This window comes from Dermacentor variabilis, unplaced genomic scaffold (assembly GCF_050947875.1).
Source record: "Dermacentor variabilis isolate Ectoservices unplaced genomic scaffold, ASM5094787v1 scaffold_16, whole genome shotgun sequence".
NCBI classification, from domain to species: domain Eukaryota; kingdom Metazoa; phylum Arthropoda; class Arachnida; order Ixodida; family Ixodidae; genus Dermacentor; species Dermacentor variabilis.
The window spans coordinates 6,154,820-6,224,787 of record NW_027460324.1 but is presented as its reverse complement, the minus strand read 5'-3'; positions in this window follow the sequence as shown (position 1 = coordinate 6,224,787).

Below are 69,968 nucleotides of genomic sequence, written 5' to 3'. Positions count from 1 at the left end.
CGATGGGCTTATTCGCGCAGTCCGAGGTGTCGACAAGCGAAATTACTAGCCGCGGGCTCGAGGAGTCGACCCTCGATGCGCTTATTCGCGCAATCCGAGGTGCCGACGCGCGACATTCCTAGCCGCGGGCTCGAGGTGTCAAACCTCGATGCGCTGATTCGCGCAGTCCGAGGTGCCGACACGCGAAATGCCTAGCCGCGGGCGCGAGGAGTCCGAGGTGTCGACACGCGAAATGCCTAGCGGCGGGCTCGAGGAGTCGACCCTCGATGGGCTTATTCGCGCAGTCCGAGGTGCCGACGCGCGAAATTCCTAGCCGCGGTCTCGAGGTGTCAAACCTCAATGCGCTGATTCGCGCAGTCCGAGGTGCCGACGCGCGAAATGCCTAGCCGCGGGCTCGAGGAGTCGACCCTCGATGCACTTATTCGCGCAGTCCAAGGTGCCGACGCTCGAAATGCCAGGTCACGGGCTCGAGGAGTTGACACTCGACGCGCTTGTTCGCGCAGTCCGAGGTGCCGAAGCACGAAATTCGTAGCCGCGGGCTCGAGGAGTCGACCCTCGATGCGCTTATTCGCGCAGTCCGAGGAGCCGACGCGCGAAATGTCTAGCCGCATGCTCGAGGAGTCGACCCTCGATGCGCTTATTCGCGCAGTCCGAGGTGCCGCTCGCGAAATGCCTAGCCGCGCGCTCGACGAGTCAACCCTGGATGCGCTTATTCGCGCAGTCCGAGGTGTCGACGCGCGAAATGCCTAGCCGCGGGCTCGAGGAGTCGACCCTCGATGGGCTTATTCGCGCAGTCCGAGGTGTCGACAAGCGAAATTACTAGCCGCGTGCTCGAGGAGTCGACCCTCGATGCGCTTATTCGACCCTCGATGAGCTTATTCGCGCAATCCCAGGTGCCGACGCGCGAAATTCCTAGCCGCGGGCTCGAGGTGTCAAACCTCGATGCACTGATTCGCGCAGTCCGAGGTGCCGACGCGCGAAATGCCTAGCCGCGGGCGCGAGGAGTCGACCCTCGATGCGCTTATTCGTGCAGTCCGAGGTGTCGACAAGCGAATTTCATAGCCGCGGGCTCGAGGAGTCGACCCTCGATGCGCTTATTCGCGCAGTCCGAGGTGCCGCTCGCGAAATGCCTAGCCGCGGGCTCGAAGAGTCAACCCTGGATGCGCTTATTCGCGGAGTCCGAGGTGCCGACACGCGAAATTCCTAGCCGCGGGCTGGAGCAGTCGACCCTCGATGCGCTTATTCGCGCAGTCCGAGGTGCCGACATGCGAAATGCCTTGTCGCGGGCTCGAGGAGTCCACCCACGATGCGCTTATTCGTGCAGTTCGAGGTGCCGACGCGCGAAATGCCCAGCCGCGGGCTCGAGGAGTCGACCCTCGGTGCGCTTATTCGCGCAGTCCGAGGTGTCGACGCGCGCGATTCGTACCCGCGGGCTCGAGGAGTCCACCCTCGATGCGCTTATTCGCGCAGTTCGAGGTGCCGACGCGCTAAATACCTAGCCGCGGGCTCGAGGAGTTGACCCTCGATGCGCTTATTCGCACAGTCCGAGGAGCCGACGCGCGAAATGTCTAGCCGCGAGCTCGAGAAGTCGATGCTCGATGCACTTATTCGCGCAGTCCGAGGTGCCGACGCGCTAAATGCCTAGCCGTGGGCTCGAGGAGTCGACCCTCGATGCGCTTATTCGCACACTCCCAGGAGCCGACGCGCGAAATGTCTAGCCGCGGGCTCGAGGAGTCGACCCTCGATGCGCCTATTCGCGCAGTCCGAAGTGCCGCTAGCGAAATGCCTAGCCACGGGCTCGAGGAGTCGACCCTCGATGCGCTTATTCGCGCAGTCCGAGGTGCCGCCCGCGAAATATTAGCCGCGGGCTCGAGGAGTCAACCCTGGATGCGCTTACTCGCGCAGTCCGAGGTGTCGACGCGCGAAATTCTTAGCTGCGGCCTCGAGGAGTCGACCCTCGATACGCTTATTCCCGCAGTCCGAGGTGTCGACGCGCGAAATGCCTAGCCACGGGTTCGAGGAGTCAATCCTCGATGCGCTGATTCGCGCAGTCCGAGGTGTCGACGCGCGAAATTCGTAGCCGTGGGCTCGAGGAGTCAAACCTCGATGCGCTTACGCGCAGTCCTAGGTGTCGTCACGCGAAAATCTTAGCCGCGGGCTCGAGGAGTCGACCCTCGATGCGCTCATTCGCGCAGTCCGAGGTGTCGACAAGCGAATTTCATAGCCGCGGGCTCGAGGAGTCGACCCTCGATGCACTTATTCGTGCAGTCCGAGGTGCCGACGCACGAAATGTCTAGCCGCGGGCTCGAGGAGTCGATCCTCGATGCGCTTATTCGCGCAGTCCGAGGTGTCGACGCGCGAAATGCCTAGCCACGAGTTCGAGGAGTCAACCCTCGATGCGCTGATTCGCGCAGTCCGAGGTGTCGACGCGCGAAATTCGGAGCCGTGGGCTCGAGGAGTCAAACCTCGATGCGCTTACGCGCAGTCCGAGGTGTCGACACGCGAAATTCCTAGCCGCGGGCTCGAGGAGTCGATCCTCGATGCGCTTGTTCGCGCAGTCCGAGGTGCTGACGCGCGAAATGCCTAGCCCCGGTCTCGAGGAGTCGACCCTGGATGCGCTTATTCGCGCAGTCCGAGGTGCCGACACGCGAAATGACTACCCGAGGGCTCGAGCAGTCAACACTCGCGTCGCTTATTCGCGCAGTCCGAGGTGTCGACACTCGAAATTCCCAGCCGCGGGCTGAAAGAATCGACCCTCGATGCGCTTCTTCGCGCAGTCCGATGTGCCGATGCGCGAAATGCCTAGCCGCGGGCTCGCGGAGTCGACCCTCGATGCACTTATTCGCGCAGTCCGAGGTGCCGACGCGCGAAATGCCTAGCCGCGGCTCGAGGAGTCGACCCTCGATGCGCTTATTCGCGCAGTCCGAGGTGTCGACACGCGAAATTCCTATCCGGGGGCTCGAGGAGTCGACCCTCGATGAGCTTATTCCCGCAATCCGAGGTGCCGACGCGCGAAATTCCTAGCCGCGGGCTCGAGGTGTCAAACCTCGATGCGCTGATTCGCGCAGTCCGAGGTGCCGACGCGCGAAATGCCTAGCCGCGGGCTCGAGGAGTCGACCCTCGATGCGCTTATTCGTGCAGTCCGAGGTGTCGACAAGCGAATTTCATAGCCGCGGGCTCGAGGAGTCGACCCTCGAAGCGCTTATTCGCGCAGTCCGAGGAGCCGTCGCGCGAAATGTCTAGCCGCGGGCTCGACGAGTCGACCCTCGATGCGCTTATTCGCGCAGTCCGAGGTGCCGTTCGCGAAATGCCTAACCGCGGGCTCGAGGAGTCAACCCTGGATGCGCTTACTCGCACAGTCCGAGGTGTCGACGCGCGAAATTCTTAGCTGCGGCCTCGAGGAGTCGACCCTCGATGCGATTATTCGCGCAGTCCGAGGAGTCGACGCGCGAAATGCCTAGCCACGGGTTCGAGGAGTCAATCCTCGATGCGCTGATTCGCGCAGTCCGAGGTGTCGACGCACGAAATTCGTAACCGCATGCTCGAGGAGTCGACCCTCGATGCGCTTATTCGCGCAGTCCGAGGTGTCGACGCGCGAAATGCCTTGTTGCGGGCTCGAGGAGTCGACACTCGATGCGCATGTTCGCGCAGTTCGAGGTGCCGAAGCACGAAATTCCTAGCCGCGGGCTCGAGGAGTCGACCCTCGATGCGCTTATTCGCGCAGTCCGAGCAGCCGACGCGCGAAATGTCTAGCCGCGGGCTCGAGGAGTCGACCCTCGATGCGCTTATTCGCGCAGTCCGAGGTGCCGCTCGCGAAATGCCTAGCCGCGGGCTCGAGGAGTCAACCCTGGATGCGCTTACTCGCGCAGACCGAGGTGTCGACGCGCAAAATTCGTAGCTGCGGCTTCGAGGAGTCGACTCTCGATGCGCTTATTCGCGCAGTCCGAGGTGTCGACGCGCGAAATGCCTAGCCACGAGTTCGAGGAGTCAACCCTCGATGCGCTGATTCGCGCAGTCCGAGGTGTCGACGCGCGAAATTCGTAGCCGTGGGCTCGAGGAGTCAAACCTCGATGCGCTTACGCGCAGTCCGAGGTGTCGACGCGCGAAATTCCTAGCTGCGGGCTCGAGGTGTCAAACCTCAATGCGCTGATTCGCGCAGTCCGAGGTGCCGACGCGCGAAATGCCTAGCCGCGGGCTCGAGGAGTCGACCCTCGATGCGCTTATTCGCGCAGTCCGAGGTGTCGACAAGCGTAATTACTAGCCGCGGGCTCGAGGAGTCGACCCTGGATGCGCTTACTCGCGCAGTCCGAGGTGTCGACGCGCGAAATTCTTAGCTGCGGCCTCGAGGAGGCGACCCTCGATGCGCTTATTCACGCAGTCCGAGGTGTCGACGCGCGAAATGCCTAGCCACGAGTTCGAGGAGTCAACCCTCGATGCGCTGATTCGCGCAGTCCGAGGTGTCGACGCGCGAAATTCGTAGCCACGGGTTCGAGGAGTCAATCCTCGATGCGCTGATTCGCGCAGTCCGAGGTGTCGACGCGCGAAATTCGTAGCCGTGGGCTCGAGGAGTCAAACCTCGATGCGCTTACGCGCAGTCCTAAGTGTCGACACGCGAAAATCTTAGCCGCGGGCTCGAGGAGTCGACCCTCGATGCGCTTATTCGCGCAGTCCGAGGTGTCGACAAGCGAATTTCATAGCCGTGGGCTCGAAGAGTCGACCCTCGATGCACTTATTCGCGCAGTCCGAGGTGCCGACGCGCGAAATGTTAGCCGCGGGCTCGAGGAGTCGACTTTAGATGCGCTTACTCGCGCAGTCCAAGGTGCCGCTCGCGAAATGCCTAGCCGCGGGCTCGAGGAGTCAACCCTGGATGCGCTGATTCGTGCAGTCTGAAGTGTCGACGCGCGAAATTCGTAGCCGCGGGCTCGAGGTGTCGACCCTGGATGCGCTTATTCGCGCAGTCCGAGGTGTCGACGCGCGAAATTCCTAGCCGCGGGCTCGAGGTGTCAAACCTCAATGCGCTGATTCGCGCAGTCCGAGGTGCCGATGCGCGAAATGCCTAGCCCGTGGCTCGAGGAGTCGGCCCTCGATGCACTTATTCGCGCAGTCCAAGGTGCCGACGCGCGAAATGCCTGGTCACGGGCTCGAGGAGTTGACACTCGACGCGCTTGTTCGCGCAGTCCGAGGTGCCGAAGCACGAAATTCGTAGCCGCGGTCTCGAGGAGTCGACCCTCGATGCGCTTATTCGCGCAGTCCGAGGAGCCGACGCGCGACATGTCTAGCCGCTTGCTCGAGGAGTTGACCCTTGATGCGCTTATTCGCGCAGTCCGAGGTGCCGCTCGCGAAATGCCTAGCCGCGGGCTCGACGAGTCAACCCTGGATGCGCTTACTCGCGCAGTCCGAGGTGTCGACGCGAGAAATTCCTAGCCGCGGCCTCGAGGAGTCGACCCTCGATGCGCTTATTCGCGCTGTCCGAGGTGTCGACGCGCGAAATGCCTAGCCGCTGGCTCGAGGAGTCGACCCTCGATGCGCTTATTCGCGCAGTCCGAGTATCGACAAGCGAAATTACTAGCCGCGGGCTCGAGGAGTCGACCCTCGATGCGCTTATTCGACCTTCGATGAGCTTATTCGCGCAATCCGAGGTGCCGACGCGCGAAATTCCTAGCCGCGGGCTCGAGGTGTCAAACCTCGATGCGCGGATTCGCGCAGTCCGAGGTGCCGACGCGCGAAATGCCTAGCCGCGGGCGCGAGGAGTCGACCCTCGATGCGCTTATTCGTGCAGTCCGAGGTGTCGACAAGCGAATTCCATAGCCGCGGGCTCGAAGTCGACCCTCGATGCGCTTATTCGCGCAGTCCGAGGTGCCGCTCGCGAAATGCCTAGCCGCGGGCTCGAGGAGTCAACCCTGGATGCGCTTATTCGTGCAGTCCGAGGTGCCGACACGCGAAATTCCTAGCCGCGGGCTGGAGCTGTCGACCCTCGATGCGCTTATTCGCGCAGTCCGAGGTGCCGACACGCAAAATGCCTAACCGCGGGCTCGAGGAGTCCACCCACGATGCGCTTATTCGTGCAGTTCGAGGTGCCGACGCGCGAAATGCCTAGCCGCGGGCTCGGGGAGTCGACCCTCGATGTACTTATTCGCGCAGTCCGAGGTGCCGACGCGCGAAATGCCTTGTTGCGGGCTCGAGGAGTCGACACTCGATGAGCATGTTCGCGCAGTTCGAGGTGCCGAAGCACGAAACTCCTAGCCGCGGGCTCGAGGAGTCGACCCTCGATGCGCTTATTCGCGCAGTCCGAGGAGCCGACGCGCGAAATGTCTAGCCGCGGGCTCGAGGAGTCGACCCTCGATGCGCTTATTCGTGCAGTCCGAGGTGTCGACAAGCGAATTTCATAGGCGCGGGCTCCAGGAGTCGACCCTCGAAGCGATTATTCGCGCAGTCCGAGGAGCCGACGCGCGAAATGTCTAGCCGCGGGCTCGAGGAGTCGACCCTCGATGCGCTTATTCGCGCCGTCCGAGGTGCCGCTCGCGAAATGCCTAGACGCGGGCTCGAGGAGTCAACCCTGGATGCGCTTACTCGCACACTCCGAGGTTTCGACGCGCGAAATTCTTAGCTGCGGCCTCGAGGAGTCGACCCTCGATGCGATTATTAGCGCAGTCCGAGGAGTCGACGCGCGAAATGCCTAGCCACGGTTTCGAGGAGTCAATCCTCGATGCGCTGATTCGCGCAGTCCGAGGTGTCGACGCACGAAATTCGTAACCGCATGCTCGAGGAGTCGACCCTCGATGCGCTTATTCGCGCAGTCCGAGGTGTCGACGCGCGAAATGCCTTGTTGCGGGCTCGAGGAGTCGACACTCGATGCGCATGTTCGCGCACTTCGAGGTGCCGAAGCACGAAATTCCTAGCCGCGGGCTCGAGGAGTCGACCCTCGATGCGCTTATTCGCGCAGTCCGAGGAGCCGACGCGCGAAATTTCTAGCCGCGGGCTCGAGGAGTCGACCTTCGATGCGCTTATTCGCGAAGTCCGAGGTGCCGCTCGCGAAATGCCTAGCCGCGGGCTCGAGGAGTCAACCCTGGATGCGCTTATTCGCGCAGTCCGAGGTGTCGACGCGCGAAATGCATAGCCACGAGTTCGAGGAGTCAACCCTCGATGCGCTGATTCGCGCAGTCCGAGGTGTCGACGCGCGAAATTCGTAGCCGTGGGCTCGAGGAGTCAAACCTCGATGCGCTTACGCGCAGACCGAGGTGTCGACACTCGAAATTCCTAGCCGCGGGCTCGAGGACTCGACCCTCGATGCGCTTGTTCGCGCAGTCCGAGGTGCTGACGCGCGAAATGCCTAGCCCCGGTCTCGAGGAGTCGACCCTGGATGCGCTTATTCGCGCAGTCCGAGGTGTCGACGCGCGAAATTCCTAGCCGCGGGCTCGGGGTGTCAAACCTCAATGCGCTGATTCGCGCAGTCCAAGGTACCGACAGGCGAAATGCCTAGCCGCGGGCTCGAGAAGTCGACCCTCGATGCACTTATACGCGCAGTCCAAGGTGCCGACGCGCGAACTGCCTGGTTACGGGCTCGAGGAGTTGACACTCGACGCGCTTGTTCGCGCAGTCCGAGGTGCCGAAGCACGAAATTCGTAGCCGCGGGCTCGACGAGTCGACCCTCGATGCGCTTATTCGCGCAGTCCGAGGTGTCGACAAGCGAAATTACTAGCCGCGGGCTCGAGGAGTCGACCCTGGATGCGCTTACTCGCGCAGTCCGAGGTGTCAACGCGCGAAATTCTTAGCTGCGGCCTCGAGGAGTCGACCCTCGATGCGCTTATTCGCGCAGTCCGAGGTGTCGACGCGCGAAATGCCTAGCCACGGGTTCGAGGATTCAATCCTCGATGCGCTGATTCGCGCAGTCCGAGATGTCGACGCACGAAATCCGTAGCCGTGGGCTCGAGGAGTCAAACCTCGATGCGCTTACGCGCAGTCCTAGGTATCAACACGCGAAAATCTTAGCCGCGGGCTCGAGGAGTCGACCATCGATGCGCTTATTCGCGCAGTCCGAGGTGTCGACAAGCGAATTTCATAGCCGTGGGCTCGAGGAGTCGACGCTCGATGCACTTATTCGCGCAGTCCGAGGTGCCGACGCGCGAAATGTTAGCCGCGGGCTCGAGGAGTCGACTTTAGATGCGCTTATTCGCGCAGTCCGAGGTGCCGCTCGCGAAATGCCTAGCCGCGGGCTGGAGGAGTCAACCCTGGATGCGCTGATTCGTGCAGTCTGAAGTGTCGACGCGCGAAATTCGTAGCCGCGGGCTCGAGGTGTCGACCCTCGATGCGCTTATTCGGGCAGTCAGAGGTGTCGACGCGCGAAATGCCTAGCCACGAGTTCGAGGAGTCAACCCTCGATGCGCTTATTCGCGCAGTCCGAGGTGTCGACGCGCGAAATTCCTAGCCGCGGGCTCGAGGTATCAAACCTCAATGCGCTGATTCGCGCAGTCCGAGGTGCCGACGCGCGAAATGCCTAGCCGCGGGCTCGAGGAGTCGACCCTTGATGCACTTATTCGCGCAGTCCAAGGTGCCGACGCGCGAAATGCCTGGTCACGGGCTCGAGGAGTTGACACTCGACGCGCTTGTTCGCGCAGTCCAAGGTGTCGACAAGCGAAATTACTAGCCGCGGGCTCGAGGAGTCGACCCTCGATGCGCTTATTCGACCCTCGATGAGCTTATTCGCGCAATCCGAGGTGCCGACGCGCGAAATGCCTAGCCGCGGGCGCGAGGAGTCGACCCTCGATGCGCTTATTCGTGCAGTCTGAGGCGTCGACAAGCGAATTTCATAGCCGCGGGCTCGAGGAGTCGACCCTCGATGCGCTTATTCGCGCAGTCCGAGGTGCCGCTCGCGAAATGCCTAGCCGCGGGCTCGAGGAGTCAACCCTGGATGCGCTTATTCGCGCAGGCCGAGGTGCCGACACGCGAAATTCCTAGCCGCGGGCTGGAGCAGTCGACCCTCGATGCGCTTATTCCCGCAGTCCGAGGTGCCGACACGCAAAATGCCTAACCGCGGGCTCGAGGAGTCCACCCACGATGCGCTTATTCGTGCAGTTCGAGGTGCCGACGCGCGAACTGCCTAGCCGCGGGCTCGAGGAGTCGACCCTCGATGCACTTATCCGCGCACTCCGAGGTGCCGACGCGCGAAATGCCTTGTCGCGGGCTCGAGGAGTCTACGCTCGATGCACTTATCCGCGCACTCCGAGGTGCCGACGCGCGAAATGCCTTGTCGCGGGCTCGAGGAGTCGACAATCGACGCGCTTGTTCGCGCAGTCCGAGGTGCCGAAGCACGAAATTCCTAGCCGCGGGCTCGAGGAGTCGACCCTCGATGCGCTTATTCGCGCAGTCCGAGGTGTCGACGCGCGCGATTCGTACCCGCGGGCTCGAGGAGTCCACCCTCGATGCGCTTATTCGCGCAGTTCGAGGTGCCGACGCGCTAAATGCCTAGCCGCGAGCTCGAGGAGTCGGCCCTCGATGCACTTGTTCGCACAGTCCGAGGTGCCGCTAGCGAAATGCCTAGCCACGGGCTCGAGGAGTCGACCCTTGATACGCTTATTCGCACTGTCCGATGTGTCGACACGCGAAATTCCCATCCGCGGGCTCGAGTAGTCGACCCTCGATGCGCTTATTCGCGCAGTCCGAGGTGTCGACAGGCGAATTTCATAGCCGCGGGCTCGAGGAGTCGAACCTCGATGCGCTTATTCGCGCAGTCCGAGGTGCCACTCGCGAAATGCCTAGCCGCGGGCTCGAGGAGTCAACCCTAGATGCGCTTACTCGCGCAGTCCGAGGTGTCGACGCGCGAAATTCTTAGCTGCGGCCTCGAGGAGTCGACCCTCGATGCGCTTATTCGCGCAGTCCGAGGTGTCGACGCGCGAAATGCCTAGCCACGGGTTCGAGGAGTCAATCCTCGATGCGCTGATTCGCGCAGTCCGAGGTGTCGACGCGCGAAATTCGTAGCCGTGGGCTCGAGGAGTCAAACCTCGATGCGCTTACGCGCAGTCCTAAGTGTCGACACGCGAAAATCTTAGCCGCGGGCTCGAGGAGTCGACCCTCGATGCGCTTATTCGCGCAGTCCGAGGTGTCGACAAGCGAATTTCATAGCCGCGGGCTCGAAGAGTCGACCCTCGATGCACTTATTCGCGCAGTCCGAGGTGCCGACGCGCGAAATGTTAGCCGCGGGCTCGAGGAGTCGACTTTAGATGCGCGTATTCGCGCAGTCCGAGGTGCCGCTCGCGAAATGCCTAGCCGCGGGCTCGAGGAGTCAACCCTGGATGCGCTGATTCGTGCAGTCTGAAGTGTCGACGCGCGAAATTCGTAGCCGCGGGCTCGAGGTGTCGACCCTGGATGCGCTTATTCGCGCAGTCCGAGGTGTCGACGCGCGAAATTCCTAGCCGCGGGCTCGAGGTGTCAAACCTCAATGCGCTGATTCGCGCAGTCCGAGGTGCCGATGCGCGAAATGCCTAGCCCGTGGCTCGAGGAGTCGGCCCTCGATGCACTTATTCGCGCAGTCCAAGGTGCCGACGCGCGAAATGCCTGGTCACGGGCTCGAGGAGTTGACACTCGACGCGCTTGTTCGCGCAGTCCGAGGTGCCGAAGCACGAAATTCGTAGCCGCGGTCTCGAGGAGTCGACCCTCGATGCGCTTATTCGCGCAGTCCGAGGAGCCGACGCGCGACATGTCTAGCCGCTTGCTCGAGGAGTTGACCCTTGATGCGCTTATTCGCGCAGTCCGAGGTGCCGCTCGCGAAATGCCTAGCCGCGGGCTCGACGAGTCAACCCTGGATGCGCTTACTCGCGCAGTCCGAGGTGTCGACGCGAGAAATTCCTAGCCGCGGCCTCGAGGAGTCGACCCTCGATGCGCTTATTCGCGCTGTCCGAGGTGTCGACGCGCGAAATGCCTAGCCGCTGGCTCGAGGAGTCGACCCTCGATGCGCTTATTCGCGCAGTCCGAGTATCGACAAGCGAAATTACTAGCCGCGGGCTCGAGGAGTCGACCCTCGATGCGCTTATTCGACCTTCGATGAGCTTATTCGCGCAATCCGAGGTGCCGACGCGCGAAATTCCTAGCCGCGGGCTCGAGGTGTCAAACCTCGATGCGCGGATTCGCGCAGTCCGAGGTGCCGACGCGCGAAATGCCTAGCCGCGGGCGCGAGGAGTCGACCCTCGATGCGCTTATTCGTGCAGTCCGAGGTGTCGACAAGCGAATTCCATAGCCGCGGGCTCGAAGTCGACCCTCGATGCGCTTATTCGCGCAGTCCGAGGTGCCGCTCGCGAAATGCCTAGCCGCGGGCTCGAGGAGTCAACCCTGGATGCGCTTATTCGCGCAGTCCGAGGTGCCGACACGCGAAATTCCTAGCCGCGGGCTGGAGCTGTCGACCCTCGATGCGCTTATTCGCGCAGTCCGAGGTGCCGACACGCAAAATGCCTAACCGCGGGCTCGAGGAGTCCACCCACGATGCGCTTATTCGTGCAGTTCGAGGTGCCGACGCGCGAAATGCCTAGCCGCGGGCTCGGGGAGTCGGCCCTCGATGTACTTATTCGCGCAGTCCGAGGTGCCGACGCGCGAAATGCCTTGTTGCGGGCTCGAGGAGTCGACACTCGATGAGCATGTTCGCGCAGTTCGAGGTGCCGAAGCACGAAACTCCTAGCCGCGGGCTCGAGGAGTCGACCCTCGATGCGCTTATTCGCGCAGTCCGAGGAGCCGACGCGCGAAATGTCTAGCCGCGGGCTCGAGGAGTCGACCCTCGATGCGCTTATTCGTGCAGTCCGAGGTGTCGACAAGCGAATTTCATAGGCGCGGGCTCCAGGAGTCGACCCTCGAAGCGATTATTCGCGCAGTCCGAGGAGCCGACGCGCGAAATGTCTAGCCGCGGGCTCGAGGAGTCGACCCTCGATGCGCTTATTCGCGCCGTCCGAGGTGCCGCTCGCGAAATGCCTAGACGCGGGCTCGAGGAGTCAACCCTGGATGCGCTTACTCGCACACTCCGAGGTTTCGACGCGCGAAATTCTTAGCTGCGGCCTCGAGGAGTCGACCCTCGATGCGATTATTAGCGCAGTCCGAGGAGTCGACGCGCGAAATGCCTAGCCACGGTTTCGAGGAGTCAATCCTCGATGCGCTGATTCGCGCAGTCCGAGGTGTCGACGCACGAAATTCGTAACCGCATGCTCGAGGAGTCGACCCTCGATGCGCTTATTCGCGCAGTCCGAGGTGTCGACGCGCGAAATGCCTTGTTGCGGGCTCGAGGAGTCGACACTCGATGCGCATGTTCGCGCACTTCGAGGTGCCGAAGCACGAAATTCCTAGCCGCGGGCTCGAGGAGTCGACCCTCGATGCGCTTATTCGCGCAGTCCGAGGAGCCGACGCGCGAAATTTCTAGCCGCGGGCTCGAGGAGTCTACCCTCGATGCGCTTATTCGCGCAGTCCGAGGTGCCGCTCGCGAAATGCCTAGCCGCGGGCTCGAGGAGTCAACCCTGGATGCGCTTATTCGCGCAGTCCGAGGTGTCGACGCGCGAAATGCATAGCCACGAGTTCGAGGAGTCAACCCTCGATGCGCTGATTCGCGCAGTCCGAGGTGTCGACGCGCGAAATTCGTAGCCGTGGGCTCGAGGAGTCAAACCTCGATGCGCTTACGCGCAGACCGAGGTGTCGACACTCGAAATTCCTAGCCGCGGGCTCGAGGACTCGACCCTCGATGCGCTTGTTCGCGCAGTCCGAGGTGCTGACGCGCGAAATGCCTAGCCCCGGTCTCGAGGAGTCGACCCTGGATGCGCTTATTCGCGCAGTCCGAGGTGTCGACGCGCGAAATTCCTAGCCGCGGGCTTGGGGTGTCAAACCTCAATGCGCTGATTCGCGCAGTCCAAGGTACCGACAGGCGAAATGCCTAGCCGCGGGCTCGAGAAGTCGACCCTCGATGCACTTATACGCGCAGTCCAAGGTGCCGACGCGCGAACTGCCTGGTTACGGGCTCGAGGAGTTGACACTCGACGCGCTTGTTCGCGCAGTCCGAGGTGCCGAAGCACGAAATTCGTAGCCGCGGGCTCGACGAGTCGACCCTCGATGCGCTTATTCGCGCAGTCCGAGGTGTCGACAAGCGAAATTACTAGCCGCGGGCTCGAGGAGTCGACCCTGGATGCGCTTACTCGCGCAGTCCGAGGTGTCAACGCGCGAAATTCTTAGCTGCGGCCTCGAGGAGTCGACCCTCGATGCGCTTATTCGCGCAGTCCGAGGTGTCGACGCGCGAAATGCCTAGCCACGGGTTCGAGGATTCAATCCTCGATGCGCTGATTCGCGCAGTCCGAGGTGTCGACGCACGAAATCCGTAGCCGTGGGCTCGAGGAGTCAAACCTCGATGCGCTTACGCGCAGTCCTAGGTATCGACACGCGAAAATCTTAGCCGCGGGCTCGAGGAGTCGACCATCGATGCGCTTATTCGCGCAGTCCGAGGTGTCGACAAGCGAATTTCATAGCCGTGGGCTCGAGGAGTCGACGCTCGATGCACTTATTCGCGCAGTCCGAGGTGCCGACGCGCGAAATGTTAGCCGCGGGCTCGAGGAGTCGACTTTAGATGCGCTTATTCGCGCAGTCCGAGGTGCCGCTCGCGAAATGCCTAGCCGCGGGCTGGAGGAGTCAACCCTGGATGCGCTGATTCGTGCAGTCTGAAGTGTCGACGCGCGAAATTCGTAGCCGCGGGCTCGAGGTGTCGACCCTCGATGCGCTTATTCGGGCAGTCAGAGGTGTCGACGCGCGAAATGCCTAGCCACGAGTTCGAGGAGTCAACCCTCGATGCGCTTATTCGCGCAGTCCGAGGTGTCGACGCGCGAAATTCCTAGCCGCGGGCTCGAGGTATCAAACCTCAATGCGCTGATTCGCGCAGTCCGAGGTGCCGACGCGCGAAATGCCTAGCCGCGGGCTCGAGGAGTCGACCCTTGATGCACTTATTCGCGCAGTCCAAGGTGCCGACGCGCGAAATGCCTGGTCACGGGCTCGAGGAGTTGACACTCGACGCGCTTGTTCGCGGAGTCCAAGGTGTCGACAAGCGAAATTACTAGCCGCGGGCTCGAGGAGTCGACCCTCGATGCGCTTATTCGACCCTCGATGAGCTTATTCGCGCAATCCGAGGTGCCGACGCGCGAAATGCCTAGCCGCGGGCGCGAGGAGTCGACCCTCGATGCGCTTATTCGTGCAGTCTGAGGCGTCGACAAGCGAATTTCATAGCCGCGGGCTCGAGGAGTCGACCCTCGATGCGCTTATTCGCGCAGTCCGAGGTGCCGCTCGCGAAATGCCTAGACGCGGGCTCGAGGAGTCAACCCTGGATGCGCTTATTCGCGCAGGCCGAGGTGCCGACACGCGAAATTCCTAGCCGCGGGCTGGAGCAGTCGACCCTCGATGCGCTTATCCGCGCACTCCGAGGTGCCGACGCGCGAAATGCCTTGTCGCGGGCTCGAGGAGTCGACAATCGACGCGCTTGTTCGCGCAGTCCGAGGTGCCGAAGCACGAAATTCCTAGCCGCGGGCTCGAGGAGTCGACCCTCGATGCGCTTATTCGCGCAGTCCGAGGTGTCGACGCGCGCGATTCGTACCCGCGGGCTCGAGGAGTCCACCCTCGATGCGCTTATTCGCGCAGTTCGAGGTGCCGACGCGCTAAATGCCTAGCCGCGAGCTCGAGGAGTCGACCCTCGATGCACTTGTTCGCACAGTCCGAGGTGCCGCTAGCGAAATGCCTAGCCACGGGCTCGAGGAGTCGACCCTTGATACGCTTATTCGCGCTGTCCGATGTGTCGACACGCGAAATTCCCATCCGCGGGCTCGAGGAGTCGACCCTCAATGCGCTTATTCGCGCAGTCCGAGGTGTCGACAGGCGAATTTCATAGCCGCGGGCTCGAGGAGTCAACCCTAGATGCGCTTACTCGCGCAGTCCGAGGTGTCGACGCGCGAAATTCTTAGCTGCGGCCTCGAGGAGTCGACCCTCGATGCGCTTATTCGCGCAGTCCGAGGTGTCGACGCGCGAAATGCCTAGCCACAGGTTCGAGGAGTCAATCCTCGATGCGCTGATTCGCGCAGTCCGAGGTGTCGACGCGCGAAATTCGTAGCCGTGGGCTCGAGGAGTCAAACCTCGATGCGCTTACGCACAGTCCTAGGTGTCGACACGCGAAAATCTTAGCCGCTGGCTCGAGGAGTCGACCCTCGATGCGCTTATTCGCGCAGTCCGAGGTGTCGACAAGCGAATCTCATAGCCGCGGGCTCGAGGAGTCGACCCTCGATGCACTTATTCGCGCAGTCCGAGGTGCCGACGCGCGAAATGCCTTGTTGCGGGCTCGAGGAGCCGACACTCGATGCGCATGTTCGCGCAGTTCGAGGTGCCGAAGCACGAAACTCCTAGCCGCGGGCTCGAGGAGTCGACCCTCCATGCGCTTATTCGCGCAGTCTGAGGAGCCGACGCGCGAAATGTCTAGCCGCGGGCTCGAGGAGTCGACCCTCGATGCGCTTATTCGCGCAGTCCGAGGTGCCGCTCACGAAATGCCTAGCCGCGGGCTCGAGGAGTCAACCCTAGATGCGCTTACTCGCTCAGTCCGAGGTGTCGACGCGCGAAATGCCTAGCCGCGGGCTCGAGGAGCCGACCCTCGATGCACTATTCGCGCAGTCCAAGGTGCCGACGCGCGAAATGCCTGGTCACGGGCTCGAGGAGTTGACACTCGACGCGCTTATTCGCGCAGTCCGAGTTGCCGACGCGCGAAATGTCTAGCCGCTTGCTCGAGGAGTCGACCCTCGATGCGCTTATTCGCGCAGTCCGAGTTGCCGACGCGCGAAATGTCTAGCCGCTTGCTCGAGGAGTCGACCCTCGATGCGCTTATTCGCGCAGTCCGAGGTGCCGCTCGCGAAATGCCTAGCCGCGGGATCGACGAGTCAACCCTGGATGCGCTTATTCGACCCTCGATGAGCTTATTCGCGCAATCCGAGGTGCCGACGCGAGAAATTCCTAGCCGCGGCCTCGAGGAGTCGACCCTCGATGCGCTTATTCGCGCAGTCCGAGGTGTCGACGCGCGAAATGCCTAGCCGCTGGCTCGAGGAGTCGACCCTCGATGCGCTTATTCGCGCAGTCCGAGGTGTCGACAAGCGAAATTACTAGCCGCGGGCTCGAGGAGTCGACCCTCGATGCGCTTATTCGACGCTCGATGAGCTTATTCGCGCAATCCGAGGTGCCGACGCGCGAAATTCCTAGCCGCGGCCTCGAGGTGTCAAACCTCGATGCGCTGATTCGGGCAGTCCGAGGTGCCGACGCGCGAAATGCCTAGCCGCGGGCGCGAGGAGTAGACCCTCGATGCGCTTATTCGTGCAGTCCGAGGTGTCGACAAGCGAATTTCATAGCCGCGGGCTCGAGTTGTCGACCCTCGATGCGCTTATTCGCGCAGTCCGAGGTGCCGCTCGCGAAATGCCTAGCCGCGGGCCCGAGGAGTCAACCCTGGATGCGCTTATTCGCGCAGTCCGAGGTGCCGACACGCGAAATTCCTAGCCGCGGGCTGGAGCAGTCGACCCTCGATGCGCTTATTCGCGCAGTCCGAGGTGCCGACACGCAAAATGCCTAACCACGGGCTCGAGGAGTCCACCCACGATGCGCTTATTCGTGCAGTTCGAGGTGCCGACGCGCGAAATGCCTAGCCGCGGGCTCGAGGAGTCGACCCTCGATGCACTTATCCGCGCACTCCGAGGTGCCGACGCGCGAAATGCCTTGTCGCGGGCTCGAGGAGTCGACCCTCGATGCACTTATCCGCGCACTCCGAGGTGCCGACGCGCGAAATGCCTTGTCGCGGGCTCGAGGAGTCGACACTCGACGCGCTTGTTCGCGCAGTCCGAGGTGCCGAAGCACGAAATTCCTAGCCGCGGGCTCGAGGAGTCGACCCTCGATGCGCTTATTCGCGCCGTCCGAGGTGTCGACGCGCGCGATTCGTACCCGCGGGCTCGAGGAGTTCACCCTCGATGCGCTTATTCGCGCAGTTCGAGGTGCCGACGCGCTAAATGCCTAGCCGCGGGCTCCAGGAGTCGACCCTCGATGCGCTTATTCGCACAGTCCGAGGAGCCGACGCGCGAAATGTCTAGCCACGAGCTCGAGGAGTCGACCCTCGATGCACTTATTCGCGCAGTCCGAGGTGCCGCTAGCGAAATGCTTAGCCACGGGCTCCAGGAGTCGACCCTCGATGCGCTTATTCGCGCTGTCCGATTTGTCGACACGCGAAATTCCCATCCGCGGGCTCGAGGAGTCGACCCTCGATGCGCTTATTCGTGCAGTCCGAGGTGTCGACAGGCGAATTTCATAGCCGCGGGCTCGAGGAGTCGACCCTCGATGCACTTATAAGCGCAGCCCGAGGTGCCGACGCGCGAAATGCCTTGTTGCGGGCTCGAGGAGTCGACAGTCGATGAGCATGTTCGCGCAGTTCGAGGTGCCGAAGCACGAAACTCCTAGCCGCGGGCTCGAGGAGTCGACCCTCGATGCGCTTATTCGCGCAGTCCGAGGAGCCGACGCGCGAAATGTCTAGCCGCGGGCTCGAGGAGTCGACCCTCGATGCGCTTATTCGCGCAGTCCGAGGTGCCACTCGCGAAATGCCTAGCCGCGGGCTCGAGGAGTCAACCCTAGATGCGCTTACTCGCGCAGTCCGAGGTGTCGACGCGCGAAATTCTTAGCTGCGGCCTTGAGGACTCGACCCTCGATGCGCTTATTCGCGCAGTCCGAGGTGTCGACGCGCGAAATGCCTAGCCACGGGTTCGAGGAGTCAATCCTCGATGCGCTGATTCGCGCAGTCCGAGGTGTCGACGCGTGAAATTCGTAGCCGTGGGCTCGAGGAGTAAAACCTCGATGCGCTTACGCGCAGTCCTAGGTGTACGACACGCGAAAATCTTAGCCGCTGGCTCGAGTAGTAGACCCTCGATGCGCTTATTCGCGCAGTCCGAGGTGTCGACAAGCGAATTTCATAGCCGCGGGCTCGAGGAGTCGACCCTCGATGCACTTATTCGCGCAGTCCGAGGTGCCGACGCGCGAAATGCCTTGTTGCGGGCTCAAGGAGCCGACACTCGATGCGCATGTTCGCGCAGTTCGAGGTGCCGAAGCACGAAACTCCTAGCCGCGGGCTCGAGGAGTCGACCCTCCATGCGCTTATTCGCGCAGTCCGAGGAGCCGACGCGCGAAATGTCTAGCCCCGGGCTCGAGGAGTCAACCCTAGATGCGCTTACTCGCTCAGGCCGAGGTGTCGACGCGCGAAATTCTTAGCTGCGGCCTCGAGGAGTCGACCCTCGATGCGCTTATTCGCGCAGTCCGAGGTGTCGACGCGCGAAATGCCTAGCCACGGGTTCGAGGAGTCAATCCTCGATGCGCTGATTCGTGCAGTCCGAGGTGTCGACGCGCGAAATTCGTAGCCGTGGGCTCGAGACGCCAAACATCGATGCGCTTACGTGCAGTCCTAGGTGTCGACACGCGAAAATGTTAGCCCCGGGCTCGAGGAGTCGACCCTCGATGCGCTTATTCGCGCAGTCTGAGGTGCCGCTCGCGAAATGCCTAGCCGCGGGCTCGAGGAGTCGACCCTCGATGCGCTTATTCGCGCAGTCCGAGGTGTCGACAAGCGAATTTCATAGCCGCGGGCTCGAAGAGTCGACCCTCGATGCACTTATTCGCGCAGTCCGAGGTGCCGACGCGCGAAATGTTAGCCGCGGGCTCGAGGAGTCGACTTTAGATGCGCTTATTATGCGAAGCATATTACTAGAGCTCAACCCAGCTCCTCAGGCGCGGCGGTGTCGCCTTCAAGGCTGACCACGTGACACCGTGACGTCACGACAGAGGAGAAACGGGGCTGCAACTCGCGCCGTCGCTCGCGGCGTCGCGGCGGTATATAAGCAGCTGTGCTTGTTTCTAGGTGGCTTTGGCTCAACTCTTGCAAGATGGGCTGGGTGGGAATCGAACCAGGGTCTCCGGAGTGTGAGACGGAGACGCTACCACTGAGCCACGAGTACGATGCTTCAAAGCGGTACAAAAGCGCCTCTAGTGAATGCGGTGTTGCCTTAGAAACTAGCTGTTTCTAAGGCTCAGGCGTGCATCGCTTGCTCAGGCGCACATTTCGTTGCCGCGCCGAACGCTGCGTTGCTCGACGCTCACCGCGTCCAATGCGGGGCGCGTAGTCGCTGCGCCGTAGCCCATTGTCTTACATCCCTTGGCGGGTCGACGGGAACGCTGTCGCGTTCCACTCTTGAAGGCGAAGCAGAGTAACGCATGAGTTGTTTCTTCGTCTAGCGGAACCAAATATAGCCAAGCAACAGCAGTTCACCAGGCTAAACAGTGGTTCAACAACTAAAATAAAGGCTAGTATGCTTCGCATCCTGGGCTTAACCTTAGCTAAGCCACAGCCATTTTTCGCGCAGTCCGAGGTGCCACTCGCGAAATGCCTAGCCGCGGGCTCGAGGAGTCAACCCTGGATGCGCTTATTCGCGCAGTCCGAGGTGTCGACGCGCGAAATTCCTAGCCGCGAGCTCGAGGAGTCAACCCTCGATTCGCTGATTCGTGCAGTCTGAAGTGTCGACGCGCGAAATTCCTAGCCGCGGGCTCGAGGTGTCAAACCTCAATGCGCTGATTCGCGCAGTCCGAGGTGCCGACGCGCGAAATGCCTAGCCGCGGGCTCGAGGACCCGACCCTCGATGCACTTATTCGCGCAGTCCAAGGTGGCGACGCGCGAAATGCCTGGTCACGGGCTCGAGGAGTTGACACTCGACGCGCTTGTTCGCGCAGTCCGAGGTGCCGAAGCACGAAATTCGTAGCCGCGGGCTCGAGGAGTCGACCCTCGATGCGCTTATTCTTGCAGTCCGAGGAGCCGACGCGCGAAATGTCTAGCCGCTTGCTCGAGGAGTCGACCCTCGATGCGCTTATTCGCGCAGTCCGAGGTGCCGCTCGCGAAATGCCTAGCCGCGCGCTCGACGAGTCAACCCTGGATGCGCTTATTCGCGCAGTCCGAGGTGTCGACGCGCGAAATGCCTAGCCGCGGGCTCGAGGAGTCGACCCTCGATGCGCTTATTCGACCCTCGATGAGCTTATTCGCGCAATCCGAGGTGCCGACGCGCGAAATTCCTAGCCGCGGGCTCGAGGTGTCAAACCTCGATGCGCTGATTCGCGCAGTCCGAGGTGTCGACAAGCGAATTTCATAGCCGCGGGCTCGAGGAGTCGACCCTCGATGCGCTTATTCGCGCCGTCCGAGGTGTCGCTCGCGAAATGCCTAGCGGCGGGCTCGAGGAGTCAACCCTGGATGCGCTTATTCGCGCAGTCCGAGGTGCCGACACGCGAAATTCCTAGCCGCGGGCTGGAGCAGTCGACCCTCGATGCGCTTATTCGCGCAGTCCGAGGTGCCGACACGCAAAATGCCTAGCCGCGGGCTCGAGGAGTCCACCCACGACGCGCTTATTCGTGCAGTTCGAGGTGCCGACGGGCGAAATGCCTAGCCGCGGGCTCGAGGAGTCGACCCTCGATGCACTTATCCGCACACTCCGAGGTGCCGACGCGCGAAATGCCTTGTCGCGGGCTCGAGCAGTCGACACTCGACGCGCTTGTTCGCGCAGTCCGAGGTGCCGAAGCACGAAATTCCTAGCCGCGGGCTCGAGGAGTCGACCCTCGATGCGCTTATTCGCGCAGTCCGAGGTGTCGACGCGCGCGATTCGTACCCGCGGGTTCGAGGAGTCCACCCTCGATGCGCTTATTCGCGCAGTTCGAGGTGCCGACGCGCTAAATGCCTAGCCGCGGGCTCCAGGAGTCGACCCTCGATGCGCTTATTCGCACAGTCCGAGGAGCCGACGCGCGAAATGTCTAGCCGCGAGCTCGAGGAGTCGACCCTCGATGCACTTATTCGCGCAGTCCGAGGTGCCGACGCGCGAAATGCCTTGTCGCGGGCTCGAGGAGTCGACACTCGACGCGCTTCTTCGCGCAGTCAGAGGTGTCGACGCGCGAAATTCCTAGCCGCGGGCTCGAGGAGTCCACCCAAGATGCGCTTATTCGCGCAGTTCGAGGTTCCGACGCGCTAAATGCCTAGCCGCGGGCTCGAGGAGTCGACCCTCGATGCGCTTATTCGCACAGTCCGAGGAGCCGACGCGCGAAATGTCTAGCCGCGCGCTCGAGGAGTCGACCCTCGATGCGCTTATTCGCGCAGTCCGAGGTGCCGCTAGCGAAATGCCTAGCCACGGGCTCGAGGAGTCAGCCCTCGATGCGCTTATTCGCGCTGTCCGATGTGTCGACACGCGAAATTCCCATCCGCGGGCTCGAGGAGTCGACCCTCGATGAGCTTATTCGCGCAATCCGAGGTGCCGACGCGCGAAATTCCTAGCCGCGGGCTCGAGGTGTCAAACCTCGATGCGCTGATTCGCGCAGTCCGAGGTGCCGACGCGCGAAATGCCTAGCCGCGGGCTCGAGGAGTCGAACCTCGATGCGCTTATTCGTGCAGTCCGAGGTGTCGACAAGCGAATTTCATAGCCGCGGGCTCGAGGAGTCAACCCTAGATGCGCTTACTCGCTCAGTCCGAGGTGTCGACGCGCGAAATTCGTAGCTGCGGCCTCGAGGAGTCGACTCTCGATGCGCTTATTCGCGCAGTCCGAGGTGTCGACGCGCGAAATTCGGAGCCGTGGGCTCGAGGAGTCAAGCCTCGATGCGCTTACGCGCAGTCCGAGGTGTCGGCACGCGAAATTCCTAGCCGCGGGCTCGAGGAGTCCACCCTCGATGCGCTTGTTCGCGCAGTCCGAGGTGCTGACGCGCGAAATGCCTAACCCCGGTCTCGAGGAGTCGACCCTCGATGCGCTTATTCGCGCTGTCCGATGTGTCGACACGCGAAATTCCCATCCGTGGGCTCGAGGAGTCGACCCTCGATGAGCTTATTCGCGCAATCCGAGGTGCCCACGCGCGAAATTCCTAGCCGCGGGCTCGAGGTGTCAAACCTCGATGTGCTGATTCGCGCAGTCCGAGGTGCCGACGCGCGAAATGCCTAGCCGCGGGCTCGAGGAGTCGACCCTCGATGAGCTTATTCGAGCAGTCCGAGGTGTCGACAAGCGAATTTCATAGCCGCGGGCTCGAGGAGTCGACCCTCGAAGCGCTTATTCGCGCAGTCCGAGGAGCCGACGCGCGAAATGTCTAGCCGCGGGCTCTAGGAGTCGACCCTCGATGCGCTTATTCGCGCAGTCCGAGGTGCCGCTTGCGAAATGCCTAGCCGCGGGCTCGAGGAGTCAACCCTAGATGTGCTTACTCGCTCAGTCCGAAGTGTCGACGCGCGAAATTCGTAGCTGCGGCCTCGAGGAGTCGACTCTCGATGCGCTTATTCGCGCAGTCCGAGGTGTCGACGCGCGAAATGCCTAGCCACGAGTTCGAGGAGTCAACCCTCGATGCGCTGATTCGCGCAGTCCGAGGTGTCGACGCGCGAAATTCGGAGCCGTGGGCTCGAGGAGTCAAACCTCGAAGCGATTACGCGCAGTCCGAGGTGTCGACACGCGAAATTCCTAGCCGCGGGCTCGAGGAGTCGACCCTCGATGCGCTTGTTCGCGCAGTCCGAGGTGCTGACGCGCGAAATGCCTAGCCCCGGTCTCGAGGAGTCGACCCTGGATGCGCTTATTCGCGCAGTCCGAGGTGCCGACACGCGAAATGACTAGCCGGGGGCTCGAGGAGTCAACACTCGCTGCGCTTATTCGCGCAGTCCGAGGTGTCGAGACTCGAAATTCCTAGCCGCGGGCTCAAAGAATCGACCCTCGATGCGCTTATTCGCGCAGTCCGAGGAGCCGACGCGCGAAATGTCTAGCCGCGGGCTCGAGGAGTCGACCCTCGATGCGCTTATTCGCGCACTCCGAGGTGCCGCTTGCGAAATGCCTAGCCGCGGGCTCGAGGAGTCAACCCTGGATGCGCTTACTCGCACAGTCCGAGGTGTCAAAGCGCGAAATTCTTAGCTGCGGCCTCGAGGAGTCGACCCTCGAAGCGCTTATTCGCGCCGTCCGAGGTGTCGACGCGCGAAATGCCTTGTTGCGGGCTCGAGGAGTCGACACTCGATGCGCATGTTCGCGCAGTTCGAGGTGCCGAAGCACGAAATTCCTAGCCGCGGGCTCGAGGAGTCGACCCTCGATGCGCTTATTCACGCAGTCCGAGGAGCCGACGCGCGAAATGTCTAGCCGCGGGCTCGAGGAGTCGACCCTCGATGCGCTTAATCGCGCAGTCCGAGGTGCCGCTCGCGAAATGCCTAGCCGCGGGCTCGAGGAGTCAATCCTGGATGCGCTTACTCGCACAGACCGAGGTGTCGACAAGCAAAATTCGTAGCTGCGGCCTCGAGGAGTCGACTCTCGATGCGCTTATTCGCGCAGTCCGAGGTGTCGACACGCGAAATTCCTAGCCGCGGGTTCGAGGACTCGACCCTCGATGCGCTTGTTCGCGCAGTCCGAGGTGCTGACGCGCGAAATGCCCAGCCCCGGTCTCGAGGAGTCGACCCTGGATGCGCTTATTCGCGCAGTCCGAGGTGTCGACGCGCGAAATTCCTAGCCGCGGGCTCGAGGTGTCAAACCTCAATGCGCTGATTCGCGCAGTCCGAGGTGCCGACGCGCGAAATGCCTAGCCGCGGGCTCGAGGAGCCGACCCTCGATGCACTTATTCGCGCAGTCCGAGGTGCCGCTCGCGAAATGCCTAGCCGCGGGCTCGAGGAGTCAACCCCGGATGCGCTTACTCGCGCAGTCCGAGGTGTCGACGCGAGAAATTCCTAGCCGCGGCCTCGAGGAGTCGACCCTCGATGCGCTTATTCGCGCAGTCCGAGGTGTCGACGCGCGAAATGCCTAGCCGCGGGCTCGAGGAGTAGACCCTCGATCCGCTTATTCGCGCAGTCTGAAGTGTCGACACGCGAAATTCCCATCCGCGGGCTCTAGGAGTCGACCCTCGATGAGCTTATTCGCGCAATCCAAAGTGCCGACGCGCGAAATTCCTAGCCGCTGGCTCGAGGTGTCAAACCTCGATGCGCTGATTCGCGCAGTCCGAGGTGCCGACGCGCGAAATGCCTAGCCGCGGGCTCGAGGAGTCGACCCTCGATGCGCTTATTCATGCAGTCCGAGGTATCGACAAGCGAATTTCATAGCCGCGGGCTCGAGGAGTCGACCCTCGATGCACTTATTCGCGCAGTCCGAGGTGCCGACGCGCGAAATGCCTAGCCGCGGCTCGAGGAGTCAACCCTCGATGCGCTTATTCGCGCAGTCCGAGGTGTCGACACGCGAAATTCCCATCCGCGGGCTCGAGGAGTCGACCCTCGATGAGCTTATTCGCGCAATCCGAGGTGCCGACGCGGGAAATTCCTAGCCGCGGGCTCGAGGTGTCAAACCTCGATGCGCTGATTCGCGCAGTCCGAGGTGCTGACGCGCGAAATGCCTAGCCGCGGGCTCGAGGTGTCGACCCTCGATGCGCTTATTCGTGAAGTCCGAGGTGTCTACAAACGAATTTCATAGCCGCGGGCTCGAGGAGTCGACCTTCGATGCGCTTATTCGCGCAGTCCGAGGTGCCGCTCGCGAAATGCCTAGCCGCTTACACGAGGAGTCAACCCTGGATGCGCTTACTCGCGCAGTCCGAGGTGTCGACGCGCGAAATTCTTTGCTGCGGCCTCGAGGAGTCGACCCTCGATGCGCTTATTCGCGCAGTCCGAGGTGTCGACGCGCGAAATGCCTAGCCACGGGTTCGAGGAGTCAATCCTCGATGCGCTGATTCGCGCAGTCCGAGGTGTCGACGCGCGCAATTCGTAGCCGTGGGCTCGAGGAGTCAAACGTCGATGCGCTTACGCGCAGTCCTAGGTGTCGACACGCGAAAATCTTAGCCGCGGGCTCGAGGAGTCGACCCTCGATGCGTTTATTCGCGCAGTCCGAGGTGACTACAAGCGAATTTCATAGCCGCGGGCTCGAGGAGTCGACCCTCGATGCACTTTTTCGCGCAGTCCGAGGTGCCGACGCGCGAAATGTTAGCCGCGGGCTCGAGGAGTCGACTTTAGATGCGCTTATTCGCGCAGTCCGAGGTGTTGACGCGCGAAATGCCTAGCCACGAGTTCGAGGAGTCAACCCTCGATGCGCTGATTCGCGCAGTCCGAGGTGTCGACGCGCGAAATTCGTAGCCGTGGGCTCGAGGAGTCAAACTTCGATGCACTTACGCGCAGTCCGAGGTGTCGACACGCGAAATTCCTAGCCGCTGGCTCGAGGAGTCGACCCTCGATGCGCTTGTTCGCGCAGTCCGAGGTGCTGACGCGCGAAATGCCTAGCCCCGGTCTCGAGGAGTCGACCCTGGATGCGCTTATTCGCGCAGTCCGAGGTGCCGACGCGCAAAATGACTAGCCGGGGGCTCGAGGAGTCAACCCTCGCTGCGCTTATTCGCGCAGTCCGAGGTGTCGACACTCGAAATTCCTAGCCGCGGGCTCAAAGAATCGACCCTCGATGCGCTTCTTCGCGCAGTCCGAAGTGCCGACGCGCGAAATGCCTAGCCGCGGGCTCGAGGAGTCAACCTTCGATGCGCTTATTCGCGCTGTCCGAGGTGTCGACGCGCGAAATTCCTAGCCGCGGCCTCGAGGTGTCAAACCTCGATGCGCTGATTCGTGCAGTCCGAGGTGCCGACGCGCGAAATGCCTAGCCGCGCGCTCGAGGAGTCGACCCTAGATGCACTTATTCGCGCAGTCCGATGTGCCGACGCGTGAAATACCTTGTCACGGGCTCGAGGAGTCGACACTCGACGAGCTTGTTCGCGCAGTCCGAGGTGCCGAAGCACGAAATTCCTAGCCGCGGGCTCGAGGAGTCGACCCTCGATGCGCTTATTCGCGCATTCCGAGGAGGCGACGCGCGAAATGTCTAGCCGCGGGCTCGAGGAGTCGACCCTCGATGCGCTTATTCGCGCAGTCCGAGGTGCCGCTCGCGAAATGCCTAGCCGCGGGCTCGAGGAGTCAACCCTGGATGCGCTTCCTCGCGCAGTCCGAGGTGTCGACGCGCAAAATCCCTAGCCACGGGCCCCAGGAGTCAACCCTCGATGTGCTGATTCGCGCAGTCCGAAGTGTCGACGCGCGAAATTCGTACCCGCGGGCTCGAGGAGTCCACCCTCGATGCGCTTATTCGCGCAGTCAGAGGTGTCGACGCGCGAACAGCTTACCAGCATGCTCGAGGAGTCAACCCTGGATGAGCTTATTTGCGCAGTCCGAGGTGTCGATACGCGAAATGTCTAGCCGCGGGCTCGAGAAGTCCACCCACAATGCGCTCATTCGCGCAGGTCGAGGTGTCGACGCGCGAAATTCCTAGCCGCGGGCTCCAGGAGTCAACCCTCGATGCGCTGATTCGCGCAGTCCGAGGTGTCGACGCGCAAAATTCGTACCCGCGGGCTCGAGGAGTCCACCCTCGATGCGCTTATTCGCCCAGTCAGAGGTGTCGACGCGCGAAATTCCTAGCTGCGGGCTCGAGGAGTCCACCCACGATGCGCTTATTCGCGCAGTTCGAGTTGCCGACGCGCTAAATGCCTAGCCGCGGGCTCGAGGAGTCGACCCTCGATGCGCTTATTCGCACAGTCTGAGGTGCCGACGCGCTAAATACCTAGCCGCGGGCTTGAGGAGTCAACCCTGGATGCGCTTATTCGCTCAGTCGGAGGTGTCGACGCGCGAAATGCCTAGCCGCGGGCTCAAGTAGTCGACCCTCGATGACCTTATTCGCGCAGTCCGAGGTGGCGACGCGCGAAATGACTAGCCGCGTGCTCGAGGAGTCCACCCTCGATGCGCTTATTCGCGCAGTCAGAGGTGTCGACGCGCGAACAGCTTACCAGCGGGCTCGAGGAGTCAACCCTGTATGAGCTTATTTGCGCAGTCCGAGGTGTCGATACGCGAAATGTCTAGCCGCGGGCTCGAGAAGTCCACCCACAATGCGCTCATTCGCGCAGGTCGAGGTGTCGACGCGCGAAATTCCTAGCCGCGGGCTCCAGGAGTCAACCCTCGATGCGCTTATTCGCGCAGTCCGAGGTGTCGACGCGCAAAATTCGTACCCGCGGGCTCGAGGAGTCCACCCTCGATGCGCTTATTCGCCCAGTCAGAGGTGTCGACGCGCGAAATTCCTAGCCGCGGGCTCGAGGAGTCCACCCACGATGCGCTTATTCGCGCAGTTCGAGTTGCCGACGCGCTAAATGCCTAGCCGCGGGCTCGAGGAGTCGACCCTCGACGCGCTTATTCGCACAGTCTGAGGTGCCGACGCGCTAAATGCCTAGCCGTGGGCTCGAGGAGTCGACCCTCGATGCGCTTATTCGCGCAGTCCGAGGAGCCGACGCGCGAAATGTCTTGCCGCGGGCTCGAGGAGTCGACCCTCGATGCGCTTATTCGCGCAGTCCGAGGTGCCGCTCGCGAAATGCCTAGCCGCGGGCTCGAGGAGTCAATCCTAGATGCGCTTACTCGCTCAGTCCGAGGTGTCGACGCGCGAAATTCGTAGCTGCGGCCTCGAGGAGTCGACTCTCGATGCGCTTATTCGCGCAGTCCGAGGTGTCGACGCGCGAAATTCGGAGCCGTGGGCTCGAGGAGTCAAACCTCGATGCGCTTACGCGCAGTCCGAGGTGTCGACACGCGAAATTCCTAGCCGCGGGCTCGAGGAGTCGACCCTCGATGCGCTTGTTCGCGCAGTCCGAGGTGCTGACGCGCGAAATGCCTAACCCCGGTCTCGAGGAGTCGACCCTCGATGCGCTTATTCGCGCTGTCCGATGTGTCGACACGCGAAATTCCCATCCGTGGGCTCGAGGAGTCGACCCTCGATGAGCTTATTCGCGCAATCCGAGGTGCCGACGCGCGAAATTCCTAGCCGCGGGCTCGAGGTGTCAAATCTCGATGTGCTGATTCGCGCAGTCCGAGGTGCCGACGCGCGAAATGCCTAGCCGCGGGCTCGAGGAGTCGACCCTCGATGAGCTTATTCGAGCAGTCCGAGGTGCCGCTCGCGAAATGCCTAGCCGCGGGCTCGAGGAGTCAATCCTGGATGCGCTTACTCGCACAGACCGAGGTGTCGACAAGCAAAATTCGTAGCTGCGGCCTCGAGGAGTCGACTCTCGATGCGCTTATTCGCGCAGTCCGAGGTGTCGACACGCGAAATTCCTAGCCGCGGGCTCGAGGACTCGACCCTCGATGCGCTTGTTTGCGCAGTCCGAGGTGCTGACGCGCGAAATGCCTAGCCCCGGTCTCGAGGAGACGACCCTGGATGCGCTTATTCGCGCAGTCCGAGGTGTCGACGCGCGAAATTCCTAGCCGCGGGCTCGAGGTGTCAAACCTCAATGCGCTGATTCGCGCAGTCCGAGGTGCCGACGCGCGAAATGCCTAGCCGCGGGCTCGAGGAGCCGACCCTCGATGCACTTATTCGCGCAGTCCGAGGTGCCGCTCGCGAAATGCCTAGCCGCGGGCTCGAGGAGTCAACCCCGGATGCGCTTACTCGCGCAGTCCGAGGTATCGACGCGAGAAATTCCTAGCCGCGGCCTCGAGGAGTCGACCCTCGATGCGCTTATTCGCGCAGTCCGAGGTGTCGACGCGCGAAATGCCTAGCCGCGGGCTCGAGGAGTAGACCCTCGATCCGCTTATTCGCGCAGTCTGAAGTGTCGACACGCGAAATTCCCATCCGCGGGCTCTAGGAGTCGACCCTCGATGAGCTTATTCGCGCAATCCAAAGTGCCGACGCGCGAAATTCCTAGCCGCTGGCTCGAGGTGTCAAACCTCGATGCGCTGATTCGCGCAGTCCGAGGTGCCGACGCGCGAAATGCCTAGCCGCGGGCTCGAGGAGTCGACCCTCGATGCGCTTATTCATGCAGTCCGAGGTATCGACAAGCGAATTTCATAGCCGCGGGCTCGAGGAGTCGACCCTCGATGCACTTATTCGCGCAGTCCGAGGTGCCGACGCGCGAAATGCCTAGCCGCGGCTCGAGGAGTCGACCCTCGATGCGCTTATTCGCGCAGTCCGAGGTGTCGACACGCGAAATTCCCATCCGCGGGCTCGAGGAGTCGACCCTCGATGAGCTTATTCGCGCAATCCGAGGTGCCGACGCGCGAAATTCCTAGCCGCGGGCTCGAGGTGTCAAACCTCGATGCGCTGATTCGCGCAGTCCGAGGTGCTGACGCGCGAAATGCCTAGCCGCGGGCTCGAGGTGTCGACCCTCGATGCGCTTATTCGTGAAGTCCGAGGTGTCTACAAACGAATTTCATAGCCGCGGGCTCGAGGAGTCGACCTTCGATGCGCTTATTCGCGCAGTCCGAGGTGCCGCTCGCGAAATGCCTAGCCGCTTACACGAGGAGTCAACCCTGGATGCGCTTACTCGCGCAGTCCGAGGTGTCGACGCGCGAAATTCTTTGCTGCGGCCTCGAGGAGTCGACCCTCGATGCGCTTATTCGCGCAGTCCGAGGTGTCGACGCGCGAAATGACTAGCCACGGGTTCGAGGAGTCAATCCTCGATGCGCTGATTCGCGCAGTCCGAGGTGTCGACGCGCGCAATTCGTAGCCGTGGGCTTGAGGAGTCAAACCTCGATGCGCTTACGCGCAGTCCTAGGTGTCGACACGCGAAAATCTTAGCCGCGGGCTCGAGGAGTCGACCCTCGATGCGCTTATTCGCGCAGTCCGAGGTGACTACAAGCGAATTTCATAGCCGCGGGCTCGAGGAGTCGACCCTCGATGCACTTTTTCGCGCAGTCCGAGGTGCCGACGCGCGAAATGTTAGCCGCGGGCTCGAGGAGTCGACTTTAGATGCGCTTATTCGCGCAGTCCGAGGTGTTGACGCGCGAAATTCCTAGCCGCGGGCTCGAGGTGTCAAACCTCAATGCGCTGATTCGCGCAGTCCGAGGTGCCGACGCGCGAAATGCCTAGCCGCGGGCTCGAGGACCCGACCCTCGATGCACTTATTCGCGCAGTCCAAGGTGGCGACGCGCGAAATGCCTGGTCACGGGCTCGAGGAGTTGACACTCGACGCGCTTGTTCGCGCAGTCCGAGGTGCCGAAGCACGAAATTCGTAGCCGCGGGCTCGAGGAGTCGACCCTCGATGCGCTTATTCGTGCAGTCCGAGGAGCCGACGCGCGAAATGTCTAGCCGCTTGCTCGAGGAGTCAATCCTCGATGCGCTGATTCGCGCAGTCCGAGGTGTCGACGCGCGCAATTCGTAGCCGTGGGCTTGAGGAGTCAAACCTCGATGCGCTTACGCGCAGTCCTAGGTGTCGACACGCGAAAATCTTAGCCGCGGGCTCGAGGAGTCGACCCTCGATGCGCTTATTCGCGCAGTCCGAGGTGACTACAAGCGAATTTCATAGCCGCGGGCTCGAGGAGTCGACCCTCCATGCACTTTTTCGCGCAGTCCGAGGTGCCGACGCGCGAAATGTTAGCCGCGGGCTCGAGGAGTCGACTTTAGATGCGCTTATTCGCGCAGTCCGAGGTGTTGACGCGCGAAATTCCTAGCCGCGGGCTCGAGGTGTCAAACCTCAATGCGCTGATTCGCGCAGTCCGAGGTGCCGACGCGCGAAATGCCTAGCCGCGGGCTCGAGGACCCGACCCTCGATGCACTTATTCGCGCAGTCCAAGGTGGCGACGCGCGAAATGCCTGGTCACGGGCTCGAGGAGTTGACACTCGACGCGCTTGTTCGCGCAGTCCGAGGTGCCGAAGCACGAAATTCGTAGCCGCGGGCTCGAGGAGTCGACCCTCGATGCGCTTATTCGTGCAGTCCGAGGAGCCGACGCGCGAAATGTCTAGCCGCTTGCTCGAGGAGTCGACCCTCGATGCGCTTATTCGCGCAGTCCGAGGTGCCGCTCGCGAAATGCCTAGCCGCGCGCTCGACGAGTCAACCCTGGATGCGCTTATTCGCGCAGTCCGAGGTGTCGACGCGCGAAATGCCTAGCCGCGGGCTCGAGGAGTCGACCCTCGATGCGCTTATTCGACCCTCGATGAGCTTATTCGCGCAATCCGAGGTGCCGACGCGCGAAATTCCTAGCCGCGGGCTCGAGGTGTCAAACCTCGATGCGCTGATTCGCGCAGTCCGAGGTGTCGACAAGCGAATTTCATAGCCGCGGGCTCGAGGAGTCGACCCTCGATGCGCTTATTCGCGCCGTCCGAGGTGTCGCTCGCGAAATGCCTAGCGGCGGGCTCGAGGAGTCAACCCTGGATGCGCTTATTCGCGCAGTCCGAGGTGCCGACACGCGAAATTCCTAGCCGCGGGCTGGAGCAGTCGACCCTCGATGCGCTTATTCGCGCAGTCCGAGGTGCCGACACGCAAAATGCCTAGCCGCGGGCTCGAGGAGTCCACCCACGACGCGCTTATTCGTGCAGTTCGAGGTGCCGACGGGCGAAATGCCTAGCCGCGGGCTCGAGGAGTCGACCCTCGATGCACTTATCCGCGCACTCCGAGGTGCCGACGCGCGAAATGCCTTGTCGCGGGCTCGAGCAGTCGACACTCGACGCGCTTGTTCGCGCAGTCCGAGGTGCCGAAGCACGAAATTCCTAGCCGCGGGCTCGAGGAGTCGACCCTCGATGCGCTTATTCGCGCAGTCCGAGGTGTCGACGCGCGCGATTCGTACCCGCGGGTTCGAGGAGTCCACCCTCGATGCGCTTATTCGCGCAGTTCGAGGTGCCGACGCGCTAAATGCCTAGCCGCGGGCTCCAGGAGTCGACCCTCGATGCGCTTATTCGCACAGTCCGAGGAGCCGACGCGCGAAATGTCTAGCCGCGAGCTCGAGGAGTCGACCCTCGATGCACTTATTCGCGCAGTCCGAGGTGCCGACGCGCGAAATGCCTTGTCGTGGGCTCGAGGAGTCGACACTCGACGCGCTTCTTCGCGCAGTCAGAGGTGTCGACGCGCGAAATTCCTAGCCGCGGGCTCGAGGAGTCCACCCAAGATGCGCTTATTCGCGCAGTTCGAGGTTCCGACGCGCTAAATGCCTAGCCGCGGGCTCGAGGAGTCGACCCTCGATGCGCTTATTCGCACAGTCCGAGGAGCCGACGCGCGAAATGTCTAGCCGCGCGCTCGAGGAGTCGACCCTCGATGCGCTTATTCGCGCAGTCCGAGTTGCCGCTAGCGAAATGCCTAGCCACGGGCTCAAGGAGTCAGCCCTCCATGCGCTTATTCGCGCTGTCCGATGTGTCGACACGCGAAATTCCTAGCCGCGGGCTCGAGGTGTCAAACCTCAATGCGCTGATTCGCGCAGTCCGAGGTGCCGACGCGCGAAATGCCTAGCCGCGGGCTCGAGGACCCGACCCTCGATGCACTTATTCGCGCAGTCCAAGGTGGCGACGCGCGAAATGCCTGGTCACGGGCTCGAGGAGTTGACACTCGACGCGCTTGTTCGCGCAGTCCGAGGTGCCGAAGCACGAAATTCGTAGCCGCGGGCTCGAGGAGTCGACCCTCGATGCGCTTATTCGTGCAGTCCGAGGAGCCGACGCGCGAAATGTCTAGCCGCTTGCTCGAGGAGTCAATCCTCGATGCGCTGATTCGCGCAGTCCGAGGTGTCGACGCGCGCAATTCGTAGCCGTGGGCTTGAGGAGTCAAACCTCGATGCGCTTACGCGCAGTCCTAGGTGTCGACACGCGAAAATCTTAGCCGCGGGCTCGAGGAGTCGACCCTCGATGCGCTTATTCGCGCAGTCCGAGGTGACTACAAGCGAATTTCATAGCCGCGGGCTCGAGGAGTCGACCCTCCATGCACTTTTTCGCGCAGTCCGAGGTGCCGACGCGCGAAATGTTAGCCGCGGGCTCGAGGAGTCGACTTTAGATGCGCTTATTCGCGCAGTCCGAGGTGTTGACGCGCGAAATTCCTAGCCGCGGGCTCGAGGTGTCAAACCTCAATGCGCTGATTCGCGCAGTCCGAGGTGCCGACGCGCGAAATGCCTAGCCGCGGGCTCGAGGACCCGACCCTCGATGCACTTATTCGCGCAGTCCAAGGTGGCGACGCGCGAAATGCCTGGTCACGGGCTCGAGGAGTTGACACTCGACGCGCTTGTTCGCGCAGTCCGAGGTGCCGAAGCACGAAATTCGTAGCCGCGGGCTCGAGGAGTCGACCCTCGATGCGCTTATTCGTGCAGTCCGAGGAGCCGACGCGCGAAATGTCTAGCCGCTTGCTCGAGGAGTCGACCCTCGATGCGCTTATTCGCGCAGTCCGAGGTGCCGCTCGCGAAATGCCTAGCCGCGCGCTCGACGAGTCAACCCTGGATGCGCTTATTCGCGCAGTCCGAGGTGTCGACGCGCGAAATGCCTAGCCGCGGGCTCGAGGAGTCGACCCTCGATGCGCTTATTCGACCCTCGATGAGCTTATTCGCGCAATCCGAGGTGCCGACGCGCGAAATTCCTAGCCGCGGGCTCGAGGTGTCAAACCTCGATGCGCTGATTCGCGCAGTCCGAGGTGTCGACAAGCGAATTTCATAGCCGCGGGCTCGAGGAGTCGACCCTCGATGCGCTTATTCGCGCCGTCCGAGGTGTCGCTCGCGAAATGCCTAGCGGCGGGATCGAGGAGTCAACCCTGGATGCGCTTATTCGCGCAGTCCGAGGTGCCGACACGCGAAATTCCTAGCCGCGGGCTGGAGCAGTCGACCCTCGATGCGCTTATTCGCGCAGTCCGAGGTGCCGACACGCAAAATGCCTAGCCGCGGGCTCGAGGAGTCCACCCACGACGCGCTTATTCGTGCAGTTCGAGGTGCCGACGGGCGAAATGCCTAGCCGCGGGCTCGAGGAGTCGACCCTCGATGCACTTATCCGCGCACTCCGAGGTGCCGACGCGCGAAATGCCTTGTCGCGGGCTCGAGCAGTCGACACTCGACGCGCTTGTTCGCGCAGTCCGAGGTGCCGAAGCACGAAATTCCTAGCCGCGGGCTCGAGGAGTCGACCCTCGATGCGCTTATTCGCGCAGTCCGAGGTGTCGACGCGCGCGATTCGTACCCGCGGGTTCGAGGAGTCCACCCTCGATGCGCTTATTCGCGCAGTTCGAGGTGCCGACGCGCTAAATGCCTAGCCGCGGGCTCCAGGAGTCGACCCTCGATGCGCTTATTCGCACAGTCCGAGGAGCCGACGCGCGAAATGTCTAGCCGCGAGCTCGAGGAGTCGACCCTCGATGCACTTATTCGCGCAGTCCGAGGTGCCGACGCGCGAAATGCCTTGTCGTGGGCTCGAGGAGTCGACACTCGACGCGCTTCTTCGCGCAGTCAGAGGTGTCGACGCGCGAAATTCCTAGCCGCGGGCTCGAGGAGTCCACCCAAGATGCGCTTATTCGCGCAGTTCGAGGTTCCGACGCGCTAAATGCCTAGCCGCGGGCTCGAGGAGTCGACCCTCGATGCGCTTATTCGCACAGTCCGAGGAGCCGACGCGCGAAATGTCTAGCCGCGCGCTCGAGGAGTCGACCCTCGATGCGCTTATTCGCGCAGTCCGAGGTGCCGCTAGCGAAATGCCTAGCCACGGGCTCAAGGAGTCAGCCCTCGATGCGCTTATTCGCGCTGTCCGATGTGTCGACACGCGAAATTCCCATCCGCGGGCTCGAGGAGTCGACCCTCGATGAGCTTATTCGCGCAATCCGAGGTGCCGACGCGCGAAATTCCTAGCCGCGGGCTCGAGGTGCCAAACCTCGATGCGCTGATTCGCGCAGTCCGAGGTGCCGACGCGCGAAATGCCTAGCCGCGGGCTCGAGGAGTCGAGCCTCGATGCGCTTATTCGTGCAGTCCGAGGTGTCGACAAGCGAATTTCATAGCCGCGGGCTCGAGGAGTCAACCCTAGATGCGCTTACTCGCTCAGTCCGAGGTGTCGACGCGCGAAATTCGTAGCTGCGGCCTCGAGGAGTCGACTCTCGATGCGCTTATTCGCGCAGTCCGAGGTGTCGACGCGCGAAATTCGGAGCCGTGGGCTCGAGGAGTCAAGCCTCGATGCGCTTACGCGCAGTCCGAGGTGTCGGCACGCGAAATTCCTAGCCGCGGGCTCGAGGAGTCCACCCTCGATGCGCTTGTTCGCGCAGTTCGAGGTGCTGACGCGCGAAATGCCTAACCCCGGTCTCGAGGAGTCGACCCTCGATGCGCTTATTCGCGCTGTCCGATGTGTCGACACGCGAAATTCCCATCCGTGGGCTCGAGGAGTCGACCCTCGATGAGCTTATTCGCGCAATCCGAGGTGCCCACGCGCGAAATTCCTAGCCGCGGGCTCGAGGTGTCAAACCTCGATGTGCTGATTCGCGCAGTCCGAGGTGCCGACGCGCGAAATGCCTAGCCGCGGGCTCGAGGAGTCGACCCTCGATGAGCTTATTCGAGCAGTCCGAGGTGTCGACAAGCGAATTTCATAGCCGCGGGCTCGAGGAGTCGACCCTCGAAGCGCTTATTCGCGCAGTCCGAGGAGCCGACGCGCGAAATGTCTAGCCGCGGGCTCTAGGAGTCGACCCTCGATGCGCTTATTCGCGCAGTCCGAGGTGCCGCTTGCGAAATGCCTAGCCGCGGGCTCGAGGAGTCAACCCTAGATGCGCTTACTCGCTCAGTCCGAAGTGTCGACGCGCGAAATTCGTAGCTGCGGCCTCGAGGAGTCGACTCTCGATGCGCTTATTCGCGCAGTCCGAGGTGTCGACGCGCGAAATGCCTAGCCACGAGTTCGAGGAGTCAACCCTCGATGCGCTGATTCGCGCAGTCCGAGGTGTCGACGCGCGAAATTCGGAGCCGTGGGCTCGAGGAGTCAAACCTCGAAGCGATTACGCGCAGTCCGAGGTGTCGACACGCGAAATTCCTAGCCGCGGGCTCGAGGAGTCGACCCTCGATGCGCTTGTTCGCGCAGTCCGAGGTGCTGACGCGCGAAATGCCTAGCCCCGGTCTCGAGGAGTCGACCCTGGATGCGCTTATTCGCGCAGTCCGAGGTGCCGACACGCGAAATGACTAGCCGGGGGCTCGAGGAGTCAACACTCGCTGCGCTTATTCGCGCAGTCCGAGGTGTCGAGACTCGAAATTCCTAGCCGCGGGCTCAAAGAATCGACCCTCGATGCGCTTCTTCGCGCAGTCCGATGTGCCGATGCGCGAAATGCCTAGCCGCGGGCTCGAGGAGTCAACCCTCGATGCGCTTATTCGCACAGTCCGAGGTGTCGACGCGCGCAATTCCTAGCCGTGGGCTCGAGGTGTCCAACCTCGATACGCTGATTCGTGCAGTCCGAGGTGCCGACGCGCGAAATGCCTAGCCGCGGGCTCGAGGAGTCGACCCTCGATGCACTTATTCGCGCAGTCCGAGGTGCCGACGCGCGAAATGCCTAGGCGCGGGCTCGAGGAGTCGACCCTCGAAGCGCTTATTCGCGCAGTCCGAGGAGCCGACGCGCGAAATGTCTAGCCGCGGGCTCGAGGAGTCGACCCTCGATGCGCTTATTCGCGCACTCCGAGGTGCCGCTTGCGAAATGCCTAGCCGCGGGCTCGAGGAGTCAACCCTGGATGCGCTTACTCGCACAGTCCGAGGTGTCAAAGCGCGAAATTCTTAGCTGCGGCCTCGAGGAGTCGACCCTCGATGCGATTATTCGCGCAGTCCGAGGTGTCGACGCACGAAATGCCTAGCCACGGGTTCGAGGAGTCAATCCTCGATGCGCTGATTCGCGCAGTCCGAGGTGTCGACGCACGAAATTCGTAACCGCGTGCTCGAGGAGTCGACCCTCGAAGCGCTTATTCGCGCCGTCCGAGGTGTCGACGCGCGAAATGCCTTGTTGCGGGCTCGAGGAGTCGACACTCGATGCGCATGTTCGCGCAGTTCGAGGTGCCGAAGCACGAAATTCCTAGCCGCGGGCTCGAGGAGTCGACCCTCGATGCGCTTATTCACGCAGTCCGAGGAGCCGACGCGCGAAATGTCTAGCCGCGGGCTCGAGGAGTCGACCCTCGATGCGCTTAATCGCGCAGTCCGAGGTGCCGCTCGCGAAATGCCTAGCCGCGGGCTCGAGGAGTCAATCCTGGATGCGCTTACTCGCACAGACCGAGGTGTCGACAAGCAAAATTCGTAGCTGCGGCCTCGAGGAGTCGACTCTCGATGCGCTTATTCGCGCAGTCCGAGGTGTCGACACGCGAAATTCCTAGCCGCGGGCTCGAGGACTCGACCCTCGATGCGCTTGTTCGCGCAGTCCGAGGTGCTGACGCGCGAAATGCCTAGCCCCGGTCTCGAGGAGTCGACCCTGGATGCGCTTATTCGCGCAGTCCGAGGTGTCGACGCGCGAAATTCCTAGCCGCGGGCTCGAGGTGTCAAACCTCAATGCGCTGATTCGCGCAGTCCGAGGTGCCGACGCGCGAAATGCCTAGCCGCGGGCTCGAGGAGCCGACCCTCGATGCACTTATTCGCGCAGTCCGAGGTGCCGCTCGCGAAATGCCTAGCCGCGGGCTTGAGGAGTCAACCCCGGATGCGCTTACTCGCGCAGTCCGAGGTGTCGACGCGAGAAATTCCTAGCCGCGGCCTCGAGGAGTCGACCCTCGATGCGCTTATTCGCGCAGTCCGAGGTGTCGACGCGCGAAATGCCTAGCCGCGGGCTCGAGGAGTAGACCCTCGATCCGCTTATTCGCGCAGTCTGAAGTGTCGACACGCGAAATTCCCATCCGCGGGCTCTAGGAGTCGACCCTCGATGAGCTTATTCGCGCAATCCAAAGTGCCGACGCGCGAAATTCCTAGCCGCTGGCTCGAGGTGTCAAACCTCGATGCGCTGATTCGCGCAGTCCGAGGTGCCGACGCGCGAAATGCCTAGCCGCGGGCTCGAGGAGTCGACCCTCGATGCGCTTATTCATGCAGTCCGAGGTATCGACAAGCGAATTTCATAGCCGCGGGCTCGAGGAGTCGACCCTCGATGCACTTATTCGCGCAGTCCGAGGTGCCGACGCGCGAAATGCCTAGCCGCGGCTCGAGGAGTCAACCCTCGATGCGCTTATTCGCGCAGTCCGAGGTGTCGACACGCGAAATTCCCATCCGCGGGCTCGAGGAGTCGACCCTCGATGAGCTTATTCGCGCAATCCGAGGTGCCGACGCGGGAAATTCCTAGCCGCGGGCTCGAGGTGTCAAACCTCGATGCGCTGATTCGCGCAGTCCGAGGTGCTGACGCGCGAAATGCCTAGCCGCGGGCTCGAGGTGTCGACCCTCGATGCGCTTATTCGTGAAGTCCGAGGTGTCTACAAACGAATTTCATAGCCGCGGGCTCGAGGAGTCGACCTTCGATGCGCTTATTCGCGCAGTCCGAGGTGCCGCTCGCGAAATGCCTAGCCGCTTACACGAGGAGTCAACCCTGGATGCGCTTACTCGCGCAGTCCGAGGTGTCGACGCGCGAAATTCTTTGCTGCGGCCTCGAGGAGTCGACCCTCGATGCGCTTATTCGCGCAGTCCGAGGTGTCGACGCGCGAAATGCCTAGCCACGGGTTCGAGGAGTCAATCCTCGATGCGCTGATTCGCGCAGTCCGAGGTGTCGACGCGCGCAATTCGTAGCCGTGGGCTCGAGGAGTCAAACGTCGATGCGCTTACGCGCAGTCCTAGGTGTCGACACGCGAAAATCTTAGCCGCGGGCTCGAGGAGTCGACCCTCGATGCGCTTATTCGCGCAGTCCGAGGTGACTACAAGCGAATTTCATAGCCGCGGGCTCGAGGAGTCGACCCTCGATGCACTTTTTCGCGCAGTCCGAGGTGCCGACGCGCGAAATGTTCGCCGCGGGCTCGAGGAGTCGACTTTAGATGCGCTTATTCGCGCAGTCCGAGGTGTTGACGCGCGAAATGCCTAGCCACGAGTTCGAGGAGTCAACCCTCGATGCGCTGATTCGCGCAGTCCGAGGTGTCGACGCGCGAAATTCGTAGCCGTGGGCTCGAGGAGTCAAACTTCGATGCACTTACGCGCAGTCCGAGGTGTCGACACGCGAAATTCCTAGCCGCTGGCTCGAGGAGTCGACCCTCGATGCGCTTGTTCGCGCAGTCCGAGGTGCTGACGCGCGAAATGCCTAGCCCCGGTCTCGAGGAGTCGACCCTGGATGCGCTTATTCGCGCAGTCCGAGGTGCCGACGCGCAAAATGACTAGCCGGGGGCTCGAGGAGTCAACCCTCGCTGCGCTTATTCGCGCAGTCCGAGGTGTCGACACTCGAAATTCCTAGCCGCGGGCTCAAAGAATCGACCCTCGATGCGCTTCTTCGCGCAGTCCGAAGTGCCGACGCGCGAAATGCCTAGCCGCGGGCTCGAGGAGTCAACCCTCGATGCGCTTATTCGCGCAGTCCGAGGTGTCGACGCGCGAAATTCCTAGCCGCGGCCTCGAGGTGTCAAACCTCGATGCGCTGATTCGTGCAGTCCGAGGTGCCGACGCGCGAAATGCCTAGCCGCGCGCTCGAGGAGTCGACCCTAGATGCACTTATTCGCGCAGTCTGATGTGCCGACGCGCGAAATACCTTGTCACGGGCTCGAGGAGTCGACACTCGACGAGCTTGGTCGCGCAGTCCGAGGTGCCGAAGCACGAAATTCCTAGCCGCGGGCTCAAGGAGTCGACCCTCGATGCGCTTATTCGCGCATTCCGAGGAGGCGACGCGCGAAATGTCTAGCCGCGGGCTCGAGGAGTCGACCCTCGATGCGCTTATTCGCGCAGTCCGAGGTGCCGCTCGCGAAATGCCTAGCCGCGGGCTCGAGGAGTCAACCCTGGATGCGCTTCCTCGCGCAGTCCGAGGTGTCGACGCGCAAAATCCCTAGCCACGGGCCCCAGGAGTCAACCCTCGATGTGCTGATTCGCGCAGTCCGAAGTGTCGACGCGCGAAATTCGTACCCGCGGGCTCGAGGAGTCCACCCTCGATGAGCTTATTCGCGCAGTCAGAGGTGTCGACGCGCGAACAGCTTACCAGCATGCTCGAGGAGTCAACCCTGGATGAGCTTATTTGCGCAGTCCGAGGTGTCGATACGCGAAATGTCTAGCCGCAGGCTCGAGAAGTCCACCCACAATGCGCTCATTCGCGCAGGTCGAGGTGTCGACGCGCGAAATTCCTAGCCGCGGGCTCCAGGAGTCAACCCTCGATGCGCTGATTCGCGCAGTCCGAGGTGTCGACGCGCAAAATTCGTACCCGCGGGCTCGAGGAGTCCACCCTCGATGCGCTTATTCGCCCAGTCAGAGGTGTCGACGCGCGAAATTCCTAGCTGCGGGCTCGAGGAGTCCACCCACGATGCGCTTATTCGCGCAGTTCGAGTTGCCGACGCGCTAAATGCCTAGCCGCGGGCTCGAGGAGTCGACCCTCGATGCGCTTATTCGCACAGTCTGAGGTGCCGACGCGCTAAATACCTAGCCGCGGGCTTGAGGAGTCAACCCTGGATGCGCTTATTCGCTCAGTCGGAGGTGTCGACGCGCGAAATGCCTAGCCGCGGGCTCAAGTAGTCGACCCTCGATGACCTTATTCCCGCAGTCCGAGGTGGCGACGCGCGAAATGACTAGCCGCGTGCTCGAGGAGTCCACCCTCGATGCGCTTATTCGCGCAGTCAGAGGTGTCGACGCGCGAACAGCTTACCAGCGGGCTCGAGGAGTCAACCCTGTATGAGCTTATTTGCGCAGTCCGAGGTGTCGATACGCGAAATGTCTAGCCGCGGGCTCGAGAAGTCCACCCACAATGCGCTCATTCGCGCAGGTCGAGGTGTCGACGCGCGAAATTCCTAGCCGCGGGCTCCAGGAGTCAACCCTCGATGCGCTTATTCGCGCAGTCCGAGGTGTCGACGCGCAAAATTCGTACCCGCGGGCTCGAGGAGTCCACCCTCGATGCGCTTATTCGCCCAGTCAGAGGTGTCGACGCGCGAAATTCCTAGCCGCGGGCTCGAGGAGTCCACCCACGATGCGCTTATTCGCGCAGTTCGAGTTGCCGACGCGCTAAATGCCTAGCCGCGGGCTCGAGGAGTCGACCCTCGATGCGCTTATTCGCACAGTCTGAGGTGCCGACGCGCTAAATGCCTAGCCGTGGGCTCGAGGAGTCGACCCTCGATGCGCTTATTCGCGCAGTCCGAGGAGCCGACGCGCGAAATGTCTAGCCGCGGGCTCGAGGAGTCGACCCTCGATGCGCTTATTCGCGCAGTCCGAGGTGCCGCTCGCGAAATGCCTAGCCGCGGGCTCGGGGAGTCAATCCTAGATGCGCTTACTCGCTCAGTCCGAGGTGTCGACGCGCGAAATTCGTAGCTGCGGCCTCGAGGAGTCGACTCTCGATGCGCTTATTCGCGCAGTCCGAGGTGTCGACGCGCGAAATTCGGAGCCGTGGGCTCGAGGAGTCAAACCTCGATGCGCTTACGCGCAGTCCGAGGTGTCGACACGCGAAATTCCTAGCCGCGGGCTCGAGGAGTCGACCCTCGATGCGCTTGTTCGCGCAGTCCGAGGTGCTGACGCGCGAAATGCCTAACCCCGGTCTCGAGGAGTCGACCCTCGATGCGCTTATTCGCGCTGTCCGATGTGTCGACACGCGAAATTCGCATCCGTGGGCTCGAGGAGTCGACCCTCGATGAGCTTATTCGCGCAATCCGAGGTGCCGACGCGCGAAATTCCTAGCCGCGGGCTCGAGGTGTCAAATCTCGATGTGCTGATTCGCGCAGTCCGAGGTGCCGACGCGCGAAATGCCTAGCCGCGGGCTCGAGGAGTCGACCCTCGATGAGCTTATTCGAGCAGTCCGAGGTGCCGCTCGCGAAATGCCTAGCCGCGGGCTCGAGGAGTCAATCCTGGATGCGCTTACTCGCACAGACCGAGGTGTCGACAAGCAAAATTCGTAGCTGCGGCCTCGAGGAGTCGACTCTCGATGCGCTTATTCGCGCAGTCCGAGGTGTCGACACGCGAAATTCCTAGCCGCGGGCTCGAGGACTCGACCCTCGATGCGCTTGTTCGCGCAGTCCGAGGTGCTGACGCGCGAAATGCCTAGCCCCGGTCTCGAGGAGTCGACCCTGGATGCGCTTATTCGCGCAGTCCGAGGTGTCGACGCGCGAAATTCCTAGCCGCGGGCTCGAGGTGTCAAACCTCAATGCGCTGATTCGCGCAGTCCGAGGTGCCGACGCGCGAAATGCCTAGCCGCGGGCTCGAGGAGCCGACCCTCGATGCACTTATTCGCGCAGTCCGAGGTGCCGCTCGCGAAATGCCTAGCCGCGGGCTCGAGGAGTCAACCCCGGATGCGCTTACTCGCGCAGTCCGAGGTGTCGACGCGAGAAATTCCTAGCCGCGGCCTCGAGGAGTCGACCCTCGATGCGCTTATTCGCGCAGTCCGAGGTGTCGACGCGCGAAATGCCTAGCCGCGGGCTCGAGGAGTAGACCCTCGATCCGCTTATTCGCGCAGTCTGAAGTGTCGACACGCGAAATTCCCATCCGCGGGCTCTAGGAGTCGACCCTCGATGAGCTTATTCGCGCAATCCAAAGTGCCGACGCGCGAAATTCCTAGCCGCTGGCTCGAGGTGTCAAACCTCGATGCGCTGATTCGCGCAGTCCGAGGTGCCGACGCGCGAAATGCCTAGCCGCGGGCTCGAGGAGTCGACCCTCGATGCGCTTATTCATGCAGTCCGAGGTATCGACAAGCGAATTTCATAGCCGCGGGCTCGAGGAGTCGACCCTCGATGCACTTATTCGCGCAGTCCGAGGTGCCGACGCGCGAAATGCCTAGCCGCGGCTCGAGGAGTCGACCCTCGATGCGCTTATTCGCGCAGTCCGAGGTGTCGACACGCGAAATTCCCATCCGCGGGCTCGAGGAGTCGACCCTCGATGAGCTTATTCGCGCAATCCGAGGTGCCGACGCGGGAAATTCCTAGCCGCGGGCTCGAGGTGTCAAACCTCGATGCGCTGATTCGCGCAGTCCGAGGTGCTGACGCGCGAAATGCCTAGCCGCGGGCTCGAGGTGTCGACCCTCGATGCGCTTATTCGTGAAGTCCGAGGTGTCTACAAACGAATTTCATAGCCGCGGGCTCGAGGAGTCGACCTTCGATGCGCTTATTCGCGCAGTCCGAGGTGCCGCTCGCGAAATGCCTAGCCGCTTACACGAGGAGTCAACCCTGGATGCGCTTACTCGCGCAGTCCGAGGTGTCGACGCGCGAAATTCTTTGCTGCGGCCTCGAGGAGTCGACCCTCGATGCGCTTATTCGCGCAGTCCGAGGTGTCGACGCGCGAAATGCCTAGCCACGGGTTCGAGGAGTCAATCCTCGATGCGCTGATTCGCGCAGTCCGAGGTGTCGACGCGCGCAATTCGTAGCCGTGGGCTCGAGGAGTCAAACGTCGATGCGCTTACGCGCAGTCCTAGGTGTCGACACGCGAAAATCTTAGCCGCGGGCTCGAGGAGTCGACCCTCGATGCGCTTATTCGCGCAGTCCGAGGTGACTACAAGCGAATTTCATAGCCGCGGGCTCGAGGAGTCGACCCTCGATGCACTTTTTCGCGCAGTCCGAGGTGCCGACGCGCGAAATGTTAGCCGCGGGCTCGAGGAGTCGACTTTAGATGCGCTTATTCGCGCAGTCCGAGGTGTTGACGCGCGAAATGCCTAGCCACGAGTTCGAGGAGTCAACCCTCGATGCGCTGATTCGCGCAGTCCGAGGTGTCGACGCGCGAAATTCGTAGCCGTGGGCTCGAGGAGTCAAACTTCGATGCACTTACGCGCAGTCCGAGGTGTCGACACGCGAAATTCCTAGCCGCTGGCTCGAGGAGTCGACCCTCGATGCGCTTGTTCGCGCAGTCCGAGGTTCTGACGCGCGAAATGCCTAGCCCCGGTCTCGAGGAGTCGACCCTGGATGCGCTTATTCGCGCAGTCCGAGGTGCCGACGCGCAAAATGACTAGCCGGGGGCTCGAGGAGTCAACCCTCGCTGCGCTTATTCGCGCAGTCCGAGGTGTCGACACTCGAAATTCCTAGCCGCGGGCTCAAAGAATCGACCCTCGATGCGCTTCTTCGCGCAGTCCGAAGTGCCGACGCGCGAAATGCCTAGCCGCGGGCTCGAGGAGTCAACCCTCGATGCGCTTATTCGCGCAGTCCGAGGTGTCGACGCGCGAAATTCCTAGCCGCGGCCTCGAGGTGTCAAACCTCGATGCGCTGATTCGTGCAGTCCGAGGTGCCGACGCGCGAAATGCCTAGCCGCGCGCTCGAGGAGTCGACCCTAGATGCACTTATTCGCGCAGTCCGATGTGCCGACGCGCGAAATACCTTGTCACGGGCTCGAGGAGTCGACACTCGACGAGCTTGTTCGCGCAGTCCGAGGTGCCGAAGCACGAAATTCCTAGCCGCGGGCTCGAGGAGTCGACCCTCGATGCGCTTATTCGCGCATTCCGAGGAGGCGACGCGCGAAATGTCTAGCCGCGGGCTCGAGGTGTCGACCCTCGATGCGCTTATTCGCGCAGTCCGAGGTGCCGCTCGCGAAATGCCTAGCCGCGGGCTCGAGGAGTCAACCCTGGATGCGCTTCCTCGCGCAGTCCGAGGTGTCGACGCGCAAAATCCCTAGCCACGGGCCCCAGGAGTCAACCCTCGATGTGCTGATTCGCGCAGTCCGAAGTGTCGACGCGCGAAATTCGTACCCGCGGGCTCGAGGAGTCCACCCTCGATGCGCTTATTCGCGCAGTCAGAGGTGTCGACGCGCGAACAGCTTACCAGCATGCTCGAGGAGTCAACCCTGGATGAGCTTATTTGCGCAGTCCGAGGTGTCGATACGCGAAATGTCTAGCCGCGGGCTCGAGAAGTCCACCCACAATGCGCTCATTCGCGCAGGTCGAGGTGTCGACGCGCGAAATTCCTAGCCGCGGGCTCCAGGAGTCAACCCTCGATGCGCTGATTCGCGCAGTCCGAGGTGTCGACGCGCAAAATTCGTACCCGCGGGCTCGAGGAGTCCACCCTCGATGCGCTTATTCGCCCAGTCAGAGGTGTCGACGCGCGAAATTCCTAGCTGCGGGCTCGAGGAGTCCACCCACGATGCGCTTATTCGCGCAGTTCGAGTTGCCGACGCGCTAAATGCCTAGCCGCGGGCTCGAGGAGTCGACCCCGGATGCGCTTACTCGCGCAGTCCGAGGTGTCGACGCGAGAAATTCCTAGCCGCGGCCTCGAGGAGTCGACCCTCGATGCGCTTATTCGCGCAGTCCGAGGTGTCGACGCGCGAAATGCCTAGCCGCGGGCTCGAGGAGTAGACCCTCGATCCGCTTATTCGCGCAGTCTGAAGTGTCGACACGCGAAATTCCCATCCGCGGGCTCTAGGAGTCGACCCTCGATGAGCTTATTCGCGCAATCCAAAGTGCCGACGCGCGAAATTCCTAGCCGCTGGCTCGAGGTGTCAAACCTCGATGCGCTGATTCGCGCAGTCCGAGGTGCCGACGCGCGAAATGCCTAGCCGCGGGCTCGAGGAGTCGACCCTCGATGCGCTTATTCATGCAGTCCGAGGTATCGACAAGCGAATTTCATAGCCGCGGGCTCGAGGAGTCGACCCTCGATGCACTTATTCGCGCAGTCCGAGGTGCCGACGCGCGAAATGCCTAGCCGCGGCTCGAGGAGTCGACCCTCGATGCGCTTATTCGCGCAGTCCGAGGTGTCGACACGCGAAATTCCCATCCGCGGGCTCGAGGAGTCGACCCTCGATGAGCTTATTCGCGCAATCCGAGGTGCCGACGCGGGAAATTCCTAGCCGCGGGCTCGAGGTGTCAAACCTCGATGCGCTGATTCGCGCAGTCCGAGGTGCTGACGCGCGAAATGCCTAGCCGCGGGCTCGAGGTGTCGACCCTCGATGCGCTTATTCGTGAAGTCCGAGGTGTCTACAAACGAATTTCATAGCCGCGGGCTCGAGGAGTCGACCTTCGATGCGCTTATTCGCGCAGTCCGAGGTGCCGCTCGCGAAATGCCTAGCCGCTTACACGAGGAGTCAACCCTGGATGCGCTTACTCGCGCAGTCCGAGGTGTCGACGCGCGAAATTCTTTGCTGCGGCCTCGAGGAGTCGACCCTCGATGCGCTTATTCGCGCAGTCCGAGGTGTCGACGCGCGAAATGCCTAGCCACGGGTTCGAGGAGTCAATCCTCGATGCGCTGATTCGCGCAGTCCGAGGTGTCGACGCGCGCAATTCGTAGCCGTGGGCTCGAGGAGTCAAACGTCGATGCGCTTACGCGCAGTCCTAGGTGTCGACACGCGAAAATCTTAGCCGCGGGCTCGAGGAGTCGACCCTCGATGTGCTTATTCGCGCAGTCCGAGGTGACTACAAGCGAATTTCATAGCCGCGGGCTCGAGGAGTCGACCCTCGATGCACTTTTTCGCGCAGTCCGAGGTGCCGACGCGCGAAATGTTAGCCGCGGGCTCGAGGAGTCGACTTTAGATGCGCTTATTCGCGCAGTCCGAGGTGTTGACGCGCGAAATGCCTAGCCACGAGTTCGAGGAGTCAACCCTCGATGCGCTGATTCGCGCAGTCCGAGGTGTCGACGCGCGAAATTCGTAGCCGTGGGCTCGAGGAGTCAAACTTCGATGCACTTACGCGCAGTCCGAGGTGTCGACACGCGAAATTCCTAGCCGCTGGCTCGAGGAGTCGACCCTCGATGCGCTTGTTCGCGCAGTCCGAGGTGCTGACGCGCGAAATGCCTAGCCCCGCTCTCGAGGAGTCGACCCTGGATGCGCTTATTCGCGCAGTCCGAGGTGCCGACGCGCAAAATGACTAGCCGGGGGCTCGAGGAGTCAACCCTCGCTGCGCTTATTCGCGCAGTCCGAGGTGTCGACACTCGAAATTCCTAGCCGCGGGCTCAAAGAATCGACCCTCGATGCGCTTCTTCGCGCAGTCCGAAGTGCCGACGCGCGAAATGCCTAGCCGCGGGCTCGAGGAGTCAACCCTCGATGCGCTTATTCGCGCAGTCCAAGGTGTCGACGCGCGAAATTCCTAGCCGCGGCCTCGAGGTGTCAAACCCCGATGCGCTGATTCGTGCAGTCCGAGGTGCCGACGCACGAAATGCCTAGCCGCGCGCTCGAGGAGTCGACCCTAGATGCACTTATTCGCGCAGTCCGATGTGCCGACGCGCGAAATACCTTGTCACGGGCTCGAGGAGTCGACACTCGACGAGCTTGTTCGCGCAGTCCGAGGTGCCGAAGCACGAAATTCCTAGCCGCGGGCTCGAGGAGTCGACCCTCGATGCGCTTATTCGCGCATTCCGAGGAGGCGACGCGCGAAATGTCTAGCCGCGGGCTCGAGGAGTCGACCCTCGATGCGCTTATTCGCGCAGTCCGAGGTGCCGCTCGCGAAATGCCTAGCCGCGGGCTCGAGGAGTCAACCCTGGATGCGCTTCCTCGCGCAGTCCGAGGTGTCGACGCGCAAAATCCCTAGCCACGGGCCCCAGGAGTCAACCCTCGATGTGCTGATTCGCGCAGTCCGAAGTGTCGACGCGCGAAATTCGTACCCGCGGGCTCGAGGAGTCCACCCTCGATGCGCTTATTCGCGCAGTCAGAGGTGTCGACGCGCGAACAGCTTACATGCATGCTCGAGGAGTCAACCCTGGATGAGCTTATTTGCGCAGTCCGAGGTGTCGATACGCGAAATGTCTAGCCGCGGGCTCGAGAAGTCCACCCACAATGCGCTCATTCGCGCAGGTCGAGGTGTCGACGCGCGAAATTCCTAGCCGCGGGCTCCAGGAGTCAACCCTCGATGCGCTGATTCGCGCAGTCCGAGGTGTCGACGCGCAAAATTCGTACCCGCGGGCTCGAGGAGTCCACCCTCGATGCGCTTATTCGCCCAGTCAGAGGTGTCGACGCGCGAAATTCCTAGCTGCGGGCTCGAGGAGTCCACCCACGATGCGCTTATTCGCGCAGTTCGAGTTGCCGACGCGCTAAATGCCTAGCCGCGGGCTCGAGGAGTCGACCCTCGATGCGCTTATTCGCACAGTCTGAGGTGCCGACGCGCTAAATACCTAGCCGCGGGCTTGAGGAGTCAACCCTGGATGCGCTTATTCGCTCAGTCGGAGGTGTCGACGCGCGAAATGCCTAGCCGCGGGCTCAAGTAGTCGACCCTCGATGACCTTATTCGCGCAGTCCGAGGTGGCGACGCGCGAAATGACTAGCCGCGTGCTCGAGGAGTCCACCCTCGATGCGCTTATTCGCGCAGTCAGAGGTGTCGACGCGCGAACAGCTTACCCGCGGGCTCGAGGAGTCAACCCTGTTTGAGCTTATTTGCGCAGTCCGAGGTGTCGATACGCGAAATGTCTAGCCGCGGGCTCGAGAAGTCCACCCACAATGCGCTCATTCGCGCAGGTCGAGGTGTCGACGCGCGAAATTCCTAGCCGCGGGCTCCAGGAGTCAACCCTCGATGCGCTTATTCGCGCAGTCCGAGGTGTCGACGCGCAAAATTCGTACCCGCGGGCTCGAGGAGTCCACCCTCGATGCGCTTATTCGCCCAGTCAGAGGTGTCGACGCGCGAAATTCCTAGCCGCGGGCTCGAGGAGTCCACCCACGATGCGCTTATTCGCGCAGTTCGAGTTGCCGACGCGCTAAATGCCTAGCCGCGGGCTCGAGGAGTCGACCCTCGATGCGCTTATTCGCACAGTCTGAGGTCTCGACGCGCTAAATGCCTAGCCGTGGGCTCGAGGAGTCGACCCTCGATGCGCTTATTCGCGCAGTCCGAGGAGCCGACGCGCGAAATGTCTAGCCGCGGGCTCGAGGAGTCGACCCTCGATGCGCTTATTCGCGCAGTCCGAGGTGCCGCTCGCGAAATGCCTAGCCGCGGGCTCGAGGAGTCAATCCTAGATGCGCTTACTCGCTCAGTCCGAGGTGTCGACGCGCGAAATTCGTAGCTGCGGCCTCGAGGAGTCGACTCTCGATGCGCTTATTCGCGCAGTCCGAGGTGTCGACGCGCGAAATTCGGAGCCGTGGGCTCGAGGAGTCAAACCTCGATGCGCTTACGCGCAGTCCGAGGTGTCGACACGCGAAATTCCTAGCCGCGGGCTCGAGGAGTCGACCCTCGATGCGCTTGTTCGCGCAGTCCGAGGTGCTGACGCGCGAAATGCCTAACCCCGGTCTCGAGGAGTCGACCCTCGATGCGCTTATTCGCGCTGTCCGATGTGTCGACACGCGAAATTCCCATCCGTGGGCTCGAGGAGTCGACCCTCGATGAGCTTATTCGCGCAATCCGAGGTGCCGACGCGCGAAATTCCTAGCCGCGGGCTCGAGGTGTCAAATCTCGATGTGCTGATTCGCGCAGTCCGAGGTGCCGACGCGCGAAATGCCTAGCCGCGGGCTCGAGGAGTCGACCCTCGATGAGCTTATTCGAGCAGTCCGAGGTGCCGCTCGCGAAATGCCTAGCCGCGGGCTCGAGGAGTCAATCCTGGATGCGCTTACTCGCACAGACCGAGGTGTCGACAAGCAAAATTCGTAGCTGCGGCCTCGAGGAGTCGACTCTCGATGCGCTTATTCGCGCAGTCCGAGGTGTCGACACGCGAAATTCCTAGCCGCGGGCTCGAGGACTCGACCCTCGATGCGCTTGTTCGCGCAGTCCGAGGTGCTGACGCGCGAAATGCCTAGCCCCGGTCTCGAGGAGTCGACCCTGGATGCGCTTATTCGCGCAGTCCGAGGTGTCGACGCGCGAAATTCCTAGCCGCGGGCTCGAGGTGTCAAACCTCAATGCGCTGATTCGCGCAGTCCGAGGTGCCGACGCGCGAAATGCCTAGCCGCGGGCTCGAGGAGCCGACCCTCGATGCACTTATTCGCGCAGTCCGAGGTGCCGCTCGCGAAATGCCTAGCCGCGGGCTCGAGGAGTCAACCCCGGATGCGCTTACTCGCGCAGTCCGAGGTGTCGACGCGAGAAATTCCTAGCCGCGGCCTCGAGGAGTCGACCCTCGATGCGCTTATTCGCGCAGTCCGAGGTGTCGACGCGCGAAATGCCTAGCCGCGGGCTCGAGGAGTAGACCCTCGATCCGCTTATTCGCGCAGTCTGAAGTGTCGACACGCGAAATTCCCATCCGCGGGCTCTAGGAGTCGACCCTCGATGAGCTTATTCGCGCAATCCAAAGTGCCGACGCGCGAAATTCCTAGCCGCTGGCTCGAGGTGTCAAACCTCGATGCGCTGATTCGCGCAGTCCGAGGTGCCGACGCGCGAAATGCCTAGCCGCGGGCTCGAGGAGTCGACCCTCGATGCGCTTATTCATGCAGTCCGAGGTATCGACAAGCGAATTTCATAGCCGCGGGCTCGAGGAGTCGACCCTCGATGCACTTATTCGCGCAGTCCGAGGTGCCGACGCGCGAAATGCCTAGCCGCGGCTCGAGGAGTCGACCCTCGATGCGCTTATTCACGCAGTCCGAGGTGTCGACACGCGAAATTCCCATCCGCGGGCTCGAGGAGTCGACCCTCGATGAGCTTATTCGCGCAATCCGAGGTGCCGACGCGCGAAATTCCTAGCCGCGGGCTCGAGGTGTCAAACCTCGATGCGCTGATTCGCGCAGTCCGAGGTGCTGACGCGCGAAATGCCTAGCCGCGGGCTCGAGGTGTCGACCCTCGATGCGCTTATTCGTGAAGTCCGAGGTGTCTACAAACGAATTTCATAGCCGCGGGCTCGAGGAGTCGACCTTCGATGCGCTTATTCGCGCAGTCCAAGGTGCCGCTCGCGAAATGCCTAGCCGCTTACACGAGGAGTCAACCCTGGATGCGCTTACGCGCGCAGTCCGAGGTGTCGACGCGCGAAATTCTTTGCTGCGGCCTCGAGGAGTCGACCCTCGATGCGCTTATTCGCGCAGTCCGAGGTGTCGACGCGCGAAATGACTAGCCACGGGTTCGAGGAGTCAATCCTCGATGCGCTGATTCGCGCAGTCCGAGGTGTCGACGCGCGCAATTCGTAGCCGTGGGCTTGAGGAGTCAAACCTCGATGCGCTTACGCGCAGTCCTAGGTGTCGACACGCGAAAATCTTAGCCGCGGGCTCGAGGAGTCGACCCTCGATGCGCTTATTCGCGCAGTCCGAGGTGACTACAAGCGAATTTCATAGCCGCGGGCTCGAGGAGTCGACCCTCGATGCACTTTTTCGCGCAGTCCGAGGTGCCGACGCGCGAAATGTTAGCCGCGGGCTCGAGGAGTCGACTTTAGATGCGCTTATTCGCGCAGTCCGAGGTGTTGACGCGCGAAATGCCTAGCCACGAGTTCGAGGAGTCAACCCTCGATGCGCTGATTCGCGCAGTCCGAGGTGTCGACGCGCGAAATTCGTAGCCGTGGGCTCGAGTCAAACTTCGATGCACTTACGCGCAGTCCGAGGTGTCGACACGCGAAATTCCTAGCCGCGGGCTCGAGGAGTCGACCCTCGATGCGCTTCTTCGCGCAGTCCGAGGTGCTGACGCGCGAAATGCCTAGCCCCGGTCTCGAGGAGTCGACCCTGGATGCGCTTATTCGCGCAGTCCGAGGTGCCGACGCGCAAAATGACTAGCCGGGGGCTCGAGGAGTCAACCCTCGCTGCGCTTATTCGCACAGTCCGAGGTGTCGACACTCGAAATTCCTAGCCGCGGGCTCAAAGAATCGACCCTCGATGCGCTTCTTCGCGCAGTCCGAGGTGCCGACGCGCGAAATGTCTAGCCGCGGGCTCGAGGAGTCAAACCTCGATGCGCTTATTCGCGCAGTCCGAGGTGTCGGCGCGCGAAATTCCTAGCCGCGGCCTCGAGGTGTCAAACCTCGATGCGCTGATTCGTGCAGTCCGAGGTGCCGACGCGCGAAATGCCTAGCCGCGCGCTCGAGGAGTCGACCCTAGATGCACTTATTCGCGCAGTCCGATGTGCCGACGCGAGAAATACCTTGTCACGGGCTCGAGGAGTCGACACTCGACGAGCTTGTTCGCGCAGTCCGAGGTGCCGAAGCACGAAATTCCTAGCCGCGGGCTCGAGGAGTCGACCCTCGATGCGCTTATTCGCGCATTCCGAGGAGGCGACGCGCGAAATGTCTAGCCGCGGGCTCGAGGAGTCGACCCTCGATGCGCTAATTCGCGCAGTCCGAGGTGCCGCTCGCGAAATGCCTAGCCGCGGGCTCGAGGAGTCAACCCTGGATGCGCTTCCTCGCGCAGTCCGAGGTGTCGACGCGCAAAATCCCTAGCCACGGGCCCCAGGAGTCAACCCTCGATGTGCTGATTCGCGCAGTCCGAAGTGTCGACGCGCGAAATTCGTACCCGCGGGCTCGAGGAGTCCACCCTCGATGCGCTTATTCGCGCAGTCAGAGGTGTCGACGCGCGAACAGCTTACCAGCATGCTCGAGGAGTCAACCCTGGATGAGCTTATTTGCGCAGTCCGAGGTGTCGATACGCGAAATGTCTAGCCGCGGGCTCGAGAAGTCCACCCACAATGCGCTCATTCGCGCAGGTCGAGGTGTCGACGCGCGAAATTCCTAGCCGCGGGCTCCAGGAGTCAACCCTCGATGCGCTTATTCGCGCAGTCCGAGGTGTCGACGCGCAAAATTCGTACCCGCGGGCTCGAGGAGTCCACCCTCGATGCGCTTATTCGCCCAGTCAGAGGTGTCGACGCGCGAAATTCCTAGCCGCGGGCTCGAGGAGTCCACCCACGATGCGCTTATTCGCGCAGTTCGAGTTGCCGACGCGCTAAATGCCTAGCCGCGGGCTCGAGGAGTCGACCCTCGATGCGCTTATTCGCACAGTCTGAGGTGCCGACGCGCTAAATGCCTAGCCGTGGGCTCGAGCAGTCGACCCTCGATGCGCTTATTCGCGCAGTCCGAGGAGCCGACGCGCGAAATGTCTAGCCGCGGGCTCGAGGAGTCGACCCTCGATGCGCTTATTCGCGCAGTCCGAGGTGCCGCTCGCGAAATGCCTAGCCGCGGGCTCGAGGAGTCAATCCTAGATGCGCTTACTCGCTCAGTCCGAGGTGTCGACGCGCGAAATTCGTAGCTGCGGCCTCGAGGAGTCGACTCTCGATGCGCTTATTCGCGCAGTCCGAGGTGTCGACGCGCGAAATTCGGAGCCGTGGGCTCGAGGAGTCAAACCTCGATGCGCTTACGCGTAGTCCGAGGTGTCGACACGCGAAATTCCTAGCCGCGCGCTCGAGGAGTCGACCCTCGATGCGCTTGTTCGCGCAGTCCGAGGTGCTGACGCGCGAAATGCCTAACCCCGGTCTCGAGGAGTCGACCCTCGATGCACTTATTCGCGCTGTCCGATGTGTCGACACGCGAAATTCCCATCCGTGGGCTCGAGGAGTCGACCCTCGATGAGCTTATTCGCGCAATCCGAGGTGCCGACACGCGAAATTCCTAGCCGCGGGCTCGAGGTGTCAAATCTCGATGTGCTGATTCGCCCAGTCCGAGGTGCCGACGCGCGAAATGCCTAGCCGCGGGCTCGAGGAGTCGACCCTCGATGAGCTTATTCGAGCAGTCCGAGGTGTCGATAAGCGAATTTCATAGCCGCGGGCTCGAGGAGTCGACCCTCGAAGCGCTTATTCGCGCAGTCCGAGGAGCCGACGCGCTAAATGTCTAGCCGCGGGCTCGAGGAGTCGACCCTCGATGCGCTTATTCGCGCAGTCCGAGGTGCCGCTCGCGAAATGCCTAGCCGCGGGCTCGAGGAGTCAACCCTAGATGCGCTTACTCGCTCAGTCCGAAGTGTCGACGCGCGAAATTCGTAGCTGCGGCCTCGAGGAGTCGACTCTCGATGCGCTTATTCGCGCAGTCCGAGGTGTCGACGCGCGAAATGCCTAGCCACGAGTTCGAGGAGTCAACCCTCGATGCGCTGATTCGCGCAGTCCGAGGTGTCGACGCGCGAAATTCGGAGCCGTGGGCTCGAGGAGTCAAACCTCGATGCGATTACGCGCAGTCCGAGGTGTCGACACGCGAAATTCCTAGCCGCGGGCTCGAGGAGTCGACCCTCGATGCGCTTGTTCGCGCAGTCCGAGGTGCTGACGCGCGAAATGCCTAGCCCCGGTCTCGAGGAGTCGACCCTGGATGCGCTTATTCGCGCAGTCCGAGGTGCCGACACGCGAAATGACTAGCCGGGGGCTCGAGGAGTCAACACTCGCTGCGCTTATTCGCGCAGTCCGAGGTGTCGACACTCGAAATTCCTAGCCGCGGGCTCAAAGAATCGACCCTCGTTGCGCTTCTTCGCGCAGTCCGATGTGCCGATGCGCGAAATGCCTAGCCGCGGGCTCGAGGAGTCGACCCTCGATGAGCTTATTCGAGCAGTCCGAGGTGCCGCTCGCGAGATGCCTAGCCGCGGGCTCGAGGAGTCAATCCTGGATGCGCTTACTCGCACAGACCGAGGTGTCGACAAGCAAAATTCGTAGCTGCGGCCTCGAGGAGTCGACTCTCGATGCGCTTATTCGCGCAGTCCGAGGTGTCGACACGCGAAATTCCTAGCCGCGGGCTCGAGGACTCGACCCTCGATGCGCTTGTTCGCGCAGTCCGAGGTGCTGACGCGCGAAATGCCTAGCCCCGGTCTCGAGGAGTAGACCCTGGATGCGCTTATTCGCGCAGTCCGAGGTGTCGACGCGCGAAATTCCTAGCCGCGGGCTCGAGGTGTCAAACCTCAATGCGCTGATTCGCGCAGTCCGAGGTGCCGACGCGCGAAATGCCTAGCCGCGGGCTCGAGGAGCCGACCCTCGATGCACTTATTCGCGCAGTCCGAGGTGCCGCTCGCGAAATGCCTAGCCGCGGGCTCGAGGAGTCAACCCCGGATGCGCTTACTCGCGCAGTCCGAGGTGTCGACGCGAGAAATTCCTAGCCGCGGCCTCGAGGAGTCGACCCTCGATGCGCTTATTCGCGCAGTCCGAGGTGTCGACGCGCGAAATGCCTAGCCGCGGGCTCGAGGACTAGACCCTCGATCCGCTTATTCGCGCAGTCTGAAGTGTCGACACGCGAAATTCCCATCCGCGGGCTCTAGGAGTCGACCCTCGATGAGCTTATTCGCGCAATCCAAAGTGCCGACGCGCGAAATTCCTAGCCGCTGGCTCGAGGTGTCAAACCTCGATGCGCTGATTCGCGCAGTCCGAGGTGCCGACGCGCGAAATGCCTAGCCGCGGGCTCGAGGAGTCGACCCTCGATGCGCTTATTCATGCAGTCCGAGGTATCGACAAGCGAATTTCATAGCCGCGGGCTCGAGGAGTCGACCCTCGATGCACTTATTCGCGCAGTCCGAGGTGCCGACGCGCGAAATGCCTAGCCGCGGCTCGAGGAGTCGACCCTCGATGCGCTTATTCGCGCAGTCCGAGGTGTCGACACGCGAAATTCCCATCCGCGGGCTCGAGGAGTCGACCCTCGATGAGCTTATTCGCGCAATCCGAGGTGCCGACGCGCGAAATTCCTAGCCGCGGGCTCGAGGTGTCAAACCTCGATGCGCTGATTCGCGCAGTCCGAGGTGCTGACGCGCGAAATGCCTAGCCGCGGGCTCGAGGTGTCGACCCTCGATGCGCTTATTCGTGAAGTCCGAGGTGTCTACAAACGAATTTCATAGCCGCGGGCTCGAGGAGTCGACCTTCGATGCGCTTATTCGCGCAGTCCGAGGTGCCGCTCGCGAAATGCCTAGCCGCTTACACGAGGAGTCAACCCTGGATGCGCTTACTCGCGCAGTCCGAGGTGTCGACGCGCGAAATTCTTTGCTGCGGCCTCGAGGAGTCGACCCTCGATGCGCTTATTCGCGCAGTCCGAGGTGTCGACGCGCGAAATGACTAGCCCCGGTCTCGAGGAGTCGACCCTGGATGCGCTTATTCGCGCAGTCCGAGGTGCCGACGCGCAAAATGACTAGCCGGGGGCTCGAGGAGTCAACCCTCGCTGCGCTTATTCGCGCAGTCCGAGGTGTCGACACTCGAAATTCCTAGCCGCGGGCTCAAAGAATCGACCCTCGATGCGCTTCTTCGCGCAGTCCGAGGTGCCGACACGCGAAATGCCTAGCCGCGGGCTCGAGGAGTCAACCCTCGATGCGCTTATTCGCGCAGTCCGAGGTGTCGGCGCGCGAAATTCCTAGCCGCGGCCTCGAGGTGTCAAACCTCGATGCGCTGATTCGTGCAGTCCGAGGTGCCGACGCGCGAAATGCCTAGCCGCGCGCTCGAGGAGTCGACCCTAGATGCACTTATTCGCGCAGTCCGATGTGCCGACGCGAGAAATACCTTGTCACGGGCTCGAGGAGTCCACCCTCGATGCGCTTATTCGCCCAGTCAGAGGTGTCGACGCGCGAAATTCCTAGCCGCGGGCTCGAGGAGTCCACCCACGATGCGCTTATTCGCGCAGTTCGAGTTGCCGACGCGCTAAATGCCTAGCCGCGGGCTCGAGGTGTCGACCCTCGATGCGCTTATTCGCACAGTCTGAGGTGCCGACGCGCTAAATGCCTAGCCGTGGGCTCGAGGAGTCGACCCTCGATGCGCTTATTCGCGCAGTCCGAGGAGCCGACGCGCGAAATTTCTAGCCGCGGGCTCGAGGAGTCGACCCTCGATGCGCTTATTCGCGCAGTCCGAGGTGCCGCTCGCGAAATGCCTAGCCGCGGGCTCGAGGAGTCAATCCTAGATGCGCTTACTCGCTCAGTCCGAGGTGTCGACGCGCGAAATTCGTAGCTGCGGCCTCGAGGAGTCGACTCTCGATGCGCTTATTCGCGCAGTCCGAGGTGTCGACGCGCGAAATTCGGAGCCGTGGGCTCGAGGAGTCAAACCTCGATGCGCTTACGCGTAGTCCGAGGTGTCGACACGCGAAATTCCTAGCCGCGGGCTCGAGGAGTCGACCCTCGATGCGCTTGTTCGCGCAGTCCGAGGTGCTGACGCGCGAAATGCCTAACCCCGGTCTCGAGGAGTCGACCCTCGATGCGCTTATTCGCGCTGTCCGATGTGTCGACACGCGAAATTCCCATCCGTGGGCTCGAGGAGTCGACCCTCGATGAGCTTATTCGCGCAATCCGAGGTGCCGACGCGCGAAATTCCTAGCCGCGGGCTCGAGGTGTCAAATCTCGATGTGCTGATTCGCCCAGTCCGAGGTGCCGACGCGCGAAATGCCTAGCCGCGGGCTCGAGGAGTCGACCCTCGATGAGCTTATTCGAGCAGTCCGAGGTGTCGACAAGCGAATTTCATAGCCGCGGGCTCGAGGAGTCGACCCTCGAAGCGCTTATTCGCGCAGTCCGAGGAGCCGACGCGCTAAATGTCTAGCCGCGGGCTCGAGGAGTCGACCCTCGATGCGCTTATTCGCGCAGTCCGAGGTGCCGCTCGCGAAATGCCTAGCCGCGGGCTCGAGGAGTCAACCCTAGATGCGCTTACTCGCTCAGTCCGAAGTGTCGACGCGCGAAATTCGTAGCTGCGGCCTCGAGGAGTCGACTCTCGATGCGCTTATTCGCGCAGTCCGAGGTGTCGACGCGCGAAATGCCTAGCCACGAGTTCGAGGAGTCAACCCTCGATGCGCTGATTCGCGCAGTCCGAGGTGTCGACGCGCGAAATTCGGAGCCGTGGGCTCGAGGAGTCAAACCTCGATGCGATTACGCGCAGTCCGAGGTGTCGACACGCGAAATTCCTAGCCGCGGGCTCGAGGAGTCGACCCTCGATGCGCTTGTTCGCGCAGTCCGAGGTGCTGACGCGCGAAATGCCTAGCCCCGGTCTCGAGGAGTCGACCCTGGATGCGCTTATTCGCGCAGTCCGAGGTGCCGACGCGCAAAATGACTAGCCGGGGGCTCGAGGAGTCAACCCTCGCTGCGCTTATTCGCACAGTCCGAGGTGTCGACACTCGAAATTCCTAGCCGCGGGCTCAAAGAATCGACCCTCGATGCGCTTCTTCGCGCAGTCCGAGGTGCCGACGCGCGAAATGCCTAGCCGCGGGCTCGAGGAGTCAACCCTCGATGCGCTTATTCGCGCAGTCCGAGGTGTCGGCGCGCGAAATTCCTAGCCGCGGCCTCGAGGTGTCAAACCTCGATGCGCTGATTCGTGCAGTCCGAGGTGCCGACGCGCGAAATGCCTAGCCGCGCGCTCGAGGAGTCGACCCTAGATGCACTTATTCGCGCAGTCCGATGTGCCGACGCGAGAAATACCTTGTCACGGGCTCGAGGAGTCGACACTCGACGAGCTTGTTCGCGCAGTCCGAGGTGCCGAAGCACGAAATTCCTAGCCGCGGGCTCGAGGAGTCGACCCTCGATGCGCTTATTCGCGCATTCCGAGGAGGCGACGCGCGAAATGTCTAGCCGCGGGCTCGAGGAGTCGACCCTCGATGCGCTTATTCGCGCAGTCCGAGGTGCCGCTCGCGAAATGCCTAGCCGCGGGCTCGAGGAGTCAACCCTGGATGCGCTTCCTCGCGCAGTCCGAGGTGTCGACGCGCAAAATCCCTAGCCACGGGCCCCAGGAGTCAACCCTCGATGTGCTGATTCGCGCAGTCCGAAGTGTCGACGCGCGAAATTCGTACCCGCGGGCTCGAGGAGTCCACCCTCGATGCGCTTATTCGCGCAGTCAGAGGTGTCGACGCGCGAACAGCTTACCAGCATGCTCGAGGAGTCAACCCTGGATGAGCTTATTTGCGCAGTCCGAGGTGTCGATACGCGAAATGTCTAGCCGCGGGCTCGAGAAGTCCACCCACAATGCGCTCATTCGCGCAGGTCGAGGTGTCGACGCGCGAAATTCCTAGCCGCGGGCTCCAGGAGTCAACCCTCGATGCGCTTATTCGCGCAGTCCGAGGTGTCGACGCGCAAAATTCGTACCCGCGGGCTCGAGGAGTCAACCCTCGATGCGCTTATTCGCGCAGTCCGAGGTGTCGGCGCGCGAAATTCCTAGCCGCGGCCTCGAGGTGTCAAACCTCGATGCGCTGATTCGTGCAGTCCGAGGTGCCGACGCGCGAAATGCCTAGCCGCGCGCTCGAGGAGTCGACCCTAGATGCACTTATTCGCGCAGTCCGATGTGCCGACGCGAGAAATACCTTGTCACGGGCTCGAGGAGTCCACCCTCGATGCGCTTATTCGCCCAGTCAGAGGTGTCGACGCGCGAAATTCCTAGCCGCGGGCTCGAGGAGTCCACCCACGATGCGCTTATTCGCGCAGTTCGAGTTGCCGACGCGCTAAATGCCTAGCCGCGGGCTCGAGGTGTCGACCCTCGATGCGCTTATTCGCACAGTCTGAGGTGCCGACGCGCTAAATGCCTAGCCGTGGGCTCGAGGAGTCGACCCTCGATGCGCTTATTCGCGCAGTCCGAGGAGCCGACGCGCGAAATTTCTAGCCGCGGGCTCGAGGAGTCGACCCTCGATGCGCTTATTCGCGCAGTCCGAGGTGCCGCTCGCGAAATGCCTAGCCGCGGGCTCGAGGAGTCAATCCTAGATGCGCTTACTCGCTCAGTCCGAGGTGTCGACGCGCGAAATTCGTAGCTGCGGCCTCGAGGAGTCGACTCTCGATGCGCTTATTCGCGCAGTCCGAGGTGTCGACGCGCGAAATTCGGAGCCGTGGGCTCGAGGAGTCAAACCTCGATGCGCTTACGCGTAGTCCGAGGTGTCGACACGCGAAATTCCTAGCCGCGGGCTCGAGGAGTCGACCCTCGATGCGCTTGTTCGCGCAGTCCGAGGTGCTGACGCGCGAAATGCCTAACCCCGGTCTCGAGGAGTCGACCCTCGATGCGCTTATTCGCGCTGTCCGATGTGTCGACACGCGAAATTCCCATCCGTGGGCTCGAGGAGTCGACCCTCGATGAGCTTATTCGCGCAATCCGAGGTGCCGACGCGCGAAATTCCTAGCCGCGGGCTCGAGGTGTCAAATCTCGATGTGCTGATTCGCCCAGTCCGAGGTGCCGACGCGCGAAATGCCTAGCCGCGGGCTCGAGGAGTCGACCCTCGATGAGCTTATTCGAGCAGTCCGAGGTGTCGACAAGCGAATTTCATAGCCGCGGGCTCGAGGAGTCGACCCTCGAAGCGCTTATTCGCGCAGTCCGAGGAGCCGACGCGCTAAATGTCTAGCCGCGGGCTCGAGGAGTCGACCCTCGATGCGCTTATTCGCGCAGTCCGAGGTGCCGCTCGCGAAATGCCTAGCCGCGGGCTCGAGGAGTCAACCCTAGATGCGCTTACTCGCTCAGTCCGAAGTGTCGACGCGCGAAATTCGTAGCTGCGGCCTCGAGGAGTCGACTCTCGATGCGCTTATTCGCGCAGTCCGAGGTGTCGACGCGCGAAATGCCTAGCCACGAGTTCGAGGAGTCAACCCTCGATGCGCTGATTCGCGCAGTCCGAGGTGTCGACGCGCGAAATTCGGAGCCGTGGGCTCGAGGAGTCAAACCTCGATGCGATTACGCGCAGTCCGAGGTGTCGACACGCGAAATTCCTAGCCGCGGGCTCGAGGAGTCGACCCTCGATGCGCTTGTTCGCGCAGTCCGAGGTGCTGACGCGCGAAATGCCTAGCCCCGGTCTCGAGGAGTCGACCCTGGATGCGCTTATTCGCGCAGTCCGAGGTGCCGACGCGCAAAATGACTAGCCGGGGGCTCGAGGAGTCAACCCTCGCTGCGCTTATTCGCACAGTCCGAGGTGTCGACACTCGAAATTCCTAGCCGCGGGCTCAAAGAATCGACCCTCGATGCGCTTCTTCGCGCAGTCCGAGGTGCCGACGCGCGAAATGCCTAGCCGCGGGCTCGAGGAGTCAACCCTCGATGCGCTTATTCGCGCAGTCCGAGGTGTCGGCGCGCGAAATTCCTAGCCGCGGCCTCGAGGTGTCAAACCTCGATGCGCTGATTCGTGCAGTCCGAGGTGCCGACGCGCGAAATGCCTAGCCGCGCGCTCGAGGAGTCGACCCTAGATGCACTTATTCGCGCAGTCCGATGTGCCGACGCGAGAAATACCTTGTCACGGGCTCGAGGAGTCGACACTCGACGAGCTTGTTCGCGCAGTCCGAGGTGCCGAAGCACGAAATTCCTAGCCGCGGGCTCGAGGAGTCGACCCTCGATGCGCTTATTCGCGCATTCCGAGGAGGCGACGCGCGAAATGTCTAGCCGCGGGCTCGAGGAGTCGACCCTCGATGCGCTTATTCGCGCAGTCCGAGGTGCCGCTCGCGAAATGCCTAGCCGCGGGCTCGAGGAGTCAACCCTGGATGCGCTTCCTCGCGCAGTCCGAGGTGTCGACGCGCAAAATCCCTAGCCACGGGCCCCAGGAGTCAACCCTCGATGTGCTGATTCGCGCAGTCCGAAGTGTCGACGCGCGAAATTCGTACCCGCGGGCTCGAGGAGTCCACCCTCGATGCGCTTATTCGCGCAGTCAGAGCTGTCGACGCGCGAACAGCTTACCAGCATGCTCGAGGAGTCAACCCTGGATGAGCTTATTTGCGCAGTCCGAGGTGTCGATACGCGAAATGTCTAGCCGCGGGCTCGAGAAGTCCACCCACAATGCGCTCATTCGCGCAGGTCGAGGTGTCGACGCGCGAAATTCCTAGCCGCGGGCTCCAGGAGTCAACCCTCGATGCGCTTATTCGCGCAGTCCGAGGTGTCGACGCGCAAAATTCGTACCCGCGGGCTCGAGGAGTCCACCCTCGATGCGCTTATTCGCCCAGTCAGAGGTGTCGACGCGCGAAATTCCTAGCCGCGGGCTCGAGGAGTCCACCCACGATGCGCTTATTCGCGCAGTTCGAGTTGCCGACGCGCTAAATGCCTAGCCGCGGGCTCGAGGAGTCGACCCTCGATGCGCTTATTCGCACAGTCTGAGGTGCCGACGCGCTAAATGCCTAGCCGTGGGCTCGAGGAGTCGACCCTCGATGCGCTTATTCGCGCAGTCCGAGGAGCCGACGCGCGAAATGTCTAGCCGCGGGCTCGAGGAGTCGACCCTCGATGCGCTTATTCGCGCAGTCCGAGGTGCCGCTCGCGAAATGCCTAGCCGCGGGCTCGAGGAGTCAATCCTAGATGCGCTTACTCGCTCAGTCCGAGGTGTCGACGCGCGAAATTCGTAGCTGCGGCCTCGAGGAGTCGACTCTCGATGCGCTTATTCGCGCAGTCCGAGGTGTCGACGCGCGAAATTCGGAGCCGTGGGCTCGAGGAGTCAAACCTCGATGCGCTTACGCGTAGTCCGAGGTGTCGACACGCGAAATTCCTAGCCGCGGGCTCGAGGAGTCGACCCTCGATGCGCTTGTTCGCGCAGTCCGAGGTGCTGACGCGCGAAATGCCTAACCCCGGTCTCGAGGAGTCGACCCTCGATGCGCTTATTCGCGCTGTCCGATGTGTCGACACGCGAAATTCCCATCCGTGGGCTCGAGGAGTCGACCCTCGATGAGCTTATTCGCGCAATCCGAGGTGCCGACACGCGAAATTCCTAGCCGCGGGCTCGAGGTGTCAAATCTCGATGTGCTGATTCGCCCAGTCCGAGGTGCCGACGCGCGAAATGCCTAGCCGCGGGCTCGAGGAGTCGACCCTCGATGAGCTTATTCGAGCAGTCCGAGGTGTCGATAAGCGAATTTCATAGCCGCGGGCTCGAGGAGTCGACCCTCGAAGCGCTTATTCGCGCAGTCCGAGGAGCCGACGCGCTAAATGTCTAGCCGCGGGCTCGAGGAGTCGACCCTCGATGCGCTTATTCGCGCAGTCCGAGGTGCCGCTCGCGAAATGCCTAGCCGCGGGCTCGAGGAGTCAACCCTAGATGCGCTTACTCGCTCAGTCCGAAGTGTCGACGCGCGAAATTCGTAGCTGCGGCCTCGAGGAGTCGACTCTCGATGCGCTTATTCGCGCAGTCCGAGGTGTCGACGCGCGAAATGCCTAGCCACGAGTTCGAGGAGTCAACCCTCGATGCGCTGATTCGCGCAGTCCGAGGTGTCGACGCGCGAAATTCGGAGCCGTGGGCTCGAGGAGTCAAACCTCGATGCGATTACGCGCAGTCCGAGGTGTCGACACGCGAAATTCCTAGCCGCGGGCTCGAGGAGTCGACCCTCGATGCGCTTGTTCGCGCAGTCCGAGGTGCTGACGCGCGAAATGCCTAGCCCCGGTCTCGAGGAGTCGACCCTGGATGCGCTTATTCGCGCAGTCCGAGGTGCCGACACGCGAAATGACTAGCCGGGGGCTCGAGGAGTCAACACTCGCTGCGCTTATTCGCGCAGTCCGAGGTGTCGACACTCGAAATTCCTAGCCGCGGGCTCAAAGAATCGACCCTCGTTGCGCTTCTTCGCGCAGTCCGATGTGCCGATGCGCGAAATGCCTAGCCGCGGGCTCGAGGAGTCGACCCTCGATGAGCTTATTCGAGCAGTCCGAGGTGCCGCTCGCGAAATGCCTAGCCGCGGGCTCGAGGAGTCAATCCTGGATGCGCTTACTCGCACAGACCGAGGTGTCGACAAGCAAAATTCGTAGCTGCGGCCTCGAGGAGTCGACTCTCGATGCGCTTATTCGAGCAGTCCGAGGTGTCGACACGCGAAATTCCTAGCCGCGGGCTCGAGGACTCGACCCTCGATGCGCTTGTTCGCGCAGTCCGAGGTGCTGACGCGCGAAATGCCTAGCCCCGGTCTCGAGGAGTAGACCCTGGATGCGCTTATTCGCGCAGTCCGAGGTGTCGACGCGCGAAATTCCTAGCCGCGGGCTCGAGGTGTCAAACCTCAATGCGCTGATTCGCGCAGTCCGAGGTGCCGACGCGCGAAATGCCTAGCCGCGGGCTCGAGGAGCCGACCCTCGATGCACTTATTCGCGCAGTCCGAGGTGCCGCTCGCGAAATGCCTAGCCGCGGGCTCGAGGAGTCAACCCCGGATGCGCTTACTCGCGCAGTCCGAGGTGTCGACGCGAGAAATTCCTAGCCGCGGCCTCGAGGAGTCGACCCTCGATGCGCTTATTCGCGCAGTCCGAGGTGTCGACGCGCGAAATGCCTAGCCGCGGGCTCGAGGAGTAGACCCTCGATCCGCTTATTCGCGCAGTCTGAAGTGTCGACACGCGAAATTCCCATCCGCGGGCTCTAGGAGTCGACCCTCGATGAGCTTATTCGCGCAATCCAAAGTGCCGACGCGCGAAATTCCTAGCCGCTGGCTCGAGGTGTCAAACCTCGATGCGCTGATTCGCGCAGTCCGAGGTGCCGACGCGCGAAATGCCTAGCCGCGGGCTCGAGGAGTCGACCCTCGATGCGCTTATTCATGCAGTCCGAGGTATCGACAAGCGAATTTCATAGCCGCGGGCTCGAGGAGTCGACCCTCGATGCACTTATTCGCGCAGTCCGAGGTGCCGACGCGCGAAATGCCTAGCCGCGGCTCGAGGAGTCGACCCTCGATGCGCTTATTCGCGCAGTCCGAGGTGTCGACACGCGAAATTCCCATCCGCGGGCTCGAGGAGTCGACCCTCGATGAGCTTATTCGCGCAATCCGAGGTGCCGACGCGCGAAATTCCTAGCCGCGGGCTCGAGGTGTCAAACCTCGATGCGCTGATTCGCGCAGTCCGAGGTGCTGACGCGCGAAATGCCTAGCCACGGGCTCGAGGTGTCGACCCTCGATGCGCTTATTCGTGAAGTCCGAGGTGTCTACAAACGAATTTCATAGCCGCGGGCTCGAGGAGTCGACCTTCGATGCGCTTATTCGCGCAGTCCGAGGTGCCGCTCGCGAAATGCCTAGCCGCTTACACGAGGAGTCAACCCTGGATGCGCTTACTCGCGCAGTCCGAGGTGTCGACGCGCGAAATTCTTTGCTGCGGCCTCGAGGAGTCGACCCTCGATGCGCTTATTCGCGCAGTCCGAGGTGTCGACGCGCGAAATGACTAGCCCCGGTCTCGAGGAGTCGACCCTGGATGCGCTTATTCGCGCAGTCCGAGGTGCCGACGCGCAAAATGACTAGCCGGGGGCTCGAGGAGTCAACCCTCGCTGCGCTTATTCGCGCAGTCCGAGGTGTCGACACTCGAAATTCCTAGCCGCGGGCTCAAAGAATCGACCCTCGATGCGCTTCTTCGCGCAGTCCGAGGTGCCGACGCGCGAAATGCCTAGCCGCGGGCTCGAGGAGTCAACCCTCGATGCGCTTATTCGCGCAGTCCGAGGTGTCGGCGCGCGAAATTCCTAGCCGCGGCCTCGAGGTGTCAAACCTCGATGCGCTGATTCGTGCAGTCCGAGGTGCCGACGCGCGAAATGCCTAGCCGCGCGCTCGAGGAGTCGACCCTAGATGCACTTATTCGCGCAGTCCGATGTGCCGACGCGAGAAATACCTTGTCACGGGCTCGAGGAGTCCACCCTCGATGCGCTTATTCGCCCAGTCAGAGGTGTCGACGCGCGAAATTCCTAGCCGCGGGCTCGAGGAGTCCACCCACGATGCGCTTATTCGCGCAGTTCGAGTTGCCGACGCGCTAAATGCCTAGCCGCGGGCTCGAGGTGTCGACCCTCGATGCGCTTATTCGCACAGTCTGAGGTGCCGACGCGCTAAATGCCTAGCCGTGGGCTCGAGGAGTCGACCCTCGATGCGCTTATTCGCGCAGTCCGAGGAGCCGACGCGCGAAATTTCTAGCCGCGGGCTCGAGGAGTCGACCCTCGATGCGCTTATTCGCGCAGTCCGAGGTGCCGCTCGCGAAATGCCTAGCCGCGGGCTCGAGGAGTCAATCCTAGATGCGCTTACTCGCTCAGTCCGAGGTCTCGACGCGCGAAATTCGTAGCTGCGGCCTCGAGGAGTCGACTCTCGATGCGCTTATTCGCGCAGTCCGAGGTGTCGACGCGCGAAATTCGGAGCCGTGGGCTCGAGGAGTCAAACCTCGATGCGCTTACGCGTAGTCCGAGGTGTCGACACGCGAAATTCCTAGCCGCGGGCTCGAGGAGTCGACCCTCGATGCGCTTGTTCGCGCAGTCCGAGGTGCTGACGCGCGAAATGCCTAACCCCGGTCTCGAGGAGTCGACCCTCGATGCGCTTATTCGCGCTGTCCGATGTGTCGACACGCGAAATTCCCATCCGTGGGCTCGAGGAGTCGACCCTCGATGAGCTTATTCGCGCAATCCGAGGTGCCGACGCGCGAAATTCCTAGCCGCGGGCTCGAGGTGTCAAATCTCGATGTGCTGATTCGCCCAGTCCGAGGTGCCGACGCGCGAAATGCCTAGCCGCGGGCTCGAGGAGTCGACCCTCGATGAGCTTATTCGAGCAGTCCGAGGTGTCGACAAGCGAATTTCATAGCCGCGGGCTCGAGGAGTCGACCCTCGAAGCGCTTATTCGCGCAGTCCGAGGAGCCGACGCGCTAAATGTCTAGCCGCGGGCTCGAGGAGTCGACCCTCGATGCGCTTATTCGCGCAGTCCGAGGTGCCGCTCGCGAAATGCCTAGCCGCGGGCTCGAGGAGTCAACCCTAGATGCGCTTACTCGCTCAGTCCGAAGTGTCGACGCGCGAAATTCGTAGCTGCGCCCTCGAGGAGTCGACTCTCGATGCGCTTATTCGCGCAGTCCGAGGTGTCGACGCGCGAAATGCCTAGCCACGAGTTCGAGGAGTCAACCCTCGATGCGCTGATTCGCGCAGTCCGAGGTGTCGACGCGCGAAATTCGGAGCCGTGGGCTCGAGGAGTCAAACCTCGATGCGATTACGCGCAGTCCGAGGTGTCGACACGCGAAATTCCTAGCCGCGGGCTCGAGGAGTCGACCCTCGATGCGCTTGTTCGCGCAGTCCGAGGTGCTGACGCGCGAAATGCCTAGCCCCGGTCTCGAGGAGTCGACCCTGGATGCGCTTATTCGCGCAGTCCGAGGTGCCGACGCGCAAAATTACTAGCCGGGGGCTCGAGGAGTCAACCCTCGCTGCGCTTATTCGCACAGTCCGAGGTGTCGACACTCGAAATTCCTAGCCGCGGGCTCAAAGAATCGACCCTCGATGCGCTTCTTCGCGCAGTCCGAGGTGCCGACGCGCGAAATGCCTAGCCGCGGGCTCGAGGAGTCAACCCTCGATGCGCTTATTCGCGCAGTCCGAGGTGTCGGCGCGCGAAATTCCTAGCCGCGGCCTCGAGGTGTCAAACCTCGATGCGCTGATTCGTGCAGTCCGAGGTGCCGACGCGCGAAATGCCTAGCCGCGCGCTCGAGGAGTCGACCCTAGATGCACTTATTCGCGCAGTCCGATGTGCCGACGCGAGAAATACCTTGTCACGGGCTCGAGGAGTCGACACTCGACGAGCTTGTTCGCGCAGTCCGAGGTGCCGAAGCACGAAATTCCTAGCCGCGGGCTCGAGGAGTCGACCCTCGATGCGCTTATTCGCGCATTCCGAGGTGCCGACGCGCGAAATGCCTAGCCGCGGGCTCGAGGAGTCGACCCTCGATGAGCTTATTCGAGCAGTCCGAGGTGTCGATAAGCGAATTTCATAGCCGCGGGCTCGAGGAGTCGACCCTCGAAGCGCTTATTCGCGCAGTCCGAGGAGCCGACGCGCTAAATGTCTAGCCGCGGGCTCGAGGAGTCGACCCTCGATGCGCTTATTCGCGCAGTCCGAGGTGCCGCTCGCGAAATGCCTAGCCGCGGGCTCGAGGAGTCAACCCTAGATGCGCTTACTCGCTCAGTCCGAAGTGTCGACGCGCGAAATTCGTAGCTGCGGCCTCGAGGAGTCGACTCTCGATGCGCTTATTCGCGCAGTCCGAGGTGTCGACGCGCGAAATGCCTAGCCACGAGTTCGAGGAGTCAACCCTCGATGCGCTGATTCGCGCAGTCCGAGGTGTCGACGCGCGAAATTCGGAGCCGTGGGCTCGAGGAGTCAAACCTCGATGCGATTACGCGCAGTCCGAGGTGTCGACACGCGAAATTCCTAGCCGCGGGCTCGAGGAGTCGACCCTCGATGCGCTTGTTCGCGCAGTCCGAGGTGCTGACGCGCGAAATGCCTAGCCCCGGTCTCGAGGAGTCGACCCTGGATGCGCTTATTCGCGCAGTCCGAGGTGCCGACACGCGAAATGACTAGCCGGGGGCTCGAGGAGTCAACACTCGCTGCGCTTATTCGCGCAGTCCGAGGTGTCGACACTCGAAATTCCTAGCCGCGGGCTCAAAGAATCGACCCTCGTTGCGCTTCTTCGCGCAGTCCGATGTGCCGATGCGCGAAATGCCTAGCCGCGGGCTCGAGGAGTCGACCCTCGATGAGCTTATTCGAGCAGTCCGAGGTGCCGCTCGCGAAATGCCTAGCCGCGGGCTCGAGGAGTCAATCCTGGATGCGCTTACTCGCACAGACCGAGGTGTCGACAAGCAAAATTCGTAGCTGCGGCCTCGAGGAGTCGACTCTCGATGCGCTTATTCGAGCAGTCCGAGGTGTCGACACGCGAAATTCCTAGCCGCGGGCTCGAGGACTCGACCCTCGATGCGCTTGTTCGCGCAGTCCGAGGTGCTGACGCGCGAAATGCCTAGCCCCGGTCTCGAGGAGTAGACCCTGGATGCGCTTATTCGCGCAGTCCGAGGTGTCGACGCGCGAAATTCCTAGCCGCGGGCTCGAGGTGTCAAACCTCAATGCGCTGATTCGCGCAGTCCGAGGTGCCGACGCGCGAAATGCCTAGCCGCGGGCTCGAGGAGCCGACCCTCGATGCACTTATTCGCGCAGTCCGAGGTGCCGCTCGCGAAATGCCTAGCCGCGGGCTCGAGGAGTCAACCCCGGATGCGCTTACTCGCGCAGTCCGAGGTGTCGACGCGAGAAATTCCTAGCCGCGGCCTCGAGGAGTCGACCCTCGATGCGCTTATTCGCGCAGTCCGAGGTGTCGACGCGCGAAATGCCTAGCCGCGGGCTCGAGGAGTAGACCCTCGATCCGCTTATTCGCGCAGTCTGAAGTGTCGACACGCGAAATTCCCATCCGCGGGCTCTAGGAGTCGACCCTCGATGAGCTTATTCGCGCAATCCAAAGTGCCGACGCGCGAAATTCCTAGCCGCTGGCTCGAGGTGTCAAACCTCGATGCGCTGATTCGCGCAGTCCGAGGTGCCGACGCGCGAAATGCCTAGCCGCGGGCTCGAGGAGTCGACCCTCGATGCGCTTATTCATGCAGTCCGAGGTATCGACAAGCGAATTTCATAGCCGCGGGCTCGAGGAGTCGACCCTCGATGCACTTATTCGCGCAGTCCGAGGTGCCGACGCGCGAAATGCCTAGCCGCGGCTCGAGGAGTCGACCCTCGATGCGCTTATTCGCGCAGTCCGAGGTGTCGACACGCGAAATTCCCATCCGCGGGCTCGAGGAGTCGACCCTCGATGAGCTTATTCGCGCAATCCGAGGTGCCGACGCGCGAAATTCCTAGCCGCGGGCTCGAGGTGTCAAACCTCGATGCGCTGATTCGCGCAGTCCGAGGTGCTGACGCGCGAAATGCCTAGCCGCGGGCTCGAGGTGTCGACCCTCGATGCGCTTATTCGTGAAGTCCGAGGTGTCTACAAACGAATTTCATAGCCGCGGGCTCGAGGAGTCGACCTTCGATGCGCTTATTCGCGCAGTCCGAGGTGCCGCTCGCGAAATGCCTAGCCGCTTACACGAGGAGTCAACCCTGGATGCGCTTACTCGCGCAGTCCGAGGTGTCGACGCGCGAAATTCTTTGCTGCGGCCTCGAGGAGTCGACCCTCGATGCGCTTATTCGCGCAGTCCGAGGTGTCGACGCGCGAAATGACTAGCCCCGGTCTCGAGGAGTCGACCCTGGATGCGCTTATTCGCGCAGTCCGAGGTGCCGACGCGCAAAATGACTAGCCTGGGGCTCGAGGAGTCAACCCTCGCTGCGCTTATTCGCGCAGTCCGAGGTGTCGACACTCGAAATTCCTAGCCGCGGGCTCAAAGAATCGACCCTCGATGCGCTTCTTCGCGCAGTCCGAGGTGCCGACGCGCGAAATGCCTAGCCGCGGGCTCGAGGAGTCAACCCTCGATGCGCTTATTCGCGCAGTCCGAGGTGTCGGCGCGCGAAATTCCTAGCCGCGGCCTCGAGGTGTCAAACCTCGATGCGCTGATTCGTGCAGTCCGAGGTGCCGACGCGCGAAATGCCTAGCCGCGCGCTCGAGGAGTCGACCCTAGATGCACTTATTCGCGCAGTCCGATGTGCCGACGCGAGAAATACCTTGTCACGGGCTCGAGGAGTCCACCCTCGATGCGCTTATTCGCCCAGTCAGAGGTGTCGACGCGCGAAATTCCTAGCCGCGGGCTCGAGGAGTCCACCCACGATGCGCTTATTCGCGCAGTTCGAGTTGCCGACGCGCTAAATGCCTAGCCGCGGGCTCGAGGTGTCGACCCTCGATGCGCTTATTCGCACAGTCTGAGGTGCCGACGCGCTAAATGCCTAGCCGTGGGCTCGAGG